The sequence below is a fragment of the Miscanthus floridulus genome, chromosome 19 (genome assembly GCF_019320115.1).
Source record: "Miscanthus floridulus cultivar M001 chromosome 19, ASM1932011v1, whole genome shotgun sequence".
NCBI lineage: Eukaryota > Viridiplantae > Streptophyta > Magnoliopsida > Poales > Poaceae > Miscanthus > Miscanthus floridulus.
Window position 1 is genome coordinate 70653521 of NC_089598.1, and position 72089 is coordinate 70725609.

Here is a 72089-nt window from a genome sequence, read left to right on the forward strand (position 1 = left end):
ATCCACACACATCCGTTAACTACCATCCTTCTTATCCACAAAGATCACAGGTGCCCCCCACAAGGAAGAACTAGGGCGTATGAAACATTTTTCTTGCAACTCTTTTAGTTGTTTCTTAAGCTCTTTGAATTCATTAACTCCCATTCTATATGGACGTTTAGCTATTGGTGCAGTTCTAGGTAATAATTCAATAATGAATTCAATGTCTCGGTCAGGTGGCATACCTGGCAAGTCATCGGGGAAGACATCCAGGAACTCCTCCACGATACGATCTTGTTCATTGACTTCACCATCTAGCTGGTTCACTGTGGCTGTAGGCTGAGCTTGCACTACCACTTCTACATAGATTCTATCTCCATTGAGTGATGTCACAACCACAGATTTCTCCTGACACTGAATCACTGCACGGTGTTGTTTCATCCAATCCATTCCCAGGATAAGATCAATTCCCGCTGTTCTCAACACAATAGGCTTCACTTTGAAGTCTACCCCCTTAAGGAAATGCTAGTTGAGGGGCTCCAATAAGAAGCTGGCATACTATCTCCCGGGGAATTTACTAGTATGGGGTTTTTTATGGCACACAAAGGTATGCTATGCATTCTAACAAAAGTTTGGGAGATAAAAGAATGCGAAGCACTAGAATCAAAAAGTACGGTAGCAGAAATAGAGTTGACGCTGAATGTACCCAGCATGACCTCAGGCATCTCCTGAGCTGCATCAGATGACACATAGTTCACCTTCGTAGTGTGAGGTGGTCAGGCGTTGAACTTCTGATTGCTGGTTTGGTTCTGAGGTGCTTGTTGGTTCTGCTTCTTAGGACACTGATGAGCATAGTGACCTACTTCTCCACATTGGTAGCAGGCATTGGGATTGTTGGGTGCACCACTCTTCACAGGAGCATTGTTGGGCACTCCTTGGTGTGTTGCAGGATTGTTGGTCTGTTGTGGGGGATGCTGATTTCCAAACTGTTGCTGGTACTGAGGGCGTTGCTGGAACTGGTTCCGCTGAGGATACTGACCACGGTTTCCCTGGTGAGTTGGTCCTTGATTCCTCTGCTGGAAACCTTGCTGGGGATAAGCACGTGGGCGAGTGTTGCTTCTAAAAGCTTGCCCTTGGAGCCTTCTCTTCTTAGCTTCCATCTCCTTACGCTTATCGTCAATCACAATAGCGCGATTCACCAAAGACTGGAAGTTAGGGTAAGTATTAGACATCAGCTGGAGTTGTAGTCCATCATAGAGTCCCTTGAGGAAATAGCGTTGCTTATCCTTGTCATCCACTACATCATTAGGAGCGTAGCGTGATAGTTGTGCGAACTTGTCCCGATACTCCGCCATAGTCATTGATCCTTGCTTGAGAGATCTGAATTCTTCCTGCTTCAGTTCCACTAGTCCATCAGGAATATGGTATGACCGGAAATTGTCCTTGAATTCCTGCCAAGTGATAGCAGGAGCATTGTTGGGACGTCCAAACTAGAATGATTCCCACCAATCCTGAGCAGCTCCTTGGAGTTGCCCAGAAGCGTACAACACCTTCTAAGGTCGTTGCATTGTGCTATGTTTAGTTGTTTCTCCACAGCACGCCATCAATCATCTGCCTCTATAGGGTCTGAGGCATGGGTGAACACCAGTGGTCGACCGTTCATAAACTCTCCACGCTTATCTCTAACTTGAACAGGCGGTGGTCCTCTTGCAGGTTCATTGTCCAAGCGCTGCATCATAGCTTGCATCAGCTGCGCTTGCATTCCCAATATCTGTTCCATGGTCATAGGTGGCGGAGGTGGATTTATGAGAGCATCACGCCCACGACCACGGCCTCTGCCTCTTCCTCCTCTTGCGGCCATCTGTTTTCCAACAAATGTGCAAAATTTAGAGATTTTTTTGAATTATAGAGTGCTTACAAAAGATAAGAAACAATGCTGAGAATTTTCTAGACAAGATTCAAATTCAGCAGTTCAGTAAAACTGTTATAACTCGAGGTTTAGAGATCCAACAGAGGTGCACCAAGATTCGTTAGAAAGCTTAGGACATCAGCTACAACTTTCATTTAGATCACTTTTACAGATTCTGACACACACATGGTCAAAAGTAGAGCTAAACCGAAACTGTTCTGAGTTCTAGACAGCGCAGGAACATCAACTTGTGACAGCTAGATCTCACAAACCTGAATAGCTATTGATGTGATTCCAGAGACATTTGAAAGATACAGAGGTCTAGTAATCTCCACAAAAATTTCAAAATTTTTAACATCCCAGATTTCGAGATACCAGAATAAGAACACAGGCTGCTCCAGAAATCAGCACAGCAGAGATAGGATAAAGCGAAACATCTGCATTAAGATTTCATTCTAAACTTAAAGTTCCAATCTAAGAAAGTTGTGGACATGCCCACAAACTTCCAACATTCAAGCAAATACCAAATCAACCAAGTTTACAAATTAAACATCTAATCATCCAAGTTCACAAGACCAAACAAGACTAAATAAGTAACACTATCTAACGACGTGGTAGTCTAGATCAAGGCACCTAACACCTATGGAGCGATGTCAATCATGGTGAAGGACCAGTGCTTCTTCTTGTAGATGGAAGGCTATCCAAGTTGTGCTCGAAGTTCATCCACTTGCTTCTGAAAGACGTCTCTACGCCCTCTGAGATGCACACAGTTCTCCTTTGACTTCCTTATCCACTCCCTGCATAGCGTGGACATGCTGCACCGTTGCTTCCAGAGTTGGGTCATTCTCTGGTGGAGCCAAAACCTGCCAAACACCCTCATGATCATTTCGAGGAAGGAACCTGAAGCGATCCTCCCTCATGGCCTCAAAGCGACGACCGTGGTAGTGGATGTAGGCATTCTGTGCTGCATCCTCCACGCCATCCAAAGCATGGGCTCTCCTGGCAGGAGCACAGTGGACAGTCTCCACCTCATGTCCATTCTTGATATCGTTCCAAGCGGTGACCACCAGTTCTACCTTCCAGAAGGTAGCCTCTAAGGGATGCTGGTACTCGGCGCAGTGGTAGCTGATGGAGGCGTGCAAGTCGGGGTAGTAGTTGTCCAGCACGTGAGTGAGGAGGGTGTGGTAGTAGGCTATCTCTGGGGCTGGCTTGAAGTAGTACTTGCATTTCTAGCCAATCTCCTCCACCACGGGAACAGCTGGGGATGGTGCAGGTGTAGGGGAAGTAGCTGTCGACTCCTCAGGTGTAGCTACAACAGGATAGACTGGCACGACGACTAGTGTAGGAGCAGGAGTAGGCGTCGGGGTAGCCATCTCCTCGTCGTCGGAGATGATCACAATCTCCCTCTCCACCTGTGGGGCACGCGGGGTGAACATGGCACGATAGCCGGCGGTGCTGAGACGAGCAGTCTTCGGATTATGAGACATCTATAGATTTAAAGTGAGATAGAATTAGAATCAACAATTTTAAATAATAGATTAGGGTATGAAAAGCATAAATGTTTTAATAAAATAACAAGAATAAGACAGTAAGCAAGAAACCAGAGGAGCAAAGATGCTAAAACGTCCGTTTTCTAACTAGGCTTGCATCCTACTGTCAACACGGCTCTGATACCAATTTGTCACACCCAATTTTAAGGATAAAATTGAATGCACAATACTCATGTGTGCCCAGGAAATAGTCACACACACAAGTCGATAAATCATATAAAGTATCATCATGGTGTCTCTTACATCAGATCCATAATACAACTTAGTCTTACATCACACAGCGGAAAATAAAAGATATTAAACTCTCGTGGGCTTCATCACAGGGAAGGTCAACTGGTTGACCACAAGCCTAAAAATCCTCCGGAAAATCCTCATACCCGTTGTCATCTGTTACCCATCCGGGATTTGTATCCAAATCAAGAAAATAAACAAGTGTAAGTACATCCCATACTTAACAAGCTAACATGGGGTTATGAAGCTCAAAAGGTTGACACTGGTTTACTGCAGTTAGCATTTTTAGTAGGTCAAGCTTTTATTCTCAGGTATTATCAAGTTATGCTTAAGCTCCCATTTAATCCCATAAGAACATATATCAGTGCAAAGTGTATCGTATATCATCATAGAACATCTTAAATGAACATCATCAAGTATCCAGTTATTCTGTGAGTTTTCCAGGCCGCTCGTGACCATGAGCACGGCTGTTATAACAGTTTGTTACCCTCTGCAGAGGTGGTGCACATTCACCGCGAGTCGTGATCCCCATATGCCCGGGTTAATTACTCCCATGTCACTACCAAGGTGAGCGGGCAGGGTACACTATGAAGCCATTTCATAGGTTTCCCTAACAAGTTAGGGCCGCTAGGTTTCCTTGGCAGGCAGATGTAGGAACCCCCCTTTCCTATGGCATATATTCATCGCGGCTATACTCATAGGAACAGAGGCAGCCCTATACCCAACGTGGCAAGCCCCATTTGCGCCAAAAAGGTAACCTCTAACTAGCTAGAAAAAGATCCTATTACTGAGCTAAAGTCAGAGCCATATGACTCTCCCGGTTGCACTGTCAGTCCTAGCTTTTGCCGATAGATATGTCCTTATGGAGAGCTGGGAGCAACATGAACAAAGGTCATTTGCACCTTCGCCCTATGGAACAGTTGTTATAAATCATGTTAAACTCTTAGTTCCATAGTATCATTCATCATCATATATATTAAGTTCAGTTAGAGCACTAGCAATCTACCCATATGTATTTAACCCATAGGAGACAAGGCACAGGATAAACAATCACTAGGTTGTCCTTACGGGTATCAAAATTAGACACATGCAAATGAGTAATTGATTAAAGTGAAATAGGACATCAAGGTAGGCCCATGCTATACTTGCCTTGGTTCACAAACTCGTGCTGGTCTTCGAAGAATTCTTGGTCTCCAACATTTTTCTCACTGTCTAAACGCGAACAACACGGCAACATACAACATTCCAAAAGCATTCATGCAAAGAAAATATTCCTATCATTAGAACAGTACACCAACAGTATTGAAAACAAGATAAAATGTTTGTAAAAATAATCTACGTCTCGCTACAATCACGTCAACGCGAAGTTCACGAAAAACGGAGCTAAAATGCGAAAGTTATGATTTAAACGGGTTTTCCTATAGTCATATGTTTAATTAAATCTAATCATGAAATTAAAAAGTTCCAAACTTGACTAACAGTAGTTCCAACATGTAGCTTATGAAATTACGAAGCTAACGTGATTTGAATGGATCAATTCGGAGCTAAAACGACAATTTTATAAGCGAAACAGTTCAAATGGTATTTCTGTAAATACTGAAAACGTATTTCTGACTTAAGCCATGAAGTTTACGTTTTCCAAACGAGAACGCGCATTCAGGGAACTATGCCTTGGACTACGGGTTCAATTAGATGAAAACCGAGGGTCTCTTTAGAAAATTAACCCGCGAAGGGGTATCGGATGATCTCGGCCGTTGGATTAGAAACGAGCGGCCAGGAATGAATCCGGGGGAAGAGAGAAGAAGGTGTCCGGCCGGAACAGTGATGCCGGCGACAGAGCACCATTGCTGGCGGCATGGAGGTCTCGGACGCGCGCGGTAAGGGGGCTAGGGTTCACCAAATGAGAAACTGAGAGCACCGGTGAAGGCGGGGGAAGTAGGGGATTGTCGATACGGGACCTATGGGGTTTCCCACGGAGAAGAGAGAAGAAGACCTAGTCCAACTAGGATTCCCTACATGTAATCCTACTAGAATTAGTTGCACGTAATCCTACTAGGATCTCTACTTTATAACCGACTAGGACTCCCGCCTCTCCTGGACTATATAAAGGAGGGCAGGGGTCCCTAGATCAAAGACACACACACATAACCGACAGAACTCACAACCACAACAAATAGCGCAGGGCGCAATATACTATCCACCCCACACTGGACGTAGGGCGCCATGATTTTCCGGCGTGCTGAACCAGTATAAATCGTTGTCTCCCTGCGTTTACCATCGAGTTCCTGCAAACGCCGATACCCCTCCGAACAAATCACTGCCCCGGGTACTCCCGTGGCGGGTTGCCGGTGGTCAAACATCGACAGCTGGCGCGCCAGGTAGGGGACCTCGGCGCTTTGCGTTCGAGAGCTCGGTGGACCTCAAAATAAAGATTCGCCGCGACCCTCGTCGGCCTTGTCGACAACTCACCGCGGCTCTCGTCAACCTCGTCGATAACTCGCTGCGGCTCAAGATCAAGATTCGCCGCGGCTGTCATTGGCATCATTCGACAACTCACTGAAGCGCATGTTCTCGGCGATGTCCTCGTACATCCAATCGATCGTTCAGGCTACCACTGGGAAGGTGCGCGTACACTAACAGCAACCCGACGTCTCGAGGCATAGTACAAGCAGCTGGGCGGTACACGGAGCCACTGGAGGACAAGTGCAAGCCGAACTAGAATCAGCTTCGGTCTGATCACAGTGCCAAGTCCGAATAGAATTAATTTACTCAACTCCAGGATGATTCAACTCCATCACGGACAACCTATCCAGAATAGGACACAGAGCAAGACGACATCAGGCAGATTCATAAGAGAAAATATGGGATGACGTATACATCAGCAAAGCGACAAAGATTCCATACACAAGCTAATACAATGTTTAGAAGCAAGCACGTACAAGTCCTAGGGCCAATTCTATCCAAGCCGAGTACTGTATCAAGCAAAAAGTCCTGGCATCGGATACAAATTCTACTATGACGGACAAGACGATATCCATCTGCTCAAAGTACATGCAAAGGATGCTACAAGGATGACACAAGCAACAAGCTAGCCAAAAGCAATCAGCGTATTAATATTTGGTTTTTTCATATACGCGTATATATGCAAATATACATGGAGAAGGCACATTGACAACTCAACTGGAACGGATCCGGTCAAGAACTAGATGACGAGAACTCACCACGATGTCCAACCACTTCAAGATGCAAATAAAGAAGGTGTACATACATGTACATACATAACAAGCCATCCAGCCAAATCAGAACCAAGCCAGAAGCTAACAAGATGTCCAAGACCACAAGCAAATTGCATCGCTGCATCAAGATCCACCGGGTTGTTCGGCTACATGCACACGACGACAACTCGGCTCCATCAAGAATCTACCAGGGAGCAACTTACCTCACCATGCAAGCCAAGATGACGAAGCAAAGCAAGGCCAATGGCAACGTATACGTGTATATATTCGTGCACGAACAGATGTCTATGACTGCCTCAAAAAAAAAGGGGAGGGGGTCAACAAGAAGGCTCACGTCAAAGCTGGAAGGGTGCACCGCCCCCACGCCGTCAGCGCCGATCACAACAACAACTCGACGACTCTACCGTGTGACGCTTGATGGACTACTCCCACTACTCGGACTCAACCGGGTACTCGACAACGGCTTCCTGATACTCAGCAGCGACTTCAGAGTACACGCGACGGGTTCTGAGTTGTTCCGAGTACTCAACATACCGCGATCGCTTGTTGTAAAAAAAACCGCGATCGCTCAGCCGGTTTACCTCATCAGCTCGACAGAACTGTTCGACTACTTCAAGGTGTTCGACTACATCCGGCGACAAGAGAGCTATCAAATCTCCTTCCAACTACTTGGCTGCATGCCGCGCCGAATGCAACGCAAACAACTCGGCTGCGGTGATGGACAACTCTGCCATGAACCAAGCTAAGTAACGCTTTAATTTTTTACATTTCGGATATTATTCGTATGCCTCTGTGGCCATATCATCTTCCCCTAACGGCTGTTAGTTTCCTCGGATAGTAAGCCTTAATTCATGAAGCTTGTTTTCTCGAATGGATGGTCACGTCAAATGAACCTCTGAACCATACGGATGGTCACGTCAAAGAACCTCTAAACCATACGGGTGGTCACGTCAATGGACCTCTGAACCAAACGTGAGATTCAAGTGCTTAAACGTAATAGGCTACTACCCAGGAAATTAACCGACCTAGCAAGGGAAGACATAAAAAATCATCATGCGAGCAAACATAGTGCTCAACATACAAAAAAATCATCATGAGAGCAAACATAGCGCTCTAGGTCTTCTCGTAACGGTCGCCGAATTCCTCAGGTAGAACACGCCTTAATCCGTGAAGCTTGTCTACTCACATGGACGGTCACGAACCGAGTACCAGGCTCACATGGTCACGTCATGAACCTCTGAACCATACGCCAGAGATTCAAGTGCTTAAACGTAATAGGACACTACCTGAGGAATTTGCATGGCCTAGCAAGAGCAAGACGCAAAAAGTTTATATGCATTTCATAATGCCGGGGCCCGCCCCTGATTGATTATTCAAATATGGGACATGCTCCCCACTTTATATCCGGAATGTTATTTACAACATATTTTTATGTTTAACATGCAGGAGAGCTACATCGGTACCATGAGATCAGGAAAAACAACCCAGATAAGTTGGGAACAGAAATCAAGACAAATTCAGAAAGAACCCGGATTGATCAGAAAACAACCCGGATGAGGTACATACAAGTTCAGAAAGAACCTGGACAAAGCGCAAACAACCCCGAAGAGGTGCTGCAAGTACCCAGACAAATTCAGAAAGAACCCGGATTGATCAGAAAACAACCCGGATGAGGTACATACAAGTTCAGAAAGAACCTAGACGAAGTGCAAACAACCTGGAAGAGGTACATCAAGAACCAGAGAAGTCTAGAAATGACCTGGATGAATAAAAACAACTCGAAAGAGCATCATGGCTTAGTCAAACACTAAGCTTAGGGGCTCGGCATTTGCTTCAACTACGCCCGGGGGCTCGAATTCAAGGATGAAAGACCAAGAATATAAGTACTCAAGACTACAACAAAGATAGCACATCAAGACCCTTCATCCGATTTCTATTCTAAAGAAAAGTACTCGGAGAAGGCTCGGGGGCTGCGGGATACATAACCCCCCAAAAATTTTTGAAGACAAGAATCTGGACCCTCCAACTTTTGTAAGCAAAAGCAAGAGGCTCGGGGGCTACACTCAGTGAGTGCAATTTTTACGAAAAATTGCACCCACCAAAAAAGAACTCAGAGCAACCAAGAAGACTAAAGGGACCCTCTGGCTTCTTGTCCCAACAAGCAAGAGGCTCGGGGGCTACACTCAGTGAGTGTACTTTTGTCCAAAAGAGCACATCAGCCGAAGAAAAGACAAAGAAGACCATCTCAAGGTTTCACTTCAAGAAGAACCTAGAATGGATTAACAACAACTCAACGAAGACCAAGAAGAACAAGAAGGCTTCTGAAGCTCATCCATGAGATGCTCGGGGGCTTGTCGATACGGGACCCATGGGGTTTTCCACGGAGAAGAGAGAAGAAGACCTAGTCCAACTAGGATTCCCTACATGTAATCCTACTAGAATTAGTTGCACGTAATCCTACTAGGATCTCTACTTTGTAACCGACTAGGACTCCCGCCTCTCCTGGACTATATAAAGGAGGGCAGGGGTCCCTAGATTAAAGACACACACACATAACCGACAGAACTCACAACCACAACAAATAGCGCAGGGCGCAATATACTATCCACCCCACACTGGACGTAGGGCGCCGTGATTTTCCGGCGTGCCGAACCAGTATAAATCGTTGTCTCCCTGCGTTTACCATCGAGTTCCTGCAAACGCCGATACCCCTCCGAACAAATCACCGCCCCGGGTACTCCTGTGGCGGGTTGCCGGTGGTCAAACATCGACAGGGATCTCGGCCATGCCGATACGGCGGCCGAAAAACACGGGTAGAGCGGTGGCCGCCATGGCCGGCGGCCAAGGCATGCGGAGCTCGCGGCCAGGGCATCTAGAAGCCAAGAAAAATGAAACAAGCGGTACCGGGAGATAGAGGGAGGCCAGGGGATTCTCACCGCGGGGAAGAAGGAGGACGGGGAAGCTCGGCGGCGGCGGTCCGTGCGAAGGTGTGGTCAGCGGACCTCGGTGCTGCTGCTGCGTTGGTTCCCGAGCACGGCGAGCGCGAGAGAGAGCGGGGCACGGCAGGGGCGCGCGGGGGGAAAGGCTCGGCTGCTATTTAACAGGGCCGAGGAGCGGGGGGGGGGGGGGGACGCTCCCACGACGCCCGTCGTGGGCGGCGGTTGCTGCAGCGCCGGGCGCGGGCGGTTGCCGAGCCACGCGGGGAAGGGGACGGCGCCGACAAGTGGGGCCAGGCGGTCAGCGGCTGCGGGCGCGAGGAAGGCGCGGCGGCTAGGCTGGCTGCAGTGCTGGGCCGACGCCTTGCAGGCCGCGCGAGGCTGGGCGCGGGCGGAGGGAGGAAACAGCGCAGCTGGGCCGGCGCGGAGGAATGGGCCAGCAGGCCGAAGGAGCTGGGCCACGGGCCAAAAATCAAGAAGGGAGGGAAAAATGGATTCTTCTTTTTTTTTCTTTTTCTACACTTTTCTAAATCCATTTTTAAATTCAAATTTCAATTCTTTTTGAAATCTTTAACAAATTCCAAGCATTCACAAAATGATATGCAGCAGCATGTATGCATCAAAAAGTTTCTAACCTTATTTTTAAATTTTAATTCCATAAAATTTATTATTTCTCTATCTTTTAATGCACACACATTTGCTTAAATAAATCATATTTACTAATTTTAAAAGAATGCAAAACCTCGGCAGAAGTAGCATGCTACAATTGATGAACAACCCGCCGACTGCCCAGTTGCATTGAGATGTTTAATTCTGGATGCTTGCGATAGGTTTGTATGTAAGCCTTCCATTTTTCATTATGCAACACTATTACTGTTCCATAAACATTTAGGTTTTTGTGGGATTGAGATACATCTTGACATTCTCTGAATCTCGGGTTGAGGATTGGCGCAATGCGAGGTAGACTCCGAGCTAGGGAAGCGTTGCCGAAAGGACTCGATGCTGATCGTTAGCCTCAACTATGCATAGAAGAAGGCTCTTTCAACCCACCTAGCTTTGATAACGTCATCTACTTTGTTGTCGTCTAGGAAATTTTTTCTCTATCACTATCCAGGAAATTAAACTTGTGTTGGTACTTATGGGAGCCAGTGATCTTGTGAGTGCTCTGGACACATGGTCATCCAGGCAAGGGGATTCGTGGATACATCCTATACCACGAGCTCAAGGTGAAGCAGTCGTGTGGCATACAGTTCAGACATAATATTATCTTTGTTCATTCAATCTGCTTCAATCTGCCAATGCCAATTTGGTTTGTTACGGGAGGATTCCTGATTCTTACAGTTCTATACAACTCAGTTTTCTTTTTGTCAAGGCTATAATTGTCATTGAGGTTATGGTACAAAAATTTAGCTGATGAATAGTAAACTTTTGGTTTCGGTAAATTGGTTGTATATGAAATTCTACAGTACCTTAGTTCATAAAAAGAAGGAATTCAACATTTACTGCATGTTATGGGATTTTACATATGTTTTACCGTAGTAACGCACGGGCACTCAACTAGTATATAAAAAAAAGTTCAAAACATAAGTGCGAATAACGTCAACAATGCTATGCAACTAAGGAAGACATAATATGCAGATCCGGTAATAAAACATTGACATTTGGTGATCAAAAGGAACACCGACGGAGCCACTGATACAAGGAATAGGATGTAGAGATGAATTGTACTAGGATACAAGGTATTGTGGCAACCTTGAGCCTGCCCCGTTCGGCTTACCCCATATTCGGCTTGTTCGGCTTCTTTTTCAGCTGGAACAGTGTTTCTCTCACAACAATTCAGCTAGAACAGTGTTTTTCAGCCAGTTTCAGTCAAAATTCTGTCAGTCGAACGGGCCTCTCAAGGTTTATGCCATTAACCAACCAATAAAAAAAGATATATAGAGCGTACTGCAGACCAGTCATGGCAGAACAACAATTTCTGGTGGTAATAAATGTTGAAGAAATCATTAACTTTAGAACATGTCCATAATGATATACTAGTGGTGCAATTGCAATAATTCTGAAAATGAACAGTCCATATAGTAAACCTATCATCACACTCCAACTTGCAGTGTGAGGTTACCTTTCAACAAATCTAGCTAGAGAAGCTAAACACATTGATCTTCCATGAAGGCTAACAACACCTAAATGCCTAATTAGAGGCTCACAAATAAATGACAAATACGTCAAACGCCACCACAGCTAGAAAAGAAGAATAAAGCTTACAGGTTTATTGGTTCATTTAAAAAAAAAAGAATTCTCGCAGGAGCATGGCGTGATGCCGGTTGATCTAACTCTGCTGCAGGAGCATGGCGTACATGATGTGGTTCCACGCGTCCGGGAGCCCCGCGATGCACCAGTGCGTGCAGTCCATGCCATCCCGCCCCGGCCCGCCGTAGACGGACGGGTGCGCGTCGATCCTGAGCTGCGACAGCGCCGTGATGTCCAGCAGCGACACCGGCGCCGTCATGGCGTCGAGGACACCCCGCACCACGCCCTGCACCGGGGCTAGGCTCGTCCCCCCGCCGGCCGCGTCCGTGGCTTCCTGAAGCGGTCGCGTCTGCTTCAGGCAGCTGCCTCCGCCTCCCGCTGGTGCCGTCCCTGCTTGGCTCTCCTGCTGCTTCGACCTACATACACACAATATTCCAGTTTGTTTGCACGCGAGATCAGATACGGACACAGGGTCTGCATCGCCTGGTGGGAACAGAGCTCCGAGCTCACGCACATGTAGTGGCTCGGGGAGATGCCCTGGTAGAAGACCCTGGTTTTGGAGGCGTCGACGTTGGCGTCGACCCAGCGCGCCCATGTGGAGAGGGCCTTGGAGAAGGCCGTCAGCCGGTCCATGTCCTGGTACGTGCTATTCCCGTCCTGCACGTAGTCCCACCTGCACGCACGTCGAGCAGGGCATTTGGCATCATTGGCTTCGATGAACACAACAGTGGTATGTGTAGCTTCGGGTTGTGGCGACTGGCGACCCCATACACTTGGCTGGCGCCCCTGTAGGTCCACCAGTGCCATGTGTTGAAGACGAGCAGGTGCGCGCCGAGCCACTCGCTGGCGTTCCGCATGGAGTCCAGCTTGAGCACCCGGCCGATGTCCTCCTGCACTACGTCCACCAGGAACGTGGTGTGGTACAACACCAGTAACAGGTCGTAGTCCTGGCAGATTGAGCAGATGGATCAGGCAAAGCTGGTTGTTGGCTGTTGACACTGTCTGTCTGTACATTCCGATCGATCCGGACGAGAGCTCAGCTCAGCTAGCTAACCTCGAAGCGCACGGCCGAGACGGGCTCGCCGCTGGTGAAGGTGGCGCGGACGGGAGCGGGGGCGGCGGCGTGGAGCATGCAGGCGAGGGACACCCACTGGTTCATGCTCAGCGAGTCCCCCACGAACATCACCGTCTTCCCGCGCCACCTCCTCAGCAAATCCCCGCCGTCAAACCTACATATGTATATATAGAGAGAGAGTGAGTGAGCTGAGCAGCGATCGAGCACTTTGCACTTGGGCATGCAGCTTGTGATGATCCACCGACCTGGGCAGCCGGCAGTTGCCGGGGCTCCACCGGAACTTGAGGTAGTCGTCGTCGGGGCGGCCGTTGCGGCGGCAGTCGAAGACGTCCGGCACGAACGGGCAGGCGGACGCGTCGTACAGCGGGTACGACTTGTCCGCCACCCACCTCCCCCGGAACAGGTCGCAGCCACCAGGAGCCGAAGCCGCCGACGGGCCGTCGCTCGCGCCGCGCACCAGCAGGTGAGGAGCAGCTTCCGCTACGACGACGACGACGATCGTCAGCACCCAGGCATGGCAGATCGCCATGTTTAATTTGCATTGCCCGGGGGCAACGGCAGTGGCCGCGTCATTATATATAGCGACATGGATCGATCGCTTGGTTTTGAAGCATATATATATCCTGTCGCTGCTTCCTAAGCTGGCTGCTGCGCGCATTCTCTCGGATCGATCGCTGCGTAGCGTAGCACAAGGCCTGCTTGGAGTCTAACTCAAGTTACTCAGCTGGCTCGGCTGGCTGTATAGGTAATGTGAATCTTTGTAGGTGCCATTTGGACCCAAGGTCATGTGATGTGAGGGAGAACGGAGTGGACCTGATTTTACCATGGCCCCGCTTATCCGGACGAGACACGTGAACGCTGCGTGCGGAGGTCACGTCCAGCGTGGAATTTTCGTCAAAATAATAATGTGGAGCGTGGATCTCAGAGTGCTTGGTGCAGTGGGGTTCTAGCGTACAATGGAGGACAGCTAACTTAGTTTAAACACTCACTCTTTTGCCCCTAAGGCCTTTGTTTAGATACATGTATATTCACTACAATCCACATGTGTTGGAGTAAATTGGATTTGAGTGGATTGATGTGAATACACGGATGCTTGTTTATTCCAGGAAGAGAAATGAACAACCCCTCCTATATATAGTACGCGCTTCGGTGCTCGTTCTAGGAGGAGTCATGCCAAACTGTCTTGAGATCTTGCACTTGGTGTCATGGCTAAAACGCCAATCCATGCACATCGTCCCCGCCAAATCATTAGAACCGTACCATCACGAAAAAGATATCGCTATCAGATTTTAGTGATAGTTGATAGAACTCATGCTAGAATTGATAGGGCCTTTTGTACTGCAGATTAGGATATGATGCTGCCTAATTGCAATTTAGGAGCGCAGTCGTCACTGGTATCAGATCACTGCCCGCTCCTGCTTATTGGTAACACGACACTGTTTAAAAGCAGTAGTGATCGAGAGAAAGAATGAATCGAACCATACTTTTCCATTGATCGATCTCACAATTTATACAGGTTGAAGCGACGCCACGGGAGTTGTCAGACGCCCATTCGGGGACGCGGATACGCGGCTTCCCAACGGGTAGCGCTCCCGGTGATGTCGGTTCCGAAAGATGGAGTAGTCCGTACGAAACTACAGTGATTACAGGGAGAGATTACACTGATGGTTGGATTTAGATCTAAGGCTAAGGTTGATCCATGTCACTAATCTGGTTGGATGGGATCTCTGTAATCCTATTGGTTCTTCTTCTTGATGAACGGATTGCTTCGTAACACTCCCCCTGATCGCATCCAGTCTTGAGATCAAATAATATCTTCAGGGCCTCTAAAAACCTTGTAGGAAAAATATGAGGTGCTATATTGTTGATATGTCATTAAACTCCTCAAAAACCCAGTGGGGAAAAATCAGGAGAAATGATATGACATATTTTTAGATTATTGTCCATTGTAAACTTATACGAAAAAAAAACTTTATAGGAAAAATCCATAATTTAGTTTAGAACAATATAATGGTCTATGGGCAATGTCCTCCTCCAAAACCACGTGGGAAAATATGAGGAAGAGAATGCCTTTGATATTCCCCTTAAAAACCTCTTGTGAGAAAATAGGAAATATGACATATTATATATTAGATATTGCCTCATTAAAAACCTTTTATGAGAAAGTTTTTTGTAAAAACTCATAATAGGAAAAGAGTGCAATATAATATTTAACACAAATGATTATTTTCAGAGATTATCTCCCCCTGAAACTTGCAAGTCTTTAAGTCGTCGCATACCAATACTATGAACAAAATTTTGGAACATGGGACCTGGTAATGACTTAGTGAATAAATCTGCAAGATTATCACAAGACTTTGTTTGCAAGATTTTTATTTCTCCATTCTTTTGTAATTCATGAGGATAAAATAATTTGGGAGAAATATGTTTAGTTATATTGCTTTTGATATAACCTGTTTCCATTTGTGTAATACAAGCAGCATTATCTTCATAGATAATTGTGGGTGATTCAATGGGACCAATCCCACTAGATTGCTGTATGTGATTAATCATTCTGCGGAGCCATACACACTCCCGTGATGCTTCATATAGTGCAACAATTTCACAATGATTTGTGGAAGTTGTTACTAAAGTCTGTTTAGATGACTTCCATGATATAGCTGTTCCTCCATATAGGAATACAAAGCCTGTCTGGGATAGGCCATTATAGGGATCAGATAAATAGCCAGCATCAGTGTATCCAATTACAGTTGGATCTTGGTTTCTTTGGAAAAATAATCCAAGATCTTTGGTGCCATTGAGATATCGCAAGATTTGTTTGGCTCCCGTCCAATGACGTTTAGTTGGAGTAGCACTATATCTAACCAGTAAATTTACTGCAAATGCAATGTCAGGTCTAGTTTGATTTGCAAGATACATTAGTGCTCCAATGACACTGAGATATGGGACCTCGGGCCCCAGTACCTCTTCATCTTTGTTCTTTGGTCTAAATGGATCTTTCTCCATGTCTAGAGTCCGAATAACCATGGGAGTTTTGGATGGATATGATTTATGCATATTAAATTTCTCTAGTGTTTTCTGGATATAGGCAGATTGATGCACTAATATTCCTGAGTGAAGGTGCTCGATTTGTAAACCCAAGCAAAATTTAGTTTGGCCTAAATCCTTCATCTCAAATTCCGTCTTTAAGAGATTGCGTGCTTCATTGATATCATGTGGGTTGCCAATGATATTTAAATCATCCACATATACGGATATAATACAGAACCCTGTTTGGGATTTCTTTATGAAGACACATGGACAATCATCGTTATTGGTGTATCCCTTTTGTAATAGGAATTCACTCAGTCGGTTGTACCACATCCGTCCTGACTGTTTTAAGCCATATAGTGACTTATTAAGTTTCACACAATATGTGGCGCGACTTGCTTTAGGATTCGGAATAGGAATTCCATTGGGAACCTTCATGTAAATGTCCGAATCAAGTGACCCATATAAATATGCTGTCACTACATCCATCAACTGCATAGATAGATGATTTTGAACTGCCAATGCTATTAAATATCGGAAAGTTATTCCACTCATAACTGGAGAGTATGTTTCATTGAAATCAATGCCAGGTCTCTGCGTGAACCCTTGTGCTACAAGTCTCGCTTTGTATCTCACCACCTCATTATTTTCATTCCGTTTTCGGACGAAAACCCATTTAAATCCCACAGGGAAGATTTGTGAAGGTGTAGGTATTGCTGATGAGAATACCTTTCTTTTTGTGAGCGAGGCTAACTCTGCTTGAATTGCTTCTTTCCATTTGTTCCAGTCCGAGCGCTTTATGCACTCTGCCATGGTCTTGGGATCTGGATCAGTTTGGATAATTTCGGCAATTGTTTTGGCAAAGTATATGTCGACAATTGTAGTCTTTCGGTCATATGATTCTCCAGAATCAATGTAGTTTATGGAAATTTCTTGTACCCCTCGTGATGGTTCGTTATTTCCCAATACGATAGCGTCAGGGTGTTCCGATGTCCCAACATCAGGTATTGAGTGCACTGTTGATGTGGGATGTGAATTTTGTTTATTCACTTGGTGTCCCACAACTTGTTGTTGTGTCACATTTACTGATTTAGAATTTTTGTTATCCTGTTTCCTTTGGCGTTTAGGAGCCACATCCTGATTGATAGCCTTACTTCTCCCCCTCTTACCTAGAACCGGTTTCGAAGGTGGGAGTTGAATAGTTTTATTTGGTACCTCTATTCTTTCAGGCACATTCCTAGCAGGATGATAGGATTTAGTGACACCTTTATAATCAGTAAATGCGTCTGGCAGATTATTTGCTATGTTTTGCAAATTTATGATTTTCTGAACTTGAAGTTCAGATTCTTGTGTACGTGGATCATTAGTGGAGATGTCTTGTGCATCCCAATTTATTTCCGGGCATTGATTTTGGTACTTGTAATCTCCCCCTAATGCCGGGAAATGATCCTCATTGAAGATACAGTCAGCGTATCGGGCCGTGAATAGGTCCCCTGTAAGGGGCTCCAGGTATTTAATGATCGACGGAGATTGATACCCGACATAGATCCCTAATTTCCTGTGTGGACCCATAGATGTACGCTTTGGTGGTGAAATCGGTACATATACAGCGCAACCGTATTTCCGCAGATGGGAAATACTCGGTGGATTTCCACGTACTAATTGTAGTGGGGAAACAGTATGATATGCAGTTGGTCGCAATTGTAGTAAGTCAGCAGCGTGTAAGACTGCATGACCCCAACATGAAGTCGGTAGATTACAATTCTGCAATAGTGGTCTTGCTATTAGCTTAACTCTTTTGATAAGAGCTTCTGCTAAACCGTTTTGAGTATGGACATATGGAACTGAGTGCTGAATTTGAATTCCTAGAGCCATGCAATAGTCATTGAAAGCTTTTGAGGAAAATTCAGCAGCATTGTCCATTCTAATAGATTTTATCTGATGTTCAGGATGATTTGCTCTAAGTCTAATAACTTGAGCTATTATTTTGGCAAAAGCATGGTTGCGTGTGGATAATAAGCACACGTGATTCCATCGTGTAGATGCATCTATTAGAACCATGAAATATTTGAATGACCCAGATGATGGAGTAATAGGACCACAAATATCTCCTTGAATTCTTTCAAGAAATTTAAGTGGTTCAGCTTTGATCTTAAGATAAGATGGTCTTAAAATCAATTTCCCAGTTGCACATGCGGTGCATGTAAAATCAGAAGATTCTGGGAACTTAGAATTAGCTAAGTTGTGACCATGGGAATTGTTTATAATTTTTCGCATCATCCCTATGCCAGGGTGACCAAGGCGATCATGCCAAGTTTGGAATGCATTAACATTCTGAAAAATTATTTTATAGGCAACATGTGGTACGGGTCTGATGTATGTATAATATATTCCAGATGGTAAAGAGGGAATTTTCTCAAGAAGTTGTTTGCCATGTTCGGTATCTTTAATTAAGAGGAGAAATTCCTCTTTATGTTCTTCATGTGTTTCCACGTGAAATCCGTTTTTACGGATATCTCTATAGCTAAGTAAGGTACGAGTTGAATCGGGATACAATAATGCATCCTCAATTGTTATTTGAGTACCCATGGGGAGCGTAATAGTAGCGCAACCAGAGCCTACTATCGTCGCATCGCGTCCAGCGATTGTTATGACATTTCCTTGTCTCTTAGTTAGAGTTAGGAAATATTTGGTGTCCCTTAGTATAGAATTTGTAGTACCACTATCTACAAGGCACATTTCCTCCTCCATTGGATTTGTCCCATAGAAATCTATATATATGAAAGAGAATTAAAAATCTGAGAATGACATATATATATAATTATACATACTTTATTGATTTTCGATTGTGCTTGGTACATATATGTGCTATATATAGGATATAGCATACAAGTCACAAATATTTACAAGACTGCTATATTTAGCAATAATTTACAACACTTTGTCGGGACATAATGAGTACATAGTACTAATTAGGGACCATGGGAGTCTAATTGAGATCTCCAAACATGTCAGTAGAGGCAAACTCTACAAGCATCTTGTCCGTGTCCATTAAGTCGTCTTCCGCAGGTGGTGGAGTCTTGTGGTTGCTCAGTGTATCGGGGACACTTTTGGAGCAACTAGCTTCTGCCATGTTAATGTCATTAGTGAAGTTGTACGGAGCAACATCTTGCATCGTAACATCATTCTGGAAGTTGAAATGAGCTTCGTACTTGCGTCCTTGATTTGGGCGATCACGACCAACGGACTTTAAGTACAAGTCAACCAAGTGACGGGGGGTACGACATTTCTTAGTGATGTGGCTGTAACAACCACATTTTTGACAAAGTTGGGATTTGTCAAAATTCTTTTTAGGAATGTCCTTACCCTTGTTAAAATCATGCGGTTTTTGCTCTCTTTTGCGCTTGTTATTGTTACCTTGTCCTTTACCTTTACCTTTGTTTTTGAATTTCCTGAATGGTTTCCTGTTGGCACCATCCTGTTTGTTTGTGTTCTGAGTGGTTGTGTGTACTTCAGGTAATGGGGCAGCACCCAATGGGCGTTTATTTGAGTTCCAAAGAAGGATCTCATTATGCCGTTCGGCCTGAAGTAGAGTATTAATTAACTCAGAATAAACTTAGAAATTTCGCTCACGGTATTGTTGGTGAAGGATTCTATCTGCAGGCATCATAGTAGACAAAGTCTTCTCTATTTTGTCCGCATCAGAAGGCTCTTTCTCACAAAATTTGAGTTTTGCACAAAGTTTGTGAATTGCATGATTGTATTCTCCAACAGTCTTAAAATCCTGTAGACGGAGATGGTTCCATTCATGCAAAGCTTCAGGTAAGACAATTGCCTTTTGCTGTTCATAGCGTTGTTTGAGAGCATTCCACAAAGTGCGTGGATCTTCTTCCATCAAATATTCAGACTTGAGGTCTGGATGTATATGAGCCCTTATGATGTATAAGGCACTATATTTAGTTTTGTCATCAGGTGCCGAAGTACCCTCTTTTGGTGGAAGAATGGCATGATAAAATCCCCGTAAAGAGAGGCTAACTTTGAGATCCATTGACCATGTTGGAAAATTATGTCCATCAAGTGCGAGTTGGTCAAATTCTTTGTCTTTTAATTTGCCAACAACTTCGGACATTTTGCCTACATTTGTATAAATGTTTTAATGTAAGGCAATTGATGTGTTGTAAGATATATGTAAAATATATTTAAGTAAAAATTTAAAACTTAAATGTGAACCGTAAAATGGCACATTAAATTTGAATCAAGAATGATTTATTTAATGTGAAATTTAAATATTGGAAACATTTTATAGGTAATGATTATGTGATGACATAATATATAGACCATATAAAAAAATTATTTATTTGCAAAGGCAAATAAATTTAAAATATCCAATATTATTTCTTTAAGGTACACGTGAAGTGATTGTGACATTTATTTAAGTATTCAACTTTTGCATAGTTAAAGTAGACTTAAAAATTGTGTCGTATTGCAAAAAATACAAATATAAATAATTGCAATAAAATAGTAACAGGAACAAATGCTATTGGATTTGTCACACGAACAAATACTTTGAACATTTAACCGAGTCCTGACACAATGTGCAGCGCTAATTACATGATAAAACCCCCGAAGGATTTGAAGTGAATGGCTGCTGATAATACTAACTGTAGTCACTAGTACTAAACTTAGTCACAAATCACAAATTAGAATATACTACTAAACAAGTCACATGCGCCACAAGCAAGAGGCAGCTTTATTAGGATGAGCACACAATGTCGACATTTTCTGTACGACACGTGAAGGCAGGACGACGCAAATAAATTATTAGCGGGGATAAGGTTGAGAACTCATCCAGCCACTCCGACTCGCTGCTCGGTCGTTCCGTCGTCTGCCATTGCTGCCTCCGCCTCCTTCCAGTCCTGCTTCGTCGCTTAGTTGGGCGAGTAGCCCCCCTCGCCGGAGGGGCCAGCCTCGCCATTGGAGCGGTTGGGGAGGACTCCATTGGAGAGCCTCTGGAAGGTCGCAGTCCAGGAGCCGGGGCGGAGGCCGGGGCTATACTCCTCGGGTTCGGTGGTCAGGCGGCGGCGGACGCGACGCGCCCACACCGACGGAGGAGTTGCTGGAGCCAGGCCCGCCGGGGTTGCCGCCGGGACGGTTGCTGGAGCCGTGACGGCGCTGGACTGGCCGGCCTGCTGGAACGCGTACGGCGCTGGGCCGTCCCTTGGTCCGGCCACCAGGGTGAAGGACCCTGGGGTCGGCGACGGCAGACGAAGAGGAGTTGCAGGCACGGCCGGCGGTGGTGGCGGTGGAGTCGCGACCGGCGCTGGTGGTGCCGGCGCCGCTCCTGAAGCCTGGGCGCCGTTGTTGGCGATGAGGCGCTGGGCGCGGTTGCCGCGGCTACGGCGAGGGCGGCGACGGTTGTCGCGGCCACGGCGAGTGCGACGGCGGCTGCGGCGGCCGCGGCGACGGCGACGGCCGAAGACGCGACGGTGCTGGGCGCGGCTCTCCGCCAGGCGTGCGGCGTCGAGGAGCAGAGGAGCGTGGCGGGTGAGGGGAACTCCGAAGAGAATGGCGGTCATGATCGACGGTGAGGTTTCGGGATCCATCTCACCTTTCTCGACGAAACTTCTCTTGATTCTCAGAGCGTGCTGATAACGTGTTTAAAAGCAGTAGTGATCGAGAGAAAGAATGAATCGAACCATACTTTTCCATTGATCGATCTCACAATTTATACAGGTTGAAGCGACGCCACGGGAGTTGTCAGACGCCCGTTCGGGGACGCGGATACGCGGCTTCCCAACGGGTAGCGCTCCCGGTGATGTCGGTTCCGAAAGATGGAGTAGTCCGTACGAAACTACAGTGATTACAGGGAGAGATTACACTGATGGTTGGATTTAGATCTAAGGCTAAGGTTGATCCATGTCACTAATCTGGTTGGATGGGATCTCTGTAATCCTATTGGTTCTTCTTCTTGATGAACGGATTGCTTCGTAACAGACACCACAAACATTTAAGGGGTTCAGATTCGAGTCTTTTTGGCCCAAGATCCGGATACATGGAGGTGGTGCAAGATGCTTAGTTGAAGGCCACTATCTTTGACCAATCTTTTTCTACGGCTGCACACAAAGCTGCTGTGTACACAAAAGGCTTTGACATCTTGGTCTAGGAATGTAATTGGGAATAACAAGCTTCACTTGGTCGCTGCAAGACAACTCATTTGGATTTTTGATGTTGTGAAGAATATAGAAATCTCTCTCTCCTGCTGAGTCTCCTTCATCAATAGTTTGAATTGTGCTTGTTGGGACTGACAACAGTGGAAAAGTTAAGGACTAGGCAAGCAACTATGTTAAAGGTAGCTAATACTAATTCAAAACACTTCTCTTGATAGCAATTTGCAGCGTGAGGAAAAATCTTATACAACAATGATGGGAATGAGGATCCAGATTTTTCATCAGGTGGAGGAAACTATATATTGGAGAGATGCGGCACACCGATCTTGCAACCTTAGCACCACACCTCTTCTGGTTGATAACCGTGTCACTCCACCGGTTTGATAAGAAACGTGGCGAGGGGGGGTCCTAATCTTCCATCAAATGGGGGTAACTATCGATTTGGTGGAGATGCTACACACCGATCCGTCTTGAGATCAAAATATCCAAACCCAGCAAACCTTAGCATCACACATCTTCTTGTTATCAACCGTGTCATAATCTGATTGACTTCACCAAGAAGGCTAATCCCTACCTACGAATCAAACAACACATGCAATAACTCGAAAGAACGTAACTCAAATGAAGTGATAATTGCAGATGTGTGAATAAGCACTCGAAGTTAGGGTGTCACAAACCGACGAATGGTGACTGTCCAATGACAGATTAATCTAAGAAAAAGCCAAACCCTAATTTAGGCAACGACTAGAGAAAATATAGTCTAAGCGATGGCCAAAGACTCCTATTCATGTCTCTAAAGAGTCCCAACATGTTACATATATAGCACACCAGCCTAAAAGACGGTGACGCAACACCCTGATAGATTTGGGATGTCCACTTATTTCGATGATTTTCATTGATTTTGAAGGAATTTTGACGTGTGACTGGTGCCATTGGAAAGTTTATCTCCTTGTCTTTTCCGTGCATAGGTATAACGTCCAAAAGGGAGTCTGTACGTGACTTGGTCATCCGTTTTAGTGTGGGATACTCCTAGAGTCTGAGATGGACTCGAACTTGATATGTTTTGGTCCTACAACTTGACTTGGATGCTCATGTTGACCTCCTAAGGTGGTGGCCAAGGAGTAGGACATCCTCGAACATCTTTTGAGTTGTTCTCCACATGATTTGGACATGCTTCCAATTGGGCTAGGACGCCAAGGGTGATTATCAGGTCCACGATGATGTCATAGTACCCAACAAAAACATCAACAATATGTCCTAATGTTTTGGAGGTCTTGTCAATGTGATATTAAGGTGAGATCAGATCCATTTGAAAGCTTATCAAATAATTTTTAGATCAAGTACTTATGGTCCTCAATCGCACTCCTGATAGAAGAGTTATATCCTTCACGATAAAATATTGTCAGACTACCGATGAACTGAATGTTGAGCTTCGATGGTCTTGCACTCAAGGTCGATCTGATGCATGATGTATCCACACCCTATCTGTTATAGAGACCATAGAAAGTGTCTTCCCCATGTTTGCATCATCATCACAATTATTTCTAAGCACATTGGATGTAATGGTATTAAGTACCAATAAATTCTTATATCTTACGTAAACATAGGAACGAGCACCTTGTAATCAATGGTTGTATCCTTAGGTATAACTCCCTCCGGTCCACTTTATCTGGCGCAAGTTAGAATGATATGGTCTCCTAGATTACACTTTGACCATTCATTTGCTTTATATTATATTATTTATGCTTATAAGCTTATAATCATTGGATAGTATAATTCATTACAAATCTAATCGTATAAAGTTTGTATTATTATAGTTAAAAATTATTAGCCTAATTATTGGTCAAAGTTTTTAAAGTTTGAATCTTGATATGCGTGCGCGACAGATAAAATGGACCGAAGATAGTATTTCTTTATCATCCTCCTTTTCTTGATAACAAACCGTCCTCAGTTTGACCTTAGATGGAGGACATGTGCGAGGTAGTAGCCAACAATGCTCCCCTTCATGTGACTTATCCTGTTTCTTTAAAACAAAGGAGAACTCAACATGACATGATTATAGCTATTGCATCCCTCTAATTGATCATATTTTTGCTTAATAAAAGGAGATCTCAAATTTGAACAAATGTATACAAGATGCACCATATACGCTCCTTTACAATTATATTTGCCAAGAAAGTGATATGGACATCTAGACAACCATAGAAATTCAGCGCATACAAATTTCTTCAACAAATACTTAGAGCACATAGAGTATCCAATTCGATATAACTCAATATATATAAAGAAGACAATAATTTTAGTTCATCTTTTTTTATAGCAATGGGAAGCAAATTTATTTTTAGCACAAGTATTTGGTTGCAAGGCAAAAGAATCATTCTCATTCACTAACAAATAAAATAATCTAGCGTGTGGGCCCCATAGTTGTCTTGTACGGTGTGTTAAAGAGAAACCGTTGAAGTAGTTTGTTACTAGGTCTGAGTTGGCATTGACACCCCATCCATATAAAAAGCAAATAAAGTTAGCTATTGCGAGTGACCTCAGTAGATGCTGGTACAATGTTATGGGAAGCAAAGCCAGGGGCGATCTCGACCACTTTTTTTGGTCTTTTTCTATAGCATGGTCCGACATTTCCAACACTCTATTATGATGATGAAGGATTCTAAACTTGTGTTCTTTGGAGCATTCCTCCATGTCATCTTCTTTCAGTGGGTTCTAGATCTCATTGTCAGCGGCATTTGGTTGCATTCTTTGGAGGGTGCCTCTAACTGGCATTCTTTTAGTGGGTTCTAGATCTTGTTGTTAGCGACGAGTGGTTTTTGCATTCTTCAAAGCTTTGCTTTGGTGTGCAATCTTAAAGCTCCAACAGAGTGGATGACCAAAGGAAGAAGATAACTATTTTGGTCTTTGATGTACTCTTATTTTTAGAAGTCGTTTTGTGTCTTGTTGTTCACCTTTCGTGCTAGCCGCTGTTTTCTTGAGATATGCATATTAGATATGAAACACTCTTTTAAGTATCTATCAAAAAGGAAGAAGTCCCATTACCTCCCTCAACTATCGCGATTATCCGATTTTGCTCTCGTAACTACAAAACTAGTTTTTTTGACCACCCTCAACTTTTAAAATCGTTTGTTTTTGCACCTTGGGTGGTTTTGCTGATGAAGCGCCACATCAGAGGAGGGGGGGGGGGTTTAAAGTGGTCTGAGTTGAAATTTCAGGCAAGTAAATCGGTATATGTATCAAAATGTCCTTAAAAATAATTTTTCAAAATGTATCTAAATATTTTTACATGAAAAATAATGCAATTAAAATTTGTAAAATCTTTTTAAATTTATAAAATTCGTAGAAAAACTGTTTTACCTCATAAAATTATGAAACTAGTTTAAGACTTTTCTAAAATCATGCTCTATCTTATGGTGCAAATATGTAAATTGAAGGGCACATGCATACATGCATATGTGTGGCATGGTGCATGTAACCCCTCAGGTTAACACAGTTACTTTGAAAATTTATTCACGGCAGGGACCAAGCCCAATACTGTCCTGACAATGTTTCACTAGTGCTTCTACATAGTCTGGATGATCAATATAGACTAATTAACAAGAGCATCTTCTAGCAAATAAACACTAAATTGTGTCCATAAAGGTCCAACAATTTCAAGCTGTGGACCACAAGAAAGGGCATTATTTTAGAAAAAAAAAATCTAAAACTAGCTTCGTTTTTTGAGGTAGAACAAATCTTTTATAATTTTTCTAAGTTTAAACCAGATTTTATGATTTTTAATTGTATTCTTATTCTATGTAAAAAATATTTGGATATTTTTTTGAAATTTTACTTTTATAATTTTTAGATATTTTTTTGAAAAAAACTCTTGTCCAATTTATCTCCCTAAACTTTTAACTTAGTCCGATTTACCTCTGATGTGATGCCACATCAGCAACATCACCATGAAAACAACCTAAAGTGCAAAAAAATGATTTTAGAAGTTGATGGTGATCATAATAATTGGTTTTGTGGTGGAGGGAGCAAAATCGAAGTAGTTGAGGTAGAGAAACTGGACCTTTTCTTTGAAAAAAGAAGAAGCCAGTGGCTTCCTTCCGCTCGTGGATTGGGCCGGATCCAAGGGGGCTGTCTATCCACGTCAAAAAGGCCTTGGCTTACGGAGAGCACAAACAACAAGCGGTACAAATCGAGTGCAGCTGCAATGCTTTACACGGCCTATATCCGGACTCTCGACGGATGGGATATATTTCTGGTCGGATTCACATTTAAATATGTATAGCGTCGGTCACGCCGAATATGATACGATTGAATGTTGATATTATAAATATATAATTTAAGTATTTAAATATGAATACGATATTGAATATTGAATATCCGAACTCATATGAACAGATCTAAACCCTCTAAACAAATTCGGTCTCGAATATGATCGAAAAATATCGGTAATGTTTCACGCCTACTCCTGCTATACACATCCGCGTGAATAACGGGCACACACCCCAACCCCACACTGTGGCCCCGTTCGCTGCTCTGAATCTTGACTGAAACTGACTGAAAAATACTATTCTGAATGAATTGCCGTGAGAAAAAATACTGTTCCGACTAGGAAAAAAACAGGCCGAACAAATTGAATATGCGTAAGTCCAACTGTTCCGTGTCCTCGTTGCTTCTGGAACACCACCGCGCCAAAGCAAAGGAATAACCGAATAAGGAAACGAAGGCGAATGGCCACGCGGCCACTCACCTCCGCCCTTCCGCTCTCCAAAACCCCGCACGGCCCCTCCTCGCAGACGCACCATTCCCCTCTCTTCCTCCGCCGCCTCCAAACCCTAACCCGCGCGCTCGCCTCCTCGTCCCCACAGGCCATGGCGTCGTCCCCGGCCCCCAAGAAGGCAAGTACTCCGTCTTCGACCTGCAGCAGCTCTCAGCTCCTCGCCCCGCTGCGCTGCATCCTAATTGGTGGCGGGGAACGAACGGTTGATTGGTTTGGTTGCTCCCGCAGGTGCTGGTCCCGATCGCGAATGGGACGGAGCCGATGGAGGCGGTCATCACCATCGACGTGCTCCGGCGCGCGGGGGCCGATGTCGCCGTCGCCTCCGTCGAGCCGGGGGCCGCGACCGTCGCCGCCTTGTGGGGCGTCAAGCTCGCCGCCGACGCGCTCCTCGCCGACCTTGCTGACGACGAGTTCGACCTCATCTCTCTCCCGGTGAGTCACCTTTTTGCTTTCCCTGCAGTAGTTGCAGCTACCCTTAAGTTATGTTCTTTGCAAAATGGAACCGAATCGGGATCAGTTGTGCTGGGTTGGGACGGGGTCACGTGGCACTTTTTTTTTTGTGTGTAGTAGAATGATGGAATCAACTCCCTTCTTATTCGATATGAGGAAACTGAATCGAGTTGGTAATGGTTAGTTCAGAATCCAGACCATGTGTGTATGTGCAGAACAACAAAGTTGAAAAGACGAGGGTAAAATCACAATTGGGCTTGAAAACAGGGGCAAGAACACAAGAGCCCTTTTTCTAAAAGTTAGAGAAGTTCAACTTAGGACAAAACTAAAGTGAACTAATAATTTGGAATGGAGGGAGTAGGTTAGTTTTGCTCCCACTAAAATAAACAGCCCGAGAATGCCTTTATCTTTTTGGCGACATGTAATAATCATATTCATGTATCTGTGGATAAAGATGTGGCAATGTGGCTAGTTCACAAGGCTCAACTTGAGGAGTAATGTCAAAGTCATGAAACAAGTCACCTAGGATGGAATTGTGTCCAGGATGAACTGCTGCTTCTGACTGTAAATGATGAGTCTAATCTGTTAAATATCATAATATGATAAGCATGATAAACAGATAAATATCGTTACCTCCTTTTCTTTTGATATGGTGTTCCCAGAACCCAAGATTCAAACTTGTTAATCTTTGACTAATGCTTAATTGAAGAATTTGTACGTTATACCATACTAATTTGATATCATTGGATTCATATTTGAAAAGCTTTCATATGATGTCAAACTCATAGTCAAAAACATTATTATATATGAGATACTAATGGTCAAAGCGTGATGTCGGAGATCGTACTAGGTCAAATCATGCCTTATGAAAAGAAAAGGGGGAGCATACTCATTTGAAGAGGGTAGTGAGACATATGCTATGCAAAGTTACAACAACAACAAAGCCTTTAAGTCGCAAACAAGTTGGGGTAGGCTAGAGTTGAAACCCAGCAGAAGCAATCAAGGTTCAGGCACGTGAATAGCTGTTTTCCAAGCACTCCTATCTAAGGCTAAGTCTTTTGGTATATTCCATCCTTTCAAGTCTCCTTTTATTGCCTCTACCCAAGTCAACTTCGATCTTCCTCTGCCTCTCTTCACGTTACTATCCTGCCTTAGGATTCCACTACACACAGGTGCCTCTGGAGGTCTCCGTTGGACATGTCCAAACCATCTCAACCGGTGTTGTACAAGCTTTTCTTCAATTGGTGCTACCCCTAATCTATCACGTATATCATCGTTCCGAACTCGATCCCTTCTTGTATGACCGCAAATCCAACGCAATATGCGCATTTCCGCGACACTTATCTGTTGAACATGTTGTCTTTTCGTAGGCCAACATTTTGCACCATACAACATAGCAGGTCTAATCGCCGTTCTATAAAACTTGCCTTTTAGCTTCTGTGGTACCCTTTTGTCACATAGGACACCAGATGCTTGGCGCCACTTCATCCACCCTGCTTTGATTCTATGGCTAACATCTTCATCAATATCCCCGTCTCTCTGTAGCATTGATCCTAAATATCGAAAGGTATCCTTCCTGGGCACTACTTGACCTTCCAAACTAATATCTTCCTCCTCCCTAGTAGTAGTGCCGAAGTCACATCTCATATAGTCAGTTTTAGTTTTACTGAGTCTAAAACTCATCTCCATTAGAATGGCTAGATTTAACGTTGGCTCGCCACGCCTATCACAATCCTCCTCCTTTACTAGGGCTTGTGACCTGCTATGTTGAGACAACATAGGCGATGCCTATGCAAAGTTACAATATAAAAATGAGTACCTATTCATTGTCATATACTCACATGTCACATCTTCCTTTCCTGCAGGAGTTGATCAATTTTACCTAAGATTTATATAAAACTACTATGATCCATTTGTGATCTGATGTTTAATAATCGGTAGAACAATGTATATGGCTTTAACCAGATTCTTGTCCTGTCTCATGTCTCTTTTCACTCTGTGTGTGAGATCTATGGTGGTACATGTATTCTTTGCCACCTGGCACCATCCTTGGCATTTGTATATCATAGGTCTCTTTCTTCATGCTAAGCTGTTGAAATTCGTGAACCCTTCTCCATTTAAGTACTTGCTTGCATGTGTGTATATGTAGAACAACAAAGTTGGAAAAATGAGGGTAAAATCACAATTGGGCTTGAAAACAGCGGTAAGAACACAAGAGCCCCTTTTCTAAGAGCTTCATAAAAGTTAGAGAAGTTCAACATAGGACAAAACTATAGTGAACTATAATTTGGAATGGAGGGAGTAGGTCAGTTTTGCTTGCCATTGAAATAGACAGCGTGAGAATACCTTTATCTTTTTGGCCACATGTAATGATCATATATCTGTGGATAAAGATGTGGCAATGCGGCTAGTTCACAAGGCTCAACTTGAGGAGAAATGTCAAAGTCACGAAACAGGCCTCCTATGATGGAATTGTTTCCAGGATGAGCTGCTGCTTCGGATTGTAAATGATGAATATAATCTGTTATATATCATAATCTAATAAGCATGATAAACAGACAAAAATCGTTACCCCCTTTTCTTTTGGTATGGTGTTCCCACAACCCAAGATTCAAACTTGTTAATCTTTGACTAACACTTAATTTCAAGATTTTGTACATTATACCATACTAGTTTGATATCATTGGATTCATAATTGAAAAACCTTTCACATGATGTGAAATTCATAGCGTAAACATTATGTATGAGATACTAATGGTCAAAGTGTGATGTCAGAGATCATACTATGTCAAAGCATGCCTTGTGGAAAGAAAAAGGAGGGACCATACTCATTTGAAGAGGGTAGTGAGACATATACTATGCAAAGTTGCATTGTAAAAATGAGTATCTATTCATTGTCACATACTCACATCTTCCTTTCCTTCAGGAGTTGATCAATTTTACCTAAGATTTATATAAAAGTAACTATGATCCATTTCTGATCTGACGTCTAATCATCGGTAGAACAATGTATATATTGCTTTAACCAGATTCTCGTCCTGTCTCATGTCGCTTTTCCCTCTTTGTGTTTGAGATCTTTGGTTGTACATGTATTCTTTGCCACCTGGCATCATCCTTGGCATTTATATAGCATAGGTCTCTTTCTTCATGCTATTAAAGCTGTTGAAATTCGTGGACCCTTCTCCATTGAAGTACTTGCTTGCACCTGGGGTATTTAGATATGAATCTATAAGACGAACTCCAAGAAATTCCTAGCTTTCTCGTCCAAACACTATAATCTAATTTTTGAGCTATTTGGTCTATATTATTCAGGGAGGGATGCCTGGGTCTTCCACTTTTAGAGACTGCAAAGTTTTGGAGAATATGGTCAAAAAACATGTAGAGAAGGGCAAGCTTTATGCTGCAATTTGTGCTGCACCAGCCATGGCTCTAGGAACTTGGGGTTTGCTCAATGGCTTAAAGGTAGTTTGTTTACCCATTTTTCATTACCCTGATATATAGAATCAACGCCTTTTATTTGGTAGAGATTATTCTAACTTTTTTAACAGGCAACATGTTATCCTTCGTTCATGGATAAACTTCCTTCAGAAGTTCATGCTGTGGAATCAAGAGTGCAGATTGATGGGAAGTGTGTGACCAGTCGTGGACCAGGAACAGCCATGGAGTATTCTGTTATTTTGGTTGAGCAACTATATGGAAAGGAAAAGGCTACAGAAGTTGCTGGGCCAATGGTAGGACTTGCTTTCAACATTATTTATATATTTTTCATGCATTTATCTTCTTGCTAAACACTGCAGAAATTTTATGTTGCTGAAAAATTCACAATTTGATACTATGATATGTTGTTTCCTTATAAAAACATCAAACACAGAGTTGGGGCGTCATCTGCACCATATTGTTTAATTATCTACACTTTACTGCTAAATGGGTAGAAAGAAGATTCATCTTATTTTGTATAGATGAATATCCAATGTGGATCTTCTATCATGGATTATTTAACATCATGGGATAGATCATAATAAGTTCAAAATTGTCTATATTGTTTGCTAAACCCAGTAAACTCATCTGGAGGGCTGTTGCCTTTTAGAGAGAACTTACCTCACCTTAGAAGCTTTCCAGTCCACATCCTAGCTGAAACTGGTTGCTAGTTACTAGTTAGGCTAATCAGATTATATGGTTTTGTTTTGTTTATTATAGAATAACCCAAGTTGTTTGGACTAAAAAGGCTGCTGCTGTTGTTTTCTTATGACATTCCTGCGTTTAATTCCTGTTTCCAACATATTAGTTTTGAAGCAGTAGCTGTTTTTGTTCACATTTGCAACATCTCTTGCCTTTCTTTGTTCTTTTTGACTATTGTTGATTTATTTTTGACAGCTGTTGTTTCTATTCAACTAAGTGAATATTACCTTTCAGGTTATGCGTCCTCAGCATGGTGTGAAATTCTCTATGAAAGAGCTGAATTCAACTAGTTGGAATGTTGGTGAGACGCCTAATGTAAGCATTTTCAGTGATGACCTGTTTCTTTGATTTAGCATTCACTTGCTTTTGTTTCACCACTTTCATGCCATGTGCAATTATGTGATCCTGGTGAAACGAAATCTTTAGTAGTCTCGTATGTTCTTTCTTTGTAGAGTTATGTTCCCCTTCTACACGTTCTTGGCCAAGATTTAAAGTATTTTTTTTGGAGGACTTGTCATGTGGCACAACCATACAATGCTGCAAAGTATGACTGGCAGTTTCTAAATCACCTAGTATGCTAGTGTGGTACTCCCTTTTGTGGGGTGTATCAGGATTTGAATAGGTCAAACTTTGTTAGTTTTGACCCTATGTTAGTCAAAATGTCAAATTACTCCATGCATGCTTAGTGTATAAAAATTATTCCCTTCGGTCCGTAGAAGTTCTCATTTCTGAACAAAAATGGATTGCAACTAGTACATATGCTCTGTTCAAAATTTCAGGTTCTCCTAACCAGAGTATACAAATTAATCAATACATTTATATTTCACAAATATTGAAAGGGAGCATCTCGTGGTGAAGGAGGATGAGATCCGACATCGATGGCAAGAGTATTTTGACAAATTGTTCAATGGTGAGAATACGGACACAACCTTTCAGTTGGATGACTCTTTTGATGACACCAATAGGCGCTTTGTGCGGAGAATCCAACAATTTGAGGTCAGAGAGGCGTTGAAAAGGATGAAAGGAGGTAAGGCGATGGGACCGGATGGTATCCTAATCGAGGTATGGAGATGTCTCGGGGACATAGCTATAGTATGGCTAACCAAGCTATTCAACCATATTTTTCGATCGAAAAAGATGCCTGATGAGTGGAGAAGTATATTGGTACCGATCTACAAGAATAAAGGGGATATTCAAAGTTGTACTAATTACCGAGGAACTAAGTTGATGAGTCATACTATGAAGCTATGGGAGAGAGTTATCGAGCATCGCTTGAGAGCAATAACGTGGGTCTCTATGAACCAATTTGGTTTCATACCCGGAAGGTCAACCATGGAAGCCATTTTCTTAATAAGACAAGTTATGGAGCGGTATAGGGAGAAGAAGAAGAACCTACACATGGTTTTTATTGACTTGGAGAAGGCTTATGATAAAATACCAAGAAATGTTATGTGGTGGGCTTTGGACAAACATAAAGTCCCAACGAAGTACGTCGGACTCATTAAGGACATGTACAACAATGTTGTGACTAGAGTTCGAACAAGTGATGGAGACACGGATGACTTCCCGATTAGGATAGGACTACATCAAGGGTCAGCTCTGAGCCCTTATTTGTTTGCCTTAGTAATGGATGAGGTCACAAGGGACATACAAGGGGACATCCCTTGGTGTATGCTTTTCGTGGACGATGTAGTGCTAGTTGATGAAAGCCGAATAGGAGTGAATCAGAAACTGGAGTTATGGCGGGAGACTTTGGAGTCCAAAGGTTTTAGACTCAGTAGAACTAAAACTGAGTATACGAGATGTGACTTCGGCACTACTATTCGGGAGTAGGAAGATATTAGTTTGGAAGGTCAAGTAGTGCCTAGAAAGGATACCTTTCGATATTTAGGATCAATGCTACAGAGAGACGGGGATACTGATGAAGATGTTAGCCATAGAATCAAAGCAGGGTGGATGAAGTGGCGGTAAGCATCTGGTGTCCTATGTGACAAAAGGGTACCACAGAAGCTAAAAGGCAAGTTTTATAGGATGACGATTAGATCTGCTATGTTGTATGGTGCAGAATGTTGGCCTACAAAAAGACGACATGTTCAACAGATAAGTGTCGCGGAAATGCGTATGTTGTGTTGGATTTGCGGTCATACAAGAAGGGATCGAGTTCGGAACGATGATATACGTGATAGATTAGGGGTAGCACCAATTGAAGAAAAGCTTGTCCAACACCGGTTGAGATGGTTTGGACATGTCCAACGGAGACCTCTAGAGGCACCGGTGCGTAGTGGAATCCTAAGCCAGGATAGTAACGTGAAGAGAGGCAGAGGAAAACCAAAGTTGACTTGGGTAGAGGCAATAAAAGGAGACTTGAAAGGATGGAATATACCCAAAGACTTAGCCTTAGATAGGAGTGCTTGGAAGACAGCTATTCACGTGCCTGAACCTTGATTGTTTCTGCTGGGTTTCAACTCTAGCCTACCCCAACTTGTTTGGGACTTAAAGGCTTTGTTGTTGTTGTTGTTGATTGATTTTTTAACTGTTCAAACTCCATAGTATATTCTAAGAGGTTAATGGTTAAAATGTACTTTCGAAGACTTCTCCAATCCTAATACACCTTAAATAAAGAAAAGGAGGGAGTATGTGTTTGGCTGGGGCTTGAGGGGTCTCTCATCTCCTCGCCCTTGCGCCAAGTAAATTTTATTGGTTGGCTGTGGTAGTTTTTTAGTTTTAAATTTGTAGGCGAGCATGTAGTTTTTTTCGTTGGTGTGTTGGTGTGTCTGGTTTGATGTATGGGTTAAAAACCTTTTTCTTCTTCTTAATATAATGATACGTAGCTCTCCTGCGTTTTCGTGAAAAAGACAAGTTTTCAGTTACAAGATTAGGATGATGTAGCATACATGCAACTGTGCATAAGAGTGATTGTGTGTTTAGAAGCTTAATCACTAGGTTTGATTTATGTAAAATGAATAAACATGAATTGATTAGTAACTTATATGTCTTTAGAGTAAATATCTTTCATTAATGATGAAATCCTTTCTGCGATGTGTTATGGGGAGAGGGAAGTACAGGAGTGGAGTACCCAGTGACCAGATGTTATATTTATATTTGAAGATTAGATCACAATAGCAACATCGGCAATACCGAATTTTTTTTATTTTTTCGCCCTTTTTTTTGATTTTTTTTCACAAATATGCCCCTGTAGGTAAGATTTCAAAATCTGGACCCTTAGCTCGGCGCTATTGTTGCTGGCGTCGAGCTTACACTGCTAGGTGCCATCGTTGCTGGCGCCGAGCTCTTGGGCTCGACGCTGACGTGGCGGTGATTTGACAGGCAGCTCGGTGCCGAGCTTGGTGCCGTGGTTACTGGCGCCAAGGTGATGACTCAGCTCGATTCCGATCCACCGGCCGGTGGGCGCGCGAGAGTACAGACGTGTCAGTCGCGCTCGCGCTTGCAGCTAGTACCTAGCAACATGCATGGCCTTGCTGCTAGTGCTAGCTAGATCGACGCGCTGGCTGGCTCGGCCTCGGCAAGGCCACGTGCGCGGGGCAGCCATGCCTGCTCAGGTGTCGACGTGCCGTTCTCGTTGCCGGCTGCCGGGTCGGCGCACACGCCAGGCACGGTGTATGTGTAACGCAACACGTACGCATGCACACGACGATGCATCTATATGTCAGGATCTTCACGTCGATCCATCGTCCCTAGCTTAATTAGCTAGCTGAGGGGAGCTGGATGATGCATGCGCCTGCACTCTGTGCGTGCTAGCTAGCTACGCTACAAACGAGCTAGCTAGCTAGCTAGACCAGGCCGCCGGCCGTCCGTCCGACGCGTCGTCGCTATCGCCTTTAGGCAGCTAGCTTGTTGCAGTGAACGCGACCGCTCGGGGTGCTGCGTCGATCGACTGTGCATGCATGCGCGTCCACGTGAGGCTCACGCGGGGTCCAGGTTGGCCCTGTAGTCCCGGTGGAGCGGAACACGACAGCGACACATCGACGGTACATGGAAAACGGACGCTTGCCGGCTGCTTCTCAATGGGCGGGATCACCAAATTACTAGCCTTGTTCGTCGTCGCACCAAAAGAAATCACTCAAAACAAGTCGGTACAAGTAGCTAGTGACTAGTGACAAGTACAATTTCAACACAAATTAAAACGGATCGGACCTCTACTTAAATAAAATAAGAGTCCATAAAAAACTGTAGCGTCCACTAGAGCTTGTAAATCATACTGAAAAAAAAGCAAATGAAGCGACACATACATGCACTATGATAACACAAGACTTTAAAGACCACAAAAACATGGGGCTGAGTTCAGCTGATGGTTTTTGCGGCTGATAAGTTGGCTGATGCTGTTTTGTTGAGAGAAAAATATTGTACCATGGCTGATAAGCGGACTGATAAGTTCAAATGAGGCTAGTACCCTCTAAAAGGACAGCCTAGTACCCGTTAAAAGAACGTGTAAAAAATCGCTCAAGAAACTCAAATTTACAATATTTCACCATAGAAAATTTTTGGGGAAATCAGATCGTGCCGCAGAACAAATCAAAATAAGATGTTGAAATCGTGGAATCAAAGACCAACCAACCGCTTTCACTGATAACACATGAACATTCTAACACATGTATTTCCGTTATGATAAATGGGGAATCCCCTCGGTTCGAAGAAAAGATAACACATGAACAACCAAGATTCAAAGAAAACTAACAAATCTGACTGAACATAGTCTCACTGGCCCTTTATCAATACTAGATTGGACATTGTTGATGTAGGAACAAGATATGTATGATGGCTTAGCTTACCAGTATCAGATTCCCGAGTGAATGCTTTCACTCGGGAAACTGATACCGGTAAGCTAAGCCATCATGCATATATACGATGATAGCATTTGATTAATCGTCGTGATTGAACTCAGAGTGGTGCACGCTCGTTCTGACGGAAAGCAGCGCACGTTTCAGAGATGAGGACAGGACACATCTTCTGGCCCTCGGTTTGACTTGCTGAGTAGAGCTAGCTAGCGTTCTTGACTTTTACCGGATGAGACGAGAGGCGCGCTGGTCGGCGTCGAAACTAGTAGGGGTACGATGCATGATGCATGGTCGGGGCAACGCATTTTTATTTTTTTAATAAAGAGAAAAGGTAGACCTGGCAGCGCATTATAGATTATAACAAAGTGTGCGCCGACCCGGCAGTGCAGTGCACCGGCAACGAGAACGGCACGTCGACACCTGAGCAGGCACGGCTGCCCCGCGCACGTGGCCTTGCCGACGCCGAGCCAGCCAGCGTGGCGGTCAAGCTCGATCTAGCTAGCACTAGCAGCAAGGCCATGCATGTTGCTAGGTACTAGCTGCAAGCGCGACTGACATGTCTGTACTCTCGCGCGTCGACCGGCCGGTGGATCGGAGTCGAGCTGATTCATCACCTTGGCGCCAGTAACCACGGCGCCGAGCTCGGCGCCAGTTACCACGGCGCCAAGCTCGGCGCCAAGATCTACGGCGTCGAGCTGCCTGCCAAATCACCGCCACGTCAGCGTCGAGCCCAAGAGCTCGGCGCCAGCAATGATGGCGCCGAGCTAAGGGTCCAGATTTTGAAATCTTACCTCCAAGGGCATATTTGTGAATTTTTTTCAAAAAAAGGACTAAAAAATAAAAAATTCGGTCGGCAATAAGTGTTGTATATTATTACCATCCATTCACTAGAGTTGTTGCATGCTTTTGATTTAGTTGTTTTCGGTCCTCTACAAGTCATGCTCTCTGTAGATCAGGTAAAGATCATTCATTGTTATCTACAGGTGGTTATTTTTACTCGAGCCATTATTATTTATCTGTCTGCTCAAATGAACACATGTAGGTTTTATGTTAAGTGGAAAGTCATCTTTTCATGGCATTGCAAACTGTGATGACCATGCAGAATGTTTTTGGCAATCTTTTTTTTCTTCCTTTTTGTGCTCTTTATACAATCATAAACTCCTTCATTCCTTGTGTTGTTGACCTTTTGCTGCCTTTGAAATGCAACTTTGGCCATTTGTTTTTTTACATTATATTTGTGGAAGACAAGAATCAATGTTTACAAAAACCATGTTCTATGTTGTGTTATGAATCTATTTGTGTCACAAATCTAAATGTAAATAAACAAAATAGGTAAAAAATCTAGAACTTCGATCACACTTGCCACAGTTATATAATTTTTTTGATTAGATCTAGGAGTCCGTAGTCTCTCGGCAGAAGATGCATAGCATACACTCTACCTTGGTATTTGTTGTTGCTTGTCTGCTTGCTACTTTGCCACTGCATTGGAATCTGAGTTCAAATACGTAGCACTGTATCTCACAGTTTAGGCTATTGATGACTGCCTGCACAGATTCTTGTACCAATTGCTAATGGGACAGAGGAGATGGAAGCAACTATGATAATTGACATTTTGCGAAGGGCGAAAGCAAATGTTGTGGTTGCCTCCTTGGAAGACAAGCTGGAGATTGTTGCATCCCGGAAGGTGAAGATGATTGCTGATGTGCTGTTGGATGATGCTCTTAAGGAGCAATATGATCTCATTCTGTTACCTGTAAGTCTGATGAATCATTTTTCCATAATCTAGTAACTTACAAGTTACAACTCTCAGATCTTATACCTTCCAATATTTTTTGTTAGGGAGGTCTAGGTGGTGCGGAAGCATATGCAAAATCTGATAAACTAATGGATCTTATCAAGAAGCAAGCTGAGGCAAATAGATTTTACGGAGCTATATGTGCCTCCCCTGCGATTGCTCTTGAACCACATGGCCTGCTAAAGGTGTAATTTGAGATCAATAATAAATCATACTAGTGGAGAGAACATGCAGAAATGTTCTTGGGCCCTAACATTTCCTGTTCTTTTGCTTCAGGGAAAGAAAGGTACATCCTATCCTGCTATGTGGAACAAACTTGCAGACCAAAGCGAATGCAACAACAGAGTTGTTGTTGATGGTAACCTAATCACCAGCCAAGGTCCTGGGACTTCTATGGAATTCTCGCTTGCCATAGTGGAGAAACTCTTTGCATGGGAGAGAGCCCTTGAGCTCGCCAAAGCCATGGTTTTTGTATGAGTTCAAATGGTACGTGTTAGGTTCCTGGAGTATGTACTTTTTTGTGAATATGAGGCATGCTATGTTCTTTTCTTGTGGAATGTACTCTGAATCCCCTTTTAAATAGAAATAAGAAGAATACTTGTAATGTGTTTCATATGCAATAAAAGGTTTGTGGCGAACATTAAGCGAAGACTGAGTCCTGATTTGAAAACACCTCACATTCTATGAAATCTTTTTGCTCTTGGGTCTGTTTGCTTGTTTGAAGGCAGGCTATATTGAGATGGGTGTATCAGTTAGGTTCAGTTAGGTGACGAGCATAATATTCTGATATATCAGGATGCTATGCCCGTCACCAAATCTTTCTATAGAGATAATAAGGACTTTATAATCTATAGTTTTAAACAGATTACAATAAGATGCAATAGCTGCCTCATTTTTTTTGTCCTCAGTTATTTACATCACTGGGCCACTGGCCTCTCATTTCGACCAATTACCCTGGGGACCAGGGGAGAATGATCAGCTAAATAGAGCTAAAAATAAATGAATGAACCAATTGATATGTACAGATAAAATTCGCATTAATTAGAAAAGGTCTAGACCACGGCTTGTCAAGGCAAAGAGAATAAAGCCACCCCTCAGCTCATCAGGAGACGCCAGTTCTCGCAAGCAACGCAGGCCACCCTTTTCTCCATGCATCGCCGTCTCCTCTTCGCATAAATCTCAGAACAAACTAGTTTTCTCGTTCGTTCTCCTCTGCAGGTAACCAAGGAATGAAGTCGATCTGGTGTGCTAGAAAATGGCCTCGCCGCCGTGGCTGCCTCGCATTTACACGCTGTTTCTGTCCTCAAGATAGTGCCTTCCACATCGCCTCTCCTAGCTTTTCCCCCGAGCAACGGCAAAAGTTGCAGTTCAGTATTGTATGCAGTGAAAATGTGCAAAGCAGCTAGCCAAGTTGTTTTTGGATCGGATGTCCTATGGTGTGATGTTACTACATAGATAGCACACCTTTCCTTTGTGATGAATATACATGTTTTTGGGTGCCCCATGGGTAGGCATGTGAAAAGGGGCAAGAAAAGAGGCCTTTATTGCTTCATGGTTATGGATGGATGGTTGGGCCTTTGTTGATATAAAGCTACAGACTAAAGGAGGCTGGGCGATGCAAGGATGTGTCATGCAAGGTCATAGGAACATGCATGGCAGGAGGGAGCCATACCATACCTTGGAATGGTGCATCTCCCCTTTGGTCTTGGAGGCTTTTGGTCCACAAAAGCCAGGCCATTTTGCTGGCCTTGCAGTCGCCGCCTGCCATTGGGTGCGATTTTGCGGTCAGAGGAGCAAAGCTTGGGTGATAAGAAGGATGGCAAGAGATACGGCAACACATAGGCCGCCAAAGTCCTTCCTAACATCCTGCGCCGAAAAATGATGCATATATTAGCTCAACTAAAGAAAAGAGAACAGGAAAATACATGCATAATTCTAAAACACACAGATGAGAACCGACCTGGTTCTAACAAAAGATAAAAAAAAAACTATATGAAGGATATATTTTCTTTAAACTGAGATTAGAGCGAAAAATCCCTTAATTTCCATAATCTAACGACTCTGCTTTGCCAAATAAAACAAATGAATGCCGAAGAATAATTCCCCAAATCTTTAGCGAAAAAATATTCACCACTATACTTTCGGTGATTTCCTACATTTGATTACCAGCCATAATTTTGCTCCACTACACAGCATGTCTTTCGCAGGAAGAATCTCAACGTGACACCTAACACCGATTGCTCAATCATGAAAGTTTGCCCCTCAAGACACTAATCCACGCTAAAAGTGCACACTACATACGGACTTATTCTTGTGTGAGCAAATGCGCAAGGAATATCTAGAAATCATTGCTAGTAGTAGCTACCTTCTCAATGATCACATTTTTAAAATAGAATATATATATATATATATATATATATATATATATATATATATATATATATATATATATATATATATATATATATATATATATATAGGGAGAGGCTATTCAGTAGCCGGCTACAAAATAAGTTATTCTGTAGCCACCTCCATTTACTATAATTTTATATACTAATTTACCATAATGTCAATACATATTTACGATAGTTGGGTTACTATAACATATGGGGATATTTACCATAACGTTATATTAAACCACTTAGTAAGGAGTTACTATAATCTCGTAAATTAATATAGTAATTATCATAACTCAAAGTGGCTACAGAATAAGTTATTCTGTAGCCAGCTACAGGATAGTAGTTCTATATATATATATATATATATATATATATATATATATATATATATATATATATATATATATATATATATATATGACTCGTACGTGCAAGCTAGCACCACATTTCAACACCCTAACGAGAGAGTTCCAGCTTCCAAGAAGATACGGTGTGAACTCGACGACGAGCATGCATGTGTAAAAGGCTAATTTTTTCCCCTGTCCTTGGATATGCTATCTTTGTAGGCTGTGCTTCTTTTGTGGCCTTTTCTGTGAATGGTGCAATCTGTTTCATAATCCTTTTGCAGGTCTATATATCTAGCAATAGCATGCGTGCACTTTGAGTGATGACGAGGGTAAGGAATGACTGTGCAGTCAGGTCAATGAAAAACTGCTGCCTAAGACACTATCTGTCTAGTGTTTCTTAATTTCTTGGTTGCAAAGTTTGTTACATCTTGGATGCGTATATATATAGTATAGAAAGTATATATAAATGGATGGATCGAATCGATAAAGTGGTGTGTTTTATGTCGTGATGATAGGGACTGCAAGTGATATGCACCGTACCGTGCATGCATGTTCATGGACCACTACTTGGATTGTATCTATTGCACTGGGGCTAGGTCTCTGTGATGTTGCAGAAAACAATTCCAGCTTGGACCAACGGTGCACCACATGTGTAGTGCACCCAATGCAAGTGGTCTCTCCTGGCCCCTGGGTGACGTTTATTATTTTTCGGTGCAGGATTCGGATGTGCCAAATCTTTAAAGAAAACATCACTGTGATGAGTGATCTGGCTGAAAAGGAAGTGATCAAGAAAGCTTGCTTTCATGCAAACATTGACCGCTCGCTCACCGCTGCGACGAAGGCATGCAAATAACTAGGTTAAGGTACTCTCATGCATATACAGTGGTCAAAATCTAATTCATTCTTGCGTCTTTGCAATCTCGAATATTTCTATACAATTCTCATTTCTTTTGAAGTTCTTGTCGGTAGAATGTACATTTTTATGACGACTTTTATGTTGAAGATCCAATATATAGGGTTGCTTGTGATCTTACTTGAAGACCTCTGATCTCTATATAAAGAAGCTAGGAAGCACTCACCGTGGTCCTGGCAGCCGGCGACGTGGCAAGGGAGAGCGATGCGGCGGAGGTGGTGGAGAGCTGGGAGAGGCCGACGTTGTAAACCATGCTCATGTCCGGCTGGTACAGGCCGTAGTTCCTCTCGGAGGTTGGCCCCGGCTTCATGTCCTCGTTGAAGAGCGCGAAGAGGTAGACCTCGGGCCGGAGCCTGGGCCGGAGAGGCGTGCCCTCGCCGCTCACCTGCCTCATCAGCAGGTTCCGGTTGTACTGCCGGGCGTTCTCCACCGTGGCGCCGGCCTCGTTGGCGTCGCCCTTGGACGGCCACCCCGTCTCCGACACGTGCACGGCCACGTTGCCGTAGCCCAGCCGCGCCGCCGCGAAGGTCACCGCGTCCACCTGCGCGTACAGCATGCTCGTGTACTGCAGCTTCGTGAACGGGTCCACGGCGCCCACGTGCGACGGGTTCGACAGCGCGTAGTCAAGGGACACCCTGCTGGTTCATCAGTGCATGCATGCAAAATGAATTTGCATTCAGCTAGTATAGTCCAGGTAAACTTATCCAGATTGAAAGTGATCGAAATTCAAAAAGATATGAAAGTGATCGCACGCACTTTGTTGGGTCGTCCTTGTAGGCAAAGTAGGGGTAAGCATTGATCCAGAAGGGTGCGCTGGTCTCGGCGAGGAACCGGAGCAGCTGCGCCATGTAGGGCGCGGCGGCCTGCGTGAAGACGCCCTGCGACGGCGGGTAGGAGGTGGCGAGCACGGCAAGGGAGTTGGCCGTGGACACGCGCACGTACGCGTCCATGCCCAGCTGCGCCAGCGCCGCGTGCAGGTTGCGCATGGCGGGGACTAGGCTGGTCTTGAGCTGCTCGTCGTCGCCCGTGAACACCTCGTTGCCCACCGCGATCCCCGTCACGCGCGTCTCCAGGAAGTAGGGCCGCACGCTGGCGCTCAGCCACTGCAGCGCCTGCGACGCGCTGGCCGCCATGCCGGGCACCAGGTCGTCGGGGACCGTCACGATCAGCTCGATGCCCGTGCCCGCGAACGCCGTCAGCACCTGCGGGTTCACGTCGTAGATGCGCACCTTGCCGATGCGCAGCGAGGAGAGGAGTTGCACCACCTGACGCGGCGACGGCAGGTTGTTCCCCACCTGCCCGTAGTTGATGCCCAGCGCCGTGGCGTGCCGCACCAAGCTCACCTCTGCAAGGAATATGCAGAGGAGGGCACAGGTGACAAGCCTTGTTGGTTTCAGAGACAATGCAAATGCCATTGTTGTGAGATGGATGAAGGTGGGTAGGTGTGATGGAGTGAGAAGAGGAGAGAAGGGGGAGGGAGGATGGTAGGACTAGGAGGATGCTGAGTATTTATAGGCACGGCAGGTGCAGGTGCAGTCGTGCAGAGGGAAGGGTTAATGAAACACAGCTAGGTAAGGTAGGTGAGGGCTTGCATTGGGTTAAGCTAATTGGCCAATAATTCTTTTCTTTACTTGGGTGAAGGCGTTGCCATGCCAGGAGATGAGGTGAACTGAGCAAGCCGAGGATGGAGGACAGAGACGGAGGCAGGCAGAGGCTTTTGTGTTGGGTCGTCGGTTAACCTAGCTGCCTTGTCCCGTTCCGTTGCCGTGGCTTGGCAGGGCTTATATGTGGTGTGGAGCAAGAAAATGTCTGATGCTCTAGTCTAGAGGAATAACAAGTTCACCGGCGGGGACGTGTGTGTGAAAGCGGCTCCCTGGGATGCCAGGGCCGGAGCTATCATTTGCAGGAGGTTCTGTGGTGACTTCTCCTGAGGGAATCTTCAATAACTTATTCTTTTGTTTATATAAAAAAACCACCGAAAGAGAATGCCTGTTATGTACGAGAATTGTAATAGCAGGAGTTGTCTAGGAAGCAGCAACCCTGGAAAGTTTGTGCACAAAGCAACCGCAAAAGATTGGTACGTTACATTACACGCGCGCAAAATATTTACATGTGAAGCACAAGTTTATCTCATCTATTATTATCCTAGTATTTATCCAATAAACAAGAATCCAAATTAATTCATAATTAAGGTAATACCAATCACCACATTAATCGAAAAAATTAAAATCAAACACTTTCATAATTGCACAGAGACACCTTAATTAGTGACACGGAGTTGAAATGTGTCTCTAATATTACATTACTCTTTACAACTAGGCGAGTCTCTGATTAGGTGTCGCCCATGACAAGTGAACAAAAACAAAATGCGGAGGTGAAATGTGTCTCTGATTAGGTGAGCTCCACTACTACAGAAACGTTTTTAGGGGTGGCTCGTAACCCTTTGTAGGGACGGTTTGGCCAGCTGCCCTTACCGAACCGTCTCTACAAATCATACATTTGTAGGGGCGGTTCTCTGGGCGGCTGTAATACCAGCCGCCCCTATAAATCGATTTGTAGGGGCGGCTCGTATTACCAGCCGCCTCTATAATACCTGTTTGTAGGGGCGGTTCAATCTAGAACCGCCCCTACAGTATGTTTTCCGCAAAAAAATTCAAATCTACAATTCAAATTTGACCAGAACAATGTTTGCGTTGCCCCTACAGTACGTATTTCATCCAGCGTTCGCGTTGCCGAACGCCCCGCGACCAGCGTTCCGAATCGCGTTCGCGTTGCCGAACGCCCCGCGACCAACGCTTCGAACCACACTCACGTTGCTGAACGCTCCACGACCAACGTTCCGAACTGCGTTCGCGTTGCCGAACGCCTGCGACCAACGTTCCGAACCAAGTTCGCGTTGCCGAACGTCCCGCGACCAATGTTCCGAACCCCTTAGACTACAAGCACAAGAGTATTATATAAACTACAATTACAAGTCCAATTCACAAGAATATATACAATCCATCATTAAATATATAAATTCCATACACATTGTTATCAACGTCCTAGAGCTAGCTTTTCAGTCTCACGAAGGTGTTGGTACTAAGGATTTCTACCTAAGTCAGACTCTCGGTCATGGTAGGCGCCTTTGACGTGTACAATCTGGTCCAATATGAAGTTGCAAAGGTCGCCGACGAGCTCTAAGAGTTGGTCATCCTTGTATGGGTCTCTTTTCATTCCTTTCTCTTCTTTCCACTATAAGAGAACAAATTTTAGTTTAGTATTTCATACCATGTACAAAGTTTTTATACTACGGGTGAAGAGGTTCAAACTTACCCTTAAGGGGTGTCTCCTGTAGGCACCGGTGTTACTCATCATAGAACATATATAGTATCCACAATATACACTCCCAGACTTCTGCATGGGGCACTGTGTGTTTTACATATGAAAATATTAAGTAATGCTTTTCACAGCCATGTAATGAAGTACTGAAGAAATAAGTTACACTTACCGCACATAGTGTTTTTATAGCCAGCTTTTCCTTACTTGTTGGATCATGCCTTCCGTGATGGTTAGTGACATAGAACCTAAATGCCCTGTTCGAATTATTTTAGCAAATATAACTTGTTAGTATCCAAAAGTGAACGTTACAAGTATGTATACAAACATATAAGGTAATGAGGATTGTCGATATGTATACGTCTCGAGAATCAATATGAAGTCTTTGTATGTCACCGGGCCCTATCTATTGAATCAAAGACCCATGCCATGCTCCTCCCGACATCGACGGCTATACAAATCCAGTGGTTGCTGCATGGATTTAATCATAGAACTAGATAAGCTCTTTTGCATCGAATAAAATATATCGAACAAAGCTTTAAGTATAGAGTTGAACTTACTCGAAGTTGTATGGTAGCCATATAGTAGAGTGCTGTTGGAGAATTTTGAAAGCCAGGGCAATGTATGCCGCAATCTTAATGGACTATTCCCTTAGTTTCGCCATACGGATGTGCTCTTTCTCCCAAAGAGTCTTTGCAGCAGCTAGCTCTTTGGCATCCAGTTTCCACTATTTAGGGTAATTATAATTTGTTTGGGCTATAGCTTGAGGGTCCAGATACCTGGCTTTCACACTTGGCATTTGTTTGACAATGTGCACTTGCATTCTATAAATTACAGCGTGGGTTAGTTACAACAAAATTAAAAGATTACATTCATATCATATCGAGAGGACAAGGACTTACAGGCACCACGTGCGAATTAGATTCATCTCCATTGCTCCCAGGTGAAAGCATGTTTGCATGTCATTGAAGTCAAAGACAATTTTTCCGGCTGGGCTTCCAAATGTCCCGGTGGGGAAGCATGCTTGTATGAGGTCTATGCTCGTTGGGAGAACACGCAAGTACCAATCATGGAACCTTCTCATTCTAAGTGGTAGGCGCTGGATGTCCTAGTTTGGTAGGAAGGGCTTGCCTCTTTCATATATTTTCGGACAATCCTTTGACCATTTGATGGCATCAACATTTGGATACTGCTTTGCAGTTTGGTGGAGTTTGCTAGTGACGGCCTCCTCAGAACCCCATGATGGGACTTTTTTTAACTTGGTTCTCAGGCTTGAACTGGTCATGGGAATACCACTTGGACACCGATGAGATGTCTTTTATCGGAACATAAACTGGCCTTATGGTGATTGGATGCTTCTTTTAAAGTTCCCATTCATGCACGTCCTCATCTTCTTGTGCATCACCTTTTTTAGGAGGTACTCGTTGTTCATGTATCAGCTGTGCTTGTTGAGAAGACTGTGGCATCTCATCATGCACTTGCTCGGTACGAGCTGGAGAAGGTTGTGGCATCTCATCAGGCACTTGCACGCTAGGAGGCGGAGAAGAATGTGGCATCTCAGGAATGTGCTGGTCATGAGACAGTGAAAATATCTCTCCAACCTCAACAACTTGCTCCAAATTTGGGAGAGGGGGATGCGGCGAAGAAGCAGTCAATATAATGTCCCGTTTGTGCCAGAGGATGAACTGCCCCATAACGTCTCCGAGTAACACCAGCCCCTCGGGAGTTGCGTAGTCTATCCTCCACTGCATGAACTTGGGCTTCACGATATGCACCTCGACCCTAGTGTAGTCCAGCGGTATCTTATTATTGTGGTGTAAGCCACCGTGAGGATGTGCAATACCCATTGCCACCTCCATCACAGTGTTCTATTGACCACTGAGAAACACCAAGGTGCAACTCGTTGGTTCCTATATGCGATCGATGGGGGTTGTGGTTGTAGTGGAACCTTGGCTGCTAGAACTTTCAGAGGGCTGTCAACTAATGCCAGTTCTCCCGGTGGTGTCATTAATATCCATGGCTCCATTGACAGTCCTTGCTCCTCTAACGCCTTCGCAACTAGAGCCTTCACTTGGAGCTCAAGATTAGTCTCCCGGTCTCTGTCATGTTTCTTGTACATGTGTCTGTCCTCTTGGAATCCTTGCTTCCAAGTCATCCTTTTTCCTAGCCCCCTAGTGTGGCCTGTGTGCTCCTTGTTTCCCAAGCCAAGGCTAAAATCATCCCTCTCTCTAGAAGGATTGAATGAGCCCTTCTCCTTGTCTTCAACATATTTTAGTATCCTTGATACTGTCTCTTGGGTCTCCGGCTTATCAAACTTAAGATTACCACTGGATGATTCTGTACTCCTCGCATATATTCAATTCCTTGAGCGTAACTTCAAATTCATCACATCGATATTCCTAGCAGCTGTGGCCTCTTCGTCTATCTTCCTAAACTGCTCTTCCTTGGCATAGTAGCCACCGGGGCCTAGATGATGGTGGTGTTTGTTCATCTTCGCCAGCTCGGTGTTACGGGCACTGAGCTCCAATGCCTCCGGTGAAGTCTTTTGAGCCACGAGCTTCTCCCATTGACTAGGAGTTATTTTGACGAACTCGTTGAAGGGAGTTAACCCCTTTTGGATATACTTCGTGTTGAGCTCCGACCTCCAACGTCGAAATGACTCTCCCATCATCTTGAAAGCATTTTTTAACAGTTCATGCTTACCCTCCAGAAATCTAAAATTGAGCTTCAGCTATCTATCCCATAGTTCATTCTTTTTGTTCTCTGGTACCTCTTTCTAGTTAGGGATTGCTGGGTTCAATTTATCTCTTACTAGGGCCCCGATCGCATTACAGAATCGTCCTCATAATTCCTTCAGCTCAAGGATCTCCCCTGCTGGCCCGACCTTCGTTATCACATAGCATGCCTTATTTGGATATAGATTTCCTTTTCTATCCCCTCGTTTCCTCTTAGGTTTGGTAGTCATGGTTGTGTCTTGAGGTTGTGGAGCAGAGGCATCGTGATCTGTCTTTGTGACTGTTGCCTCTGCTTTCCTTTCCTCTACTCCGTCTTGTCTAGCGAGATGTCGCGGACGTCGACATCGTCTTTTCTGAGTTTTAGGAGGGACCTATATATACAACAGGTCAAAGTGTTAGCAGAGGTAACACAACCAAAGCTTTAGCAAAATTTACAAGCTAATGCTTTTTCCCTACCTCCTCGTTCGGGTCAAAATCCTTGTCTAAATCTTCCTCCATTGGCCTCCTTCTAGCTTCACGTGGGAAAGGATCCTCGGGACTTACATATCCCTCTTCTGAGTCCTCATCTTCATCATCATCAACTTCTTCGCCTTCAGTAGCCTCTCCTGCTCTTCCTTCTGCTCCCCCTTCCTCCTCGTCACAATGCTCCTAAGTAAGCATCACTTCTAGATCCTTTTCTACCTTGTTATCGAACTGCTCCTGAGTAAGTTGGTCCTCTAGTGATTGCTCCTCATAGGTTGGCTGATCATCATGCTCGGGGCATCGGGCTACACTGTCTGGTGTCTGCGATATTATTTTGCGCTTTGTTCTAATAGATGCAAGAAAGTGTGCTTTAGGTACACGAGAAGGTATAAGAAATAAAAAAGGTCTATAAACCAAAGTAGTCCTATAAAACAACAATATATAAAAAAAACGAGTAGTAGCAGTAGTAGAGGCCTCAGAAACATATCAATCATCATCTGATCTTGAACTTGAAGCATCAAGGCATCATAATAGAGAAGAGAGGAGAAGGTAATGTAGGGGCGGCTGCTAATGATGCCAAGTTCCTCACAAGTTCTTGATCATCAGCTCATATTCCATATAATGTATGGACTTGGACAATTTCATCATCGATAAAATAAAGGAGAGGAGAGGAGAGGAGAGGGGAGATTTGGCAAAAAAGCAATAGCTACTTAACAAACATAGAGAGGAAAAGATGTAAAAAAAGCAGCTGCTGCTTCCCAAACATAGAGGATAGGAAAGGTGATAAAAATAGAGGAGAGGAGGGTAGCATAGGGGAGGAGCTGAGGAGGGTAGCAAGTTAGCAACAGCAAAACAAACAAATGAACACCTCATCAGTCACCTCCCTGATGACCCTACTGAAGGTGAGGGCAGTGGCCACAACAAAAGAAAGATGAGTATCTAGCTAGCTGCTAATCCTAGTAGAAAGATATTAAAGTAAACATGTCAAGACCTAGGTAGCTCCTTGAGGAACCTAATTAAAATACCCCCTCGGATTAACTAATTAATTAACTAATATTGCAATACAGAACACAAACAGACTGCTAAGCAGAGGTTCAGATCAAGAGCTATGCTTAGTCACAGCAAGGGAAAAAGAAACCAGCAGCCTGCTACTGCAATCAACTTAAGGATAACAAGAATCAGTAGAGTAGCATTCCAAATTCAAGAGAAGACAACAAACAATTAACAGGAATCAGTAGAGTAGCATACTGAAAAACTAAAATAACAAGATATTACTCACAATAAAAAATTACAAGCAAGCAATAAAAAATATTAAAAACTAAAAATTCAAAAACTAAAACATGGTGTAAATATCAGACTCTGAAAATTGAAACAATAATTCACACGTAACATTACTGAAACAAATTAACAAAAAAAATATTCAGAACTGAAAATTGAAAGTGAAATGGACGTGATTTCTTATGCAGTCTCACCATAGTTTTGGATGTAGCTTACAAGAGAAGTTACAGTGTGAACTAAACCCAACATGACACGGGTATATAACAATTAAATAATTATGGCTGCCGTTCATTCTAAGCAGCCAGTGTAGGAGCCTTGCCAAAATGTAAGGCAAATGAAGGTGATGGTTGATTCAGAGCACAGCTAGTCGAATGACGAACAAGCTTCATCTAGAGAGCACAGGGTGACAGGACAGAAAGCACGAAACTGAACCAACCACTCAGCATGACATATGAATATTTAAAACATTGCTGCTACACGAGTTAGTTTGCATTTAGATTCAGAAAATTAATTCCATTTATAAAAAAAATCCTACTTGATTGGTTCCATCGTTCACAATGGCAACTTATTGTTTGCTAGGAGATTACTTTACGAAGTTTTTTTTCTAAGAGATTACTTATTGTTTCATTGCTTAACTACTATAATGACAACTTAACTACTAAGAACTGAAATAGGTTCTTGGTAATGTATACTGTGAACACCCTGAATGGAATGTACCTATACTGTTGTGTTGTTTGCTTTTTTTGTTAATTATCATAAGAGGAAATCTATAGACAAGCTGACATATATTGCTGTGCTTAATCTGCTAGCAATGCTTAATCTGCTAGCAGTTTTGCAGGTAGTAAATGCTGAAGAAGTGCTGTCACTTATAAAAGCGATAATTTGTCGGCTGTCACTTATAAAAGCTTATATTGCCAACCCAATGTACCAGTGGAGTGTTGAAATCTAGACTTTATGTGTCCTCTGCCAGCCAAGTGTTTCATGTGTCATGGTTGATTGCTTATGAATAGTGGTATGATCAACTATAGATCCCAGTTTAACCGATAGTTGGATCGAGTTCTATGGAATCTTTATCATCAATAGCATAGGTGAAATAAAATAAAGTTTGATAAATTAGTTTTACTGAACCTGCTTCATCATAGGACCTGTCTGGATTGGAGTTATTTCACTAGGAAGTTTTAGATCTAGTTAATCTGAACTAATTACTAAAATTTTCAATGAATAATACCCTTATCCAAACATCCCCTTACTTATTTCCTTATATTGTTCTGAAGACCGCAGAATACATGCTCATAGCTTTGGCATATTGTATTTGTTCTACACCTATTGTCTGGTTAGTGAAATCTGACGGACTCATCGCATTTAATATGGTTTTCACCCACTTTATAATTCATAAGAAAGTTGTTAAAGGAATTTTTATGTAAGCTAAATTTTGTTGTTGGTTTCTGCTTTCTGTATTGGAAATAGTTCACTTAACTCCGGGTACCATCAAAATCATGAGATTGTGGCTTGCTTTTAAATAATAAAGATATATATTACAACCAATTCTTATATGTATCTATGCTCAAATAAATATCAGTGTTGGATCTAGATCTTTGCATGTTGTATGATACTATAAAAATGGACATTTAGTTCCTGATTTTGTGAACTGCAGACATAATCTTATAATAATCTTATATAATAATATAATTTCATTGCAGCCTTCATTGCAGCCTTCTCAAATTCAAGCATAAACTTGCTAGCAATCTAAAATGTTTTCAACTCTTCGATAATGCAGACATGCCAACTATTTGGAAAGGAAACATCAACATATATTTAACTTATAAGAAAGTTTCCAATCTCCAGTGCTTTGATGCAGTGAAAAAATAACTACAATAAAAACAACAACCCGCAACATAGGTCTATATCAGAAACAAAAAACGTAGCACAGATCTATCACCTTAGCAAACAATGCACATATATCCTCCACAATCCGAATGCAAATGCATCATAAATCCTTATCATACAAACATACTAGGTCGCCATCGAGCAGGAGCAGAAGACCAACAAAGCACATATATCCTCCACAATCCGAACGCAAACTACTGCAACGAAGGAGATGAGGTGCACTAACCTTCGAGACGGATGACAATGGCGGTGGAGATGGCGACGACGGGCGATAAGCGAGGCGGCGGCGGTGGAGGAGTGCCTGAGAGTGACCCCGTGTCGACGTCGGTGAGTTCGATGGTCGAGGTTGGAGAGGGAGCGCCGGTGGCGGGGACACCAGCTAGAGCACGCGACCGAGCTAGCGGAGCTCAAACCCTAGCTCCGGCGGCCTGCGGAAAGGCGACGGTTGGGGAACGGAGACGACGACGGTTGTAGGCGGAGGATGGAGGAGGTCAGAGAAGGCAGTTGGGGAACAGAGATGGCGGCGGCGGCAATGGGGGCGGAGGAGAAAAAAAATCGGCAGCCTGCCGACGTCCAAGAGGAAGAAAGCGCCCAGGTCATTTCGGCCTCCCGCGAGCTCTTTCTTATATATCTCATGTCATTTCTATGGGTGGTTCCTGAGCTAGCCACCCCTACAAATATATTTTTAGGGGCGGTTCCTGATCCAGCCGCCCCTACAAATCAATTTGTAGGGGCGGTTCCTGAGTAAGCCGCCCCTACAAATATTTTTCAATTTATTTTAATTAATAATTTTGTAATTTAGATATAAAGAAAACAATGTAAATTTATATAATACTTTTTTTATTATTCTATATATGTATAAATAAATATAAATATAAACAATTTCATGATATATATATATATATACAGATATAATTTCATATTTTCTTCTTTACAAAAATAATATTTTAAAAATTTAAAATTTGAATTTCAAAACAACAAAGAGAATTTTAGGACACTAAATGACCTCAAATAAAAATTTTGTAAACATCAAAGTTGTATAACTCGTCAAGATGTACAACTTATATTTTGGTCATATTTTCATTTGACCAAATTTGAACAGTTCAATTTTTGAATTTCAATAAATATCAACTTCAAATAAGATTTTGAAACCTTAAATAGTTTCAAATAAGAAAGTCATGAACATAGAAGTTTTTGAACACATCACTATCTACAACTTTTATTTTGGTCATCTTTTCATTTGACCAAATTTAAATTGTTGAATTTTTTAATTTCAATAAATGACAACTTCAAACAAGATTTTGAAACCTTAAATGCTTTCAACTATAAAAGTCATGAACATAAAAGTTGTTGAACTCATCACTATATACAACTTTTATTTTGGTCACTTATTCATGTGACAAAGTATTAGTAAATAATGTTCATAAATTCACACATGACTCATAGTTTCATGAACTATACGAGAGACATGTTGATTTGTGAACAATGTGTACTATCACTTTGTCAGATGAAGAAATGACTAAAATAAAAGTTGTAGATCTTGATGAGTTATACAACTTTGGTATTCATCACTTTTTCAGCTGAAATCATTTAAAGGTTGAAAATCTCGTTCGAGCTTATCATTTTTTTTAAATTTGAAAATTTTAAATGCTCAAACTTTGTCAAACGAAAAGAATGACTAAATCAACACAGTAACTTGATAGGGCCTAATTATAGAAAATTTTAGGAAAAAAAACCATCACATTTAGAGTTAGTATGAGGAAGAAAGACTAGTTACAAAATTTACCCAGAGATTAAAAAGAAAAATCACAACTGTTCATGATGATCAATGATGAACAAGTGTGATTTCTCTTTTTAATCTGTGGTTAAAACTTGTAACTAGTTTTTCTCCCTCATACTAACTCTAAATGTGAAGGTTTTTTCCCTAAAATTTTCTAAAATCTTGCTATATCATTTTAGTCTAGTCATCTATCTTTGTCACTAATTTTGAACAATTTAAATTTTGAATTTTAGAAAATGATAGCTTTAAACCATATTTTCAACCAATAAATGGTTTCAGCCGTAAAGGTGATGAATATAAAAGTTGTTGAACATATCACTATCTACAACTTTTATTTTGGTCATCTTTTTATTTGACAAACTTTGAACAATATTAAGTGATTTCATAAAGTTTTAGTAGTAATAGAGTGGATGTTGAAATAGATTCATCTGGATGTTGCAAAAGGTAGTCTCACACACATACATAAATGTAGTCTCACACACATACAAAAATATATAGTCTTACACACATACATAAATATATAGTCTCACACGCATGCATAAATGAAGTCTTACAAACACACACTAACATAAACACTCCACATTCAATAACTAGCTAGCCCGCTGTAACGACTTTCCCATTGATACCTTTTTGTTTCCATGGCAATATGTCTTTGGGTAGGTTCTTTTCTACAACACTGATCTTCTTAGGAAAGTTTATGAATAGCGGCATCTCATCATAGTTATTGTAAGCTTCAACATCGTCTATGCCATCAACTCCAATAATGTGCTGTTTCCCAGAGGCAACCACGTGCTTTGTCTTCTTCTTCAGGGGGAGGTTACTTTGTGGGTCAGACATATAGAAAACTTGTGCGAAACGTGAAGCGAGCACCCAAGGGTCATCTTGGTAGCCTAGATTCTCGAGGTCTAGGACTCTCAATCTGATCTTATTCAGTTGGTGTTGTTTGATCCAGTGGCATCAAAACAGGGCCACCATTATATCCCTTCCATAGTCAAGTTCACATATCTCTTCAATGATGCCAAAGTATTGGATCTTTTGCCCCAATTCATCGAGAGCCTCTATTCGAACGCCGCTGTTTTGGTTCACATATTTACTATCCTTTGCATGGGTATAGTACGTATGCCCATTGATGTCATAAGAATTCCAAGATGTCACTTGTCTTGATGGCCCCTCCGCCAACCTACTGATGGTAATAGAGTCTATGATTTCAACCATGTAGTTAGTCATTGCTTGTGTTGTTTAATGACCCAATCATCCGAACGGCCATTTCTCTCCGCCATAATGATAGCCAAGTGTTCATTAATGTACGGTTGCATCAGTTGTGTACTCTGCAAGACACTATAATACGCCCGACTTACCTCTTTGTAATCATGGTCGATGAACACTTTTCTACCACTGGTGCCCTTCCCAGCCAGCCTACCCTTGTGACAAGAATCAGGTTTACCAATCCCTTTCTGTACTTTTAGGTACTCTTAACAGCACTCGATGACTCCTTCAGTATTGTAACCCTCTATCATGGAGCCCTTTGGGTATGCTTGATTATGCATGTATCGACTTAGAACCGACATGAACCGCTCGTAGGATCACATTTCATGCAAGTAGCAGGGGCCTAGTGCCTATATCTGATGAACCATGTGAATCATGAGATGTGGCATTATATAAAAAAAGCAGGAGGTAAACACATCTCTAGTTGGTTTTGTGTCTCCACCACAAATTTATGTAGGTCACTTAGCTCTTGCTTGCCAATTGTCTTCTGTGAGATCTTCGAAAAGAAGTAGCACATGCGGGTGATGGCCATTTTCAAGAACTCTAGCTTTATAGCCCTGATTGCAATATGTAGAAACACTGTCAGCATCACATGACAATCGTGAGCCTTGCAGTGTGTTATTGACAAGTCCTTTATTGACTCTAGCTTCTTCACATTTGCTGAAGACCTAGTCGGGACTTTGACCCCCCTCAGGAAAGTGCATATAGCTCTCTTCTCGTTTGGTGTTAGGTTGAAGCGCGCCGCGGGTAGAGTGTAGTTTCCATTAGCCTCAGGTACTGGCTGAAGCTATGGCATCACATTTAGCTGCACCATGTCTTTTCGTGCTTTTAGACCATCCTTTGACTTGTCTGTGTCCATCAAGGTAGCAATGAGACTCCCAAAGACATTTTTCTGCACGTGCATAGCATCAATGGCATGGGGGACCTCCAAGTCTGGCCAATAAGGTAGATACTGAAAGAAGATCGATTGTTTCTTGAAAGGTATGCTTTCGACAGGAGGTGTGCTTCTATCTCTGTTTGTCCCATCCGGATTTTTCTTTCCATAGACGACACATATGTTTTTCACCATTCTATACACATGTTCTCCGTTATGACGTCTCTCCAGAGGGGGTTCAATCTTTGGGGTGTTATAATAAAATCTAAAGAACAATTTGCTGTGGTACTTGTAACTTGTCTTTAAGAAGCGTCGGTTCCTTAGGTAAACTATCTTCTTGGATGCATCTAGGTACACCCATGTAGTACCATCCAAGCAAACCAAGCATCCCATCTTCCCTTTGATCTATCCAGACAAAGCAAACAACGTGGGGGTAATCATTGGTATTAACAAATATTATTGCTCTATATATGAAGTCCTCGTTTCAGAACACATCGTACATCGGCTCGCCATGCCTGCATAGCCTCTCCATTTCTTGCATCAAAGGCTCGAGGAACACGTCTATATCAATGCCTAGTTGTTTAGGGCCAGAAATAAGAATAGTGAGGAGAAGGTACTTTCTCTTTTGACACAACCATGCTAGGATGTTGTACATGGTCAAGATCACTGGCCAAGTGTTGTGGTCGCTCATCCTCTCATTGAAGGGATTTATTCCATCGATGCTCAAGCCAAAACATATATTCCTTGGGTCATCGCTGAATTCTTTGTGCTTCTCATCGAACCTTTGCCACTGACTACAATCAGCTGGGTGTACAATCTTATCATCATCCACCTTGCGCTCATCATCCCACCATGTCATGAGTGTGGCTTCTTTAGGGTTTAGGAAGATACGTCTCAAGCAGTCGGTCACTAGCAGGTACCGCATTACCAAGGTAGGAATTCTTCTCTGCTTTGCATCATTGCCTAATGGAGTGTCCTCTAGGGGCTAAGATTCTTGTACCACCTTTTTGTACCCTTCTTATTTCTCTTTTTTCCCCGTGGAGGCTTTGTCCCCACCGTAAAGGTCATTGTTCTTGTACCGGCTGGCCCCACACCGGGGACATTTATCTAGTGACTTGAACGTTTCGCCATGAAAAAGTATACAGTGGTTGGGGGCATGCATGGATTTTTTCAACCCCCATTGTCAATGGACTTATGACCTTCTTCGCTTGGTATGTGTTGGCGGGAACCGAGTTTGGTTGTGGCAACACCCATGATAGGAGATGCAATAGATCATTGAAACTACAGTCTGACCAGCCGTACTTAGCCTTTAGGATGAGTAGCTCCAGCACAAAACATAGCAATGTCCAATGTGTCGGACAACCCTTTTCAACACCATACATAGTCTCCTTCGATGCTTTTGTCACTCTTTCCAAATTTTCTAGACCTTTCAAGCTATTTAGTAAAATCTCTGGTCCAAGGGCTCGAATCATGTCCTCCAAATCATCTTCATCCCCGACATGTGCTCCACCATCATTATTGGCACCACCTTTGTCGTTACCATCCCAACCACCAGCATCACCACCTTGTTCATTGTCAAACTCCGAATCCATTCGTGCATCAAGCTCTGCTAAATATTGGGACAGGGATTCTAGGGTTTCGTCGTCGTATTCCTCCTCATCCTCGTCGTTAACAATAACCATTTCACCATGATGAATCCACACTGTGTAGTCCTCAACAAATCCTCGCATAATCAAATGTAATATGATGATAGTCACATCTATCCATGCCATATGGTTCTTGCAATCTTTACAGGGATAAATAATTGTATCCTTATTCTCTGTCAATGTCGTTGCATGCTTCTTTGCGGCTTCAATAAATTTATCCACCTCTTTACAGAAACCTGCCTTGAACCTTAACGAACCATACTTCCAAGAGTTCCTGTACTCCATCTTTTGCAACAACAACAAAACAAACATTAAAGGACTACTTATTCAGATATATATAAAAATAAATCAAAATAATAATTACTTGAGAATAATTGTATATACTTCAGATATATATGAATATAAATCAAATATAATTACATGAAGCATACAAACACACTATGGTAGAAGAAAAATTATTAATGGCCCATTTATCCATAAATAATTAAAATACATATTTGTTGATTACAATAAACAATTTAAAAGACAACAATTAGCAAAAATTATATTTTACCCAATATTTTTCATGCAAACCCAAGTCCAATTTCATCAAACACAAATTTACAAAACCAAAATTAATAAAAAAAACCAAACCCTAGATCTAGATCTACATGCACATGAAACATCCATAAAACTAACTAATTGTTCACTAAAATCAAGAAACATGGACCAAATAAGGGTATGATCTTGTTCTCCTCCCTAATTTACCCTAGTACATTCAAAACTTTGGTCTAATTTGCTTCATAAGTAGCTCAAGCACCATAGAAGAGAGAGAAAAGCAAACTCTAATTACTCAGTAACCAACCATTAAAACTTCAAAAAAAAAAATTTGTGGAATAGCATTTTCTTACCTTCTACAACCTCTCCACCAAAGGATTTGAGACCAACACCTTCTTCCCTTAGTAGAACAATTTTTGGGAGGTGCCCAAGGCCTCCCCACCTTTCTTTCATGGGTTGGAGTAAGTGACCTGAGGAGGAAGAAGGTGCTGCAGTTTGCTTTATATGTGGGTCATTTGTAGGGGCGGCTGGTGATGGAGTCGCCCCTACAAATTGGAGGTATTTATATGCGGGCATTTGTAGGGGCGGTTCAATCACCAGCCGCCCATACAAATAGCAATACCAGGGGTGGCTGATGAGTGAGCCGCCCCTACAAATCTGACCCATTTGTAGGGGCGACTCGTATGACCAGCCGCCTCTGCTGTTCCATTTCTAGGGGTGGCTGGTCTCTGGGCTCCTGAGCACGTCACTGTAAGGGCGGCTCCATCACCAGCTGCCCCTACAAAAAATTTGCCCCGTTGCTACAAACCGTTTTTAACGTAGTGCTCCCGCCGTGAGCCCCGCCCACCACACCGCCGTGAGCACAGGCGGCCACGATCCTCCACTACCGTACCGCCATGAGCCCCACCGTCGTGCCACCTTCGCTGCTAGAGCGGAACAGCACCGTTGCTTGTGACCTTTGCTTGACACTCCGTGCAGAGGAGGGAAGGGAGAGAGACAGATGGGCTTGAGACTCCGTGCAGAGAGAAGGGAGAGAGACAGATGGGCTCGAGACTTCGCACGAGTGGCTTGCGGCTGGGGGTGTTTCATTTGAGACTAGTGACTAGGGGTTTAGGGTTGCAGGTTGGAAGCTATTATATATGTTTGGGTTTGGTTGTGGTTTGAGTAGGCTAGATGAGCTTCGCTCGATTAATAGAGACGACTTGTTAAGAGGTTCGCCTCCGTAAATGGCCTCCATTTTAGGAGGTAGACCTCTTAATAGACCCGCCTCTGTTAATGGATTGAGACGGGCTACTTTTGATCCTCACCATAATTTGCGACGATCATTTTGTGACCGCCTCCACAAATAAAGTGTGTGCCTCCGCAAATCTTCAGGTATTTTAGGAGACAGTTGAATTTGGGACCACCTCCATTAATAATTGAGTGGTGTCTCACGAAATCATTTATGTAGTAGTGTGTTCTGATGTGGCTAGTTGCCGGTGGTGGTGGTGGTGGTGATGTACATGATCAACGACCTCGTGTTCATCTAGACACAAATCTTCTCGGGCCACCTTGATAACCCTGAGGTTGCCATCACATTGCTTGGCAACACTGGGTTATCATGACTTGTTTTGGCTATACGAGTCACTAATGTGTTCACATCAGACATAATATAAGTGATGCATTTTTAGAGTCTTTGATGACTGTTCACTGGAGTCTCTAATCTACGATTCTCACATAGTGAAAGTGCCCCTATACATGTTCATAGATTAGCGACCATTACCATCGTCACGCAAAATGCACTACTACACACAGGATTTATAGGGGCGGCTCACAAGGGTTTGCAAGGGCGGTTTGCCTAGCCGCCTCTACATAGGCGGCTGAAAAACGAGTGGCTCCTACAAAAATCCATTTTCTAGAAATCACAAATTTGGACTAAAAAGATAGCAATTTTTTTAATCCTAAGAGGTCCCACCGCAAACAACAAATTTTTTTCACGCAAAAAACACATGCTTTGTGGCCACTAGGTTTTTTGAACCCAGGACCTTAGCCTCACACATTCCCTCCTCTAACAACTCTACCCCACACTCACTTGTGTTTATATTAGATATTCTTTCTACTCATATTATGCTGAACTGAATTTAAAATGACTATTTAGGACTCTAAACAAATTCAAATAAAAAAGTTGTCAACTACAAAGTTGCATACCCTTTTGAGATCTACAACTTTTGTTTTTGTTGTTTTTTCATCCGAGGTCGTTTGAAAAATTTAAATTTCAAATGTGTGAAATTCAAACGTAGTTTTCCTTGAAAAAGATGATTTCAAATAAAAAAGTAGTCAACTACAAAGTTGCATACCCTTTTGAGATCTACAACTTTTGTTTTTGCTGTTTTTTCATCCGAGGTTGTTTGAAAAATTCAAATTTCAAATGTGTGAAATTCAAACGTAGTTTTCCTTGAAAAAGATGATTTCAAATAAAAATGTTGTCAACTACAAAGTTGTATAACCTGTCGAGATCTACAACTTTTGTTTTGGTCGTTGCTCCATCAGAGGATGTTTACAAAATTCAAATTTTAAATTTAAAAGTAGTTTTCCTTGGCTAGATGATTCCAAATGAAAAAGTTGTCAACTACAAAGTTGCATAACTTTTCGAGATCTACAACTGTCATTTTTGCTGTTTTCTATCCGAGTTTGTTTAAAAAATTTAAATTTCAAATGTGAGAAATTCAAACATAATTTTCCTTGATAATTTCAAATAAAAAAGTTGTCAACTACAAAGTTGTATAACCTTTTAGGATCTACGACTTATGTTTTTGTCGTTTCTCCATCAGAAGATGTTTGAAAAATTCAAATTTTAAATTTAAAAAGTTGAAAAGTAGTTTTCCTTAGCTAGATGATTTCAAATGAAAAAGTTGTAAACTACAAAATTATATAACTTTTCGAGATCTACAACTTTCGTTTTGCTCATTTCTCTATCCGAGGTCATTTGAAAATTTTGAATTTCAAATGTGAGAAATGTAAACATAATTTTTGATGCATAGATGATTTCATATGAAAAAGTTGTCAACTACAACTTTCATTTTGGTCTTTCTCCATCTGAGATTGTTTGAAATATTCAAATTTTAATACGTAATTTTTACTATTCGGCGTCCATCCGCCCCTACAAATGGATTTGTAGGGACGTCTGAAAATACCAGCAGGGCGGCTCATTTTGGGGAGCCGTCTCTAGAAAACCAAAATACTCTTGGGAACATTTTGGATCCTAGAGCTAAGGTAAATTAGAATGTGAACACTTGGAATTATAATGCGCGCACAAATAAGCCCAATTCGACTAGTCTAACTTTCCTGAGTGAAAAAATGGAAAGGCTTATTTAAGCATGAACAAGGCTATGTTTGGATTTCACTCTCATAGTGATGAAGTAGATTCTAGATAGAAAATGAGGGGTGTTTTGATCTCAACGTGACATTAATTATTGTCTTTACATAGTGAGAATCTCTACACGTTAAGGTTTGGGTATTCTAGAATGCAAATATTTGGATCCCATTCTCATTTTACTACCTCATTTTCATTTTTTTGAGATCCAAACAGGGTCTAAGAAACCAGCCGACCGATCATACACGTACAACGTAGGTTGCACAACTATGGAAATGGGCATGTTTGCCTAGGTGCAAATAGTATGAATATTTTTTTTGTGATAATGATATGCATGATTAAGACACCTGGACGGATGGACGCCTCCCACCGCTCACTCCCGTAGCACTCGTATCTCTCCCCATTCTTATCCCTTCGCGTCCTGTGCCCCACACCGACGACGTGGCCATCGCTACTTCCCTGGCCAACGGCAGCTCCTTCCCCCACCCCGATGTCATCCTCCCCCCACCTTGGTGTCCTCCACCCCCACCTCGGTGACTCCTTCCGCCACACCGGCCTCCTCCTCCCCAGCCCTGGCGGCGCCCCTCCCCCCACACCGGCGTCCTGACCCACCGGGAGCGTCCACGCCTGTGGATCTAGTGGCCCTCTTCCCCACCTTGGCGAGATCTAGGCAAACTGCTAACCCTCCCCCTACCCCGGCCAGCGGCGCCCTCCCCAGATCCGCCAGCGTCTCCTCTCCCTCAGCCGATGGCAGGCATGGTAGGCGCGCACCATCCAGCGAGCCTATGCCACCGCAGTTGCCCACCAAGTAGGTCATGGCCGCACGGCGATGCTGTGTTTCGAGTGTTTCTAGACGCTTTTCAGATATATTGCAAGCCCATGTTTCAAGTGTTTCAGATGTATGTTTCAATTGTTTCATGCAGATGTTGCAAAAAGTAGATTGGGATATTGCATATGTTGCAATGGTTGTACACATATGTTGTCTATTCCCACTGTTTCATCTATTTTTTTGTACACGTATGTTGCAAGTGTTTTAGATGCATGTCTCAACTGTTTCATCTGTCTTCTTTTGTATGTTGCAAGTGTTGCATCTGGATGTTTTAAAAGTAGATTGGGATGTTGTGCATGTTGCAATAGTGTTTCAACTGTATGTTCCAAATATTTTATCTGTTTTAGACATGTTGTAAATGTTTTATCTAGATATTGCAAAAGTCGATTGGGGTGTTGCATGACGCGGCCGGTGGATGTCGCTGTGTGGGGCGCGGGTCCCTGCGACGGACGTGGGCGCGACTGCTAGGGGGCGGGACACGGGACGCGGGGCATGAGGCAGGATGTGGACGCGGGAGCGGCACATGTGTTGGAGCCGCGTCCGGACGCGACGTTCGGATGTCCAGGCGCTAAGCATATCATATTTTCTGTCCGACCGCCTAATAGAAGAAATTCATATAATTAATGCATAATCCATATCCGAATCCAGGCTCTCTATATTCGTACCATATCTGAACTACAATACTCAAAGTCAGATATCTGATACGGACATGGGATGGGTATTAATATTTGACATATATCTAACACATCTGGCACTATAAGTGTTGGACGACCAATCTAAGAAAAAACTTGTATTCATATTAATCCATTTGTATTCACACAACACTGGTTGCACAACTATGGAAGTGGGCATGCGATCCTCCATGAAGGGGTGCAAATGGTATGTATATTTGCCGACTGATCGTCCAACCGATGATTTGTACCCGACTCCGGACATTCTGTATCCATTGTATCCAAATTTATTGTTTAGATCCTTGATGGTGGAACATTTACTTTTGGCAACAATAAACATTACTAAAGCCATTCACAAGGAAAGTAAAACAATGAGATGCGGTGAGTCCTAATTTTGTAATAATGTAATAGCATACTGGCAATGCAACGTGGGCTACTCTATTAGTTTAACTTGTACACAAAGCAACAGGTGTGATTTTAGTATTTAAGTAAACCATTTGAAAACTCAATGGCATCATGTCTTAATGAAATTGAGAAAAAAATTAAACCGACATCTCGGTTAACTTTCTATGCTATTTTGACCCAATCACAACTCCATACATATATATTATGGTATGGCTAGCGCCCGGACGTCCAGACGCTAGCCCCCCGTCCGGGCGTCGGCACCTGCCCCGCCTCCTGCTAAAGCTACTACACCTGCTTGTGCCTGCTGCTGTGCCTACCCAATGTCCACGACTCCTCGCGCTTGCCAGCCAAGCTCGAACTACCACGACAAGATGGAGGGAAGGGTAGCGAGCGGAGGGAGAGGAGAGGAGAGGGCGTGGTGCGCCGTGCAAGCAAGGCACGAGGTAGGAGGCGAAGCCCTATGGTAGGCCACTGTCCATCAGCCACCGGCGTCATTACAACATGTGCAACATCCGATCTACTTTTGGAACATCCAGATGAAAATTTGCAACATATGTCTGAAGACAGATGAACCACTTAAAACATGTGATTGAAATATGTGTGTATAGCCATTTGTAACTTGTGCAACATGAAGATCTACTTTTAAAACATCTAGTTGAAACAATTGCAACATACCTCTGAAGCACCTGAAACACTTGAAAACATAGGCTTGCAACATGCGTATTTTGTAATTGCAACATATGCAACATCCAGATGTACTCTTGCAATATCCAGACAAAATACTTAAAACAAAAAGTCTGAAACGCCTGAAACACTTGAAAATATATGTAACATTCAGATCTGCATTTGTAACATCTAGATGAAACACTTGAAACAAAAGTCTGAAACATCTAAAACATAGCGTTCGCCGCACGACCACGGCCTACCTGGTGAGAAACAGTGGTAGATCGATGCGGAGGATAGTGAGCGGATGGAGGCCGCCCTGGCGGAGGCGCCGGAGTGCCAATGGCAAGGCCCAGCTGAACAAGGAGGCCGAGGAGGGCCGCTGCCCAGAGGGCCCCCACGACGAGTGCCATCTTCCAGGCTGCCCCCACACCGTGGCCTGCTCCAGCATGCTCGCCACCACCGACAGCACGTACCCCATTGGAGCTGGCCGGCCGAGCAGCGACGGCATGGGGGACGAACGCGGTGGTGTGTGTGTGGGTGGGGGAGGAGATGGGGAGATGGGGCATGCGGCGTGACATAGGATGGAGCGTGGCGCGGGAATGGGGAGCAAAGTCGCGGGCGGGGGTGCGTGGCGAGGAAAGGCGGAGCAGCGAGGAGTGGGCGTGCAGCATCCGAAAAAGGATGGACGTCCGGGTCAGAGCATTATCGTGTATATTAGTATAATTGCCGTACTATTTCTTTAGTTCCAAAACGTAACTCAAGCTTATTCAACTTTAATAAACTTTATAGAAGAATGTGGATTTAATAAAGACATATTTTATGTGGATTTAATAAAACTAATTTGATATTTGTGTATTTTAATAATAGATGATTTTATTGATTCTTTAAGAAGAACATTATCTTTTTTTATAAACTTGGTGAAATTAGGAAAATCTAAATTTTGGAGCGTTTGCCCATTTATTTGAGGGCTCCCCTCTCATTTAAGACGGCCACACCCAACACTGATCTCCCCCTCCCGCAGTGGGGAGCACCCTAGTTCCTCATTTTCCTTCTCTCTTGTGGCTTTGCATTTTCTCTGGTCCCAGCTTCCTGAAGAACCTGTCCACTTTTTAACCATGAAAGTGGCGCTGACTAAGCCCTTCGCAGCAGCGACAAGAAAGTGTGCTGGCTACATCTTCCTCTGCTACTGCTTACTAGGCGGCCCGGCCTGTTCCTTAGCCCGCTTTGCCTGGATTGTATACTCGCGGTGCAATTGTGCTCGGCATCTGCGGTTCCTTAGCCCTTAGTCTTAGCTCACTGATGATCATGATGCTACTGCTTCCCTTTAGCCTTTGCCTTTGAGCCTCCTCCTCCCGGCGGTCTTTACAATAACGCCCTGTTTTGTCCTACCTGCCTACACACACATGCACCCTCACATTCGTGGACCTGGATCATCCTCAACTTCATCATTTCATAACCTCTGCTTTGGCATAGGTAAATGGATCGATCCATGCATTGTTCTTGTACTGCCTCTCCCTTTCTCTAGCGCTCTTTGGAGTTTGGATCGACAAATGCTAGTAGTGTGTCTGGGACCCTCGCAAAGAAAGGCCACATGTGCATTGCAGGGATTTCACTGGACCGGTAGGATTCTTGCAGGGATTCTCGTGTCTTTTGCAGTATTGCATTGCCAAACTGTTGAGCTCTGGAATTCTGATCTGGTGATAGAAAAATTGTGGACGGTGATTTTTTAGCTATTCATGGTTCGTTCATCCTGGTTACTGGTAGTGATAGATTTTCAATTACCAGGAGCATTCCAATCCAGGATGTGATGTGATTACTGAAGAAAACTTTGACCCGGCTGCCACACTAGCTGCTGCTTTCAGATTTGTAGGAAGACAGGAAGCACATACTAACCAAAGGTCTAATTCTGCACCTTTTCTCGCTGGAATTTGACTAGGCAGCGTAGAGGCACAAAAAGCGACTATTATATGCATGTAGACAGACAAGATTATCTTCTAGACGAATTCCATAACTTTCTTGCTCCTCTGCATTAATTGTAATTTGTAGCCACTGGTTCAGCATCAGCAGCAGTTTCCTGAATGACACTGTAAATTTGCCGTCGTCCAAGGTTTTGTCCAGTCAGCCACAGGAAAATTTGTGGAAAAGGAGTGGCGTTCATATCATATGGTAAGGCCTAAAGGGCACTTTAATCTAGCTTTGCCTTTTCAAAATAAGTGCATTGTATACTACTATACTAGTACTAATTTCCCTTTTTGTGGGGGAATCTAGGTCTGAGAATACTTTCAGATTTATTTGTCTGTTTTGTCTGCTCAAGTTTCCACACGGTTGTGTGCAAAGTCAAGTTTAGTTTTGTTGTTGTTATCCACAATAATAGTACCCGTGTTGTAGTTAGTGAGTCAGGTTATGTTAATTATAAAATTCCTCAAATAAAATCTAAATAGCCCTTGGACTAAATAAGTTCGTTAGCTGAGTTACGATTGAAAGGTTATATACTCCAAAATATGTACCTAGCTATTCCCCTGTCTTGAAATATATAGTGTATGTAAGTATTTAAAATTGTATCAAATACAAAGGATTTTGAGGATAGAAGAACCGTTTTGCACTAAATTGACACACAAATTTGGTTAGTATTGTGTTGTTACTTACTATTTATCAAGCAACCCCCCTTAAACACGCTAATGACAATGTGTACATATAGGGGAATAAAATTATTAGAAAATGAAGTGAGCGCGTGTTTAGTTCCAGGAAGTTGGAATTTGGGGTTACTATAGCACTTTCGTTTTTATTTGGCAATTAGTGTTCAATCATAGACTAATTATGCTCAAAATGTTCGTCTCGCAATTTCCCACCAAACTGTGCAATTAGTTTTTTTTCGTCTACATTTAATGCTCCATGCACGGGCCGCAAACATTCGATGTGATAGGTACTGTAGCACTTTTTAGGAATTTGGGGTGGAACTAACCAAGGCGTGAGGATGTATATGTCTTTTGTATTGTGTTCTAATCTCTAGAATATAACCCTCTGAAGCTCCATTGTACAGGATGTGTGGCCTGAGCCACCAGGCTGACCCAAAACTGCTTCCTCGAACGACTAAAAATCGACCTTTGTTTATGGTTTTAGAGACGGAGTGCTGCGGCTTCCATTTTTCTTTTAAAGTTACATAGATATTCAAATCAAATAGGAACTTTATAAGAAAAGAAATCATCATTTTTCAAATCAAACCATGATATTTCAATAAATAATACGGTAAAGTTATAGTCAAACTCTAAATAGAACAATTCTAAATTCTCAATTAATGGATTTTAAATAAAACATTTTAACATTCAGTTGGAAGCAATAATTTGACATAGATCTGTGCTATATCTACGGGTGCAAATGGTATGTATATTTTCCGATTGTATCCAAGTCCAAATCTGTTTACAGGAGTTTAGATATGTCCGTGTCTGAGTCTGGATATTCAACATCTGATACTGTATTCGTATCCAAATACTTAAATCACATATTTATGATGTTGATTATCTATTCGTGTCCTATCCGACATAGCTGATACTAACCATATTGAATCTGAATCCGAATAAAAATATAAAAACAAATGTAATATCAGCGCTATTGATCCATATTCGATCCGTTTGCACCCCAAAGGAAAGAGAACATAACAACATGGTGAAAGGAAATAAAATTAAAACTTTTGATTCACACATCCAAATGATCAAATCAGCCCAAGCTCGAGATGAATAAATTAAACTACAAGATTGGTTTTCACAAATAAGATATCGTACATAGGATCTTTCGGTCGGTATATTCGAGTTGAGCTCAGCTGACAGATCTTAGCTTTCTTGTATAGTAGTATATCTTGCTTGGCTTAATCCTTAAGAGATGTTTCCTTTGTTAACCTAACCTCCTAAACACCCTGCGATCGTGGGCACCTCGTGCACAGACTTGTTCGAAGCATTTTTGATATGGAAAGACGCTTATGCCCAAAGAAACTAATTACCAAAGTGCCTACTAACATATCAACCATCTAGCATATATGTATGATGAATCTTTACGTCTAATCAATATGCGACGCACATCTCAGCTAACCATGATTAGTTGCAAAGGGGAGTCCTTTGTGGCACAGAACTATCAATTAACAAATAGGTATCCAAAACAAATCACGGCCTTAACACAAGTACACATATATAGCAAGAACACAAGACAGAAAGGGACCCGGACATGGGGATCGTGGGGGAACGTGGTCATGCACTAACCAGCTTTGGATGATGTATTGTACTTTGTCACTTTGGTGAAGGTTTTAGAATAATAAGCTAGTTTCAATCCATTCTATTTCCTAAAAGGTTACTCATTACTGGCAAAAGATTACTCTCTAAATTTACATCTAAATTACCCAATTTTACCATTATAAATGATAATTTAGTAACCCCCTAAATTTTTTATCTAACTTAACCACATTTATCATTATGAACAATAATTTAAAATAATTCATAAATTTGCTTACAAATTAACTACATATACCATTATGAAACACAACATAAAATAAACATTTAATTTGTATGTAGATTACCCACCTCTATTGCAATAAAAATCAAAGTATTTCCTCAATTATGTCCAAATAACAATATAAGGTATTACAGAAATTAATCTAATAACCATAGCTATATATATTTCTAAATTTACATAATTCTACATTTTTATATTAAAAGTAAGTATAAATGTTATATACCACCATGTCAACCAAGTAAACATGCATACATTAGGATAAATATTTATTTTAATAATTTTATCACTTGGAAAATATCCTATTAATGCCAATGACATGGATAATTTACTCTAAATTATATTAATATTTATGATAACAGTTTTTGTCTTATTACTTTAGATAAGTTTATACATTTTGACTCAAACATGATAAATAATAATATCAACCTTTTAATTTTAAGCACTCCTTGTTTTTGTAAAACAATCCTACTACATATATAATTCTCTGAGATAGCAAATTCAATACCTTGAGTGCTGTGGTGCAGGTTGAAACAGTAGTTTATGCCATTGCAGTAAACAAGAGTATAGTCTAGGACCTATAATATGTTTCTTTCAATAAAATAAAAAAGATTTGCATACAAAATATAATACGAACTAAAGTTTCAACATAATAAGTGGATAAATAAATTCAACAACAAATAAGATCAAAAGTTAAAGCCAAGATATATATTCATGGTGTTGTAGAAAATGATGCAAGCAGAACTGATATAACTTAAGCTTAGGTTTTAACTTACATATTTTTTGAAAAAAAGGTTTTAACTTACATATTGAAGACCCACAAAAGTGTAATGTAAAGGATGACAACTCATATCTTTATATTACGAACCGGAGATGTGTAATGAAAAGGACCCTCAACAGAGCTTCCACATTAATCCTTATAAGATGTGTAAGGAAAAAAAGGATAAATCCTAGAAATTATCATAATAGTTAGAATTATTTGGCCATCAATTTAGTTGACTCTACTAGTCATAAAAAATAAAAGTCATTCAATCTATCCTGTTTTAAAAAGGGTACTTACTCTCGTAATTATTGAACAAATAACCCCAAAATCTACATCTATACTACCAACATGTTTCATTATGAAAGATAATTAAAAGTAACCTCCAATTTTGCTTGATTGCCCGCCCTTACCATTATAAGAAGATAATATAAATGACGGACCAGGGTCCTAGGGGTTTCCCACGAGGGTACTACTTGAATGGGTCCTGGGATGGCCCACGATCTATTGAAGGATGTGGGGCAAGGTGGCATGGACTTCAAGCTATTCCAGATCGACTTAGTCGGCTTAATATGAAAGCTAGATTCTGTAATAGGACTAGGACTCTTCTCTTGTAACCGACTAGGACTGGATACGTGCCCTTACCCTCTCCTCTATATAAAGAGATGTACGGTGCACCCCCTTATAACCCTAACAATCATACAATCAATCCAACGCAAAAGGCTACACGCCGACTACACGTAAAGGCTATTACTCGACAAGAGGGCCCGAACCAGTATAAATCGTTCATCTATTTGCGTTTACTGTCGAGTTCTGCATACATCGAAGCCCTTCAAACATCATCCTGGGTAATCCCGTGATGAGTTACCAGTCATCAAACATCGACAGCTGGCGCGCTAGGTAGGGGCTTTCAGCGACTTCACGATTGAGAGCTCGGCGGACCGCAATGACATGATTTTCTCGGTGGGTGTCACCTTCATCTTCAGCTCCTGGATATGCAAGGCAAACGACAACGACAAGCTCCAAAGTTGCCTCATGGAGATCCTAACACCTCAAGCTTCACCAGACGTCTCGACGACCACGTTGGATCAACTCGCCGAGAAGTTTTTGTACCTCTCAATCTCTGATTCAACTCGAACTCAGGAGGTCACCATCAACCACGAATCCCGCTTGAACACGTCACCTTTGTTCGGGCTAGAGATCTCATCTGAAGTCCAACATGATGACCCAGTTCGTTTTCCACTCGGACTCAAGAATTTAGCTTCAATCTATCAAGATGCGATCAGCTATCTCATGCAGTTTGAGCAAGAGATCCCTCTTATGGGTGCCTAGAGAGCTTAGGTTCTATCCATCACACCTGAAGGAGGCATCGTCCATTGGCCAGGTGCTCGACCCGACAATTCTTTAACAAATCCATCTCGTCTAGTTGGCATGGTGGAACTCTTGCCTTATTAGGATGACAGAACTCTTCCAGTAGACAACAATGATCACGGTTCTACAGAGATCTTGGACATCACGATGACTACAAAATCTGGAACTCACTTGGCCATGAGGCACTCTAGAGGAGTCTTTATGGCTGGACAACCACCTCAGATCCCTATGCCGAACCCACTAGATATCCAAGATGAAGAGAAAACCTTGTCCAACATCTCTCCGGACACTGCTCCACCCAACGGAGAGACGAATGAGTAGAAGATGGCTAGGGAAAGGAAGAACATAGCTCGATGGGCTCGGCGCAATCATGCCCAACACCGCAAGGAAGAGCGGTAGTGGTATCAGTTGGCTTGTCGAGATGTTGAATGATGGCGCTTGGCTGTAGAGGCAGCATATGAACAACGTCTACGGGATGAAGAAGTAGAACGACAATGCCACGACCCTGATGCCATCAGAGCCTCTGCTTCACTCAACCTTGAGCCTACCTTCATGGACGTAGCTAGCCACAGGGTCTTCACTACACCCTATGCCAATGTCTACACTCTGGTAGAAGAGATGGCAGCCATAAAAAACCCTACTCCACATCAGCAATGACTCAAAGTCATTCTAGAATCCATAGCCCTTCAGATGCAAGCTACAAAAGTGAAATCCCAAGCTAATCCTTCCTGAGGACCAGAGGCGCGGGCACCAACCCACTCTCGTCTGGGACCATAGGGTAACCAAGGAGGAGAATGAGTACCAGCCCACTTGTAACACCTCGGGTGTTAGCCTTGCATAACTTGACTTGCATAACATGAGCATGAGCATCAAACATTCATAAATCATCATTTACAATTGAAACATTTGATCGAAACATATGAAACATTGCTTATTATCTCGTGTTTCTTAGAACATATACATATGATCTTGTACAAATGAATGCAAGTGGGTAGTGCTAGTCACTAAAACACCTTAGCTACACTTGGGTTAACAAAAGGAACCTTGTTCATGAAGGCCACATTTCATAATCCAGCACTTAAGTGATATTACATGTGTTGACCTGAATAGCTATATGAGTGACTACTACATGAAATGCTTAAATGACCTTGCAAATTGTTTTAACACGCTTAGGATATCATTAGGAACAACTTTGGTATTTAGTGCTAGGGCTAGTTTGGTCATTTAGCCATGGTTTGAATGTGTATCATGATTTCAAAGTGACATGTTTGACTAAAGTTGAACTAGGTGTTAGGGACCTTGCATGGAGGAGTTCACTAAAGCAAAGTTGTAGTGTTTGACATAAGGAACAACTTTTATTTTTGGGTCATGGACTGATTTAGCTTCTAACATGCTTGAATGGGTCCCACAAAAACCAGCAAAACCCAGTTTTCAACACTTAACGATTTTTTTTCTAAGTCAGGAACCCTGACAGCCTGACGAGCCGACTTTGATCATGATTTTACTCAGTTTATGATAAGAGTTGGAACACGATCATTGAACAACAATTGTAACTGGTACTTAGGTCTACAGATTCGGTTTAGTAACCTAGCGCTAATTCGTCACGGATTGGAAGTTAAGTCATCACCAAAACTCGCTGTCAGGCTGTTCCGATCGTGTCTGATCGAACTGAATCGCGCGCGTTCAGTGGCCGACACCGGCAGACCCTGCGCGCCATGTGTCCCTGGCGACGGCCG

At 42.8% G+C, this 72089-nt stretch overlaps 3 protein-coding genes across 4 annotated transcripts; 1 reads left to right on the forward strand and 2 right to left on the reverse strand.

Moving 5' to 3' along the window:
- Positions 1–12137: 12137 nt before the first annotated feature.
- LOC136529640 (protein trichome birefringence-like 38) lies at positions 12138–13695 on the reverse strand. Its single transcript, XM_066522717.1, has 5 exons — positions 13412–13695; positions 13146–13320; positions 12863–13038; positions 12606–12764; positions 12138–12507 (listed from the first exon to the last, which is right to left on the reverse strand). The coding sequence occupies exons 1-5, from the start codon at positions 13693–13695 to the stop codon at positions 12171–12173; spliced, it is 1131 nt and encodes a 376-aa protein (XP_066378814.1). The 3' UTR covers positions 12138–12170.
- A 13365-nt stretch (positions 13696–27060) lies between these two features.
- On the forward strand, positions 27061–39009 carry LOC136528381 (protein DJ-1 homolog B-like). Its single transcript, XM_066521340.1, has 8 exons — positions 27061–27258; positions 27369–27572; positions 30903–31052; positions 31139–31321; positions 32004–32084; positions 38118–38318; positions 38405–38545; positions 38637–39009. Exons 1-8 carry the CDS (start codon positions 27091–27093, stop codon positions 38835–38837), a joined length of 1329 nt encoding a protein of 442 aa, XP_066377437.1. The 5' UTR covers positions 27061–27090; the 3' UTR covers positions 38838–39009.
- A 181-nt stretch (positions 39010–39190) lies between these two features.
- On the reverse strand, positions 39191–43471 carry LOC136528382 (glucan endo-1,3-beta-glucosidase 14-like). 2 transcript variants are annotated; one of them, XR_010777056.1, is made up of 4 exons: positions 42776–43471; positions 42186–42654; positions 40038–40226; positions 39191–39696 (listed from the first exon to the last, which is right to left on the reverse strand). XR_010777056.1 is itself a non-coding variant. In XM_066521341.1 (3 exons), the coding sequence occupies exons 1-3, from the start codon at positions 43432–43434 to the stop codon at positions 40146–40148; spliced, it is 1209 nt and encodes a 402-aa protein (XP_066377438.1). In that variant the 5' UTR covers positions 43435–43471; the 3' UTR covers positions 39191–40145. The 2 variants fall into 2 exon arrangements, 1 of the variants encoding a protein (XP_066377438.1); XM_066521341.1 differs by having other exon boundaries at positions 39191–40226.
- Between the last annotated feature and the right edge of the window lie 28618 nt (positions 43472–72089).

Bases quoted from the DNA above. Each gene is read 5' to 3' on its own strand.
- LOC136528381 (XM_066521340.1), top strand. From the start codon at position 27,091: ATGGCCACGCGGCCACTCACCTCCGCCCTTCCGCTCTCCAAAACCCCG. The intron at 27,259-27,368 runs GCAAGTACTCCG...TTGCTCCCGCAG, and splicing joins CGTCCCCGGCCCCCAAGAAG to GTGCTGGTCCCGATCGCGAA. The intron at 38,546-38,636 runs GTGTAATTTGAG...CTTTTGCTTCAG, and splicing joins AACCACATGGCCTGCTAAAG to GGAAAGAAAGGTACATCCTA.
- LOC136528382 (XM_066521341.1), bottom strand. From the start codon at position 43,434: ATGGCATTTGCATTGTCTCTGAAACCAACAAGGCTTGTCACCTGTGCC. The intron at 42,655-42,775 runs GTGCGTGCGATC...ATGAACCAGCAG, and splicing joins TACAAGGACGACCCAACAAA to GGTGTCCCTTGACTACGCGC. The intron at 40,227-42,185 runs GTGAGTGCTTCC...TTTTCGGCGCAG, and splicing joins CGCCGGCTGCCAGGACCACG to GATGTTAGGAAGGACTTTGG.
- LOC136529640 (XM_066522717.1), bottom strand. From the start codon at position 13,695: ATGGCGATCTGCCATGCCTGGGTGCTGACGATCGTCGTCGTCGTCGTA. The intron at 12,765-12,862 runs GTATGGGGTCGC...ACGTGCGTGCAG, and splicing joins TACAGGGGCGCCAGCCAAGT to GTGGGACTACGTGCAGGACG. The intron at 12,508-12,605 runs GTGCGTGAGCTC...GTGTGTATGTAG, and splicing joins ATCTCCCCGAGCCACTACAT to GTCGAAGCAGCAGGAGAGCC.